The following is a 60948-nucleotide window of genomic DNA, read 5'->3' as shown; positions in this document are numbered from 1 at the left end:
AATCAATCACAACTGATAGAGGATCTTCCTTCATATCCAGAGAAATGCTGGACATGGCAGAGGCATTCAAATTGACTGCTCCAATCCACTCCTTATTATGCCCAAGCCAATGGACAGGCAGAATCAAGCAACAAAGTGATCATCAACATTATCAGGAAAATGCTTGAGAAGAATACGAAACAATGGCATGAGAAGCTGTCAGAAACTCTGTGGGCATATAGAACTTCAAAAAGAGAAGCGACCGCATGACTCCCTATGCGTTAACCTACGGTCATGATGCAATTCTGCCTATGGAGATAGCTATTCGTCCCTCGAATTGCTCACCAACATGACTTAGTAGGAGAAAACTACTCCCGTGCCTTGCTGCCGAACGGAGGGATTAGATGCAGGCTGACACTCTCAACAAACTCCTGGCAGGAAAACAGGCTGTATCAAGGGCCTACAACAAGAGAGTCAGGGACAAGAGTTTTGAAGAAGGGGAGATAGTCCGAAGGCATTCTCTCGGAACCCATGTGGCTGGTTATGGAAAATGGTCGCCTACATGGGAAGGCCCTTTCATAATCAACAGATCCTCGGAATGGGGGCATACAGGTTGCAGGATAGGGATGGAGAAGTTCATACGGCCCCAATCAATGGCAAATGGTTAAAAAAGTTTTATCCAACCATGTGGGATGCGCAGGCTGTACAAACAGACCCTGGGATAGACACAAGATTACACTAGAAATCTTTTGGTTCCTTTCAAAATTACCCTTGTTTTAGATTTGTCTTTAAGTTTGTCCTTTGTTTCTACTTCTGTCTTTAAATTTCTCCTTTGTTTCTACTTCTGTCTTTGAGTTTGTCCTTTTGTTTCTACTGTCTTTGAGTTTGTCCCTTTGTTGTACTTGTATACTTAACGGGAGAATTTACCGCGCCAATTTAATGGCCATGTCATTTAAGTCTGAAACCGTTCCAAAAACGATTCAAACTTAAGGGGGCATTGTTTGGGCCAAAATTGACACATCCACCCAAGGCTCATCAGAACAAAACAAGGCTGATTTGGGCCTCACAGGCCCAACATAATAGGAAGAGAGTCCAGACTGAAGAGGGAACAATCCCACATGGCACCTCTGGGATAAAAAGTCGACAATGGCGAAGTCAGCGAGGATGAAAAGTCAGCAAAAGGCACTGCAGGATGAAAAAGTCAGCAATGGCAATCGCCATAGAAGAAGTTGAAGGGTTCGTGACATCAAGAAGAACTGAAGATTAAGTCCCCCTTATATATGTATATACAGAGATTTTCCTGTCTTTACAGAGAAGGTAAATCTCCCAAAATAGATAAGCAAGTTACAATCTCAGAGAGAGGATAAGCGAAAGCAGGGAGCTGTCCGGAAAAAGAATCAAACTAACCATCACGGGTAAAATATCACAAGGGGCAGCTGAAAAACAGAAGTGATCACCTATCTGAGAGCCTATCTGCCAAAATCTGAAGAAGAAGAGGAAAATGGGGAAAATATCTTTGCCGCCCAATAAAAAAACACACAATCACCCTACTCCAGAGAAGAAACAGTTTTTCTATAAATACAAGAAGGAGTGAACAGGGTAGAGGACACTCAAAAAACCAAAAAATCAATCAAAAACAAAAACTCAAAATGACTTCAAAACACTGAAGCAACCAAAGCTCATTGAGCCAAGACACAAACAAACAACTCAACCAGAAGCTCACTTGAATTCCAAGTGAAAACCAGCTTTAGATTAGAATTCCCAAGGTTCAGACTTAGAAAATAAGTCATTCAAATTTCACAGTGCAGTCTCTAGCCCATCTGAAGTCCTCGAGAACGACCATACGCCCTTACAGATGAAGATACGCGATTACGCCCACTCGAAGCTTCACAAAAGCTTAAAGTACATTGAAGCTCTGCCAGAATCAACCTTTGGTATCGATTTAAAGTTGAAACTTAGCAATCAGAGTTGTCAACATTCCAGTCCCCGGACATTTCCAAATCCGGCCGGACAGTTCGATCGGCCGGACATTTCCAGTCCAACCCTGAGAGCCTCCCATCCAGGCAGAAATGGAGTTCCAATTGTATCTTCATCTCTCTAGCATGAGTATTTATTGTTATAGTTTTGTAAAAGGCAGTTCTGCCTAAAAACAGTTTAAATTCCATCGTTCTGAAAGCAGTTTAAATTCCATCAACCATTCTGGCCAGAACAGCCTGTTTATACTGAGATAAATTGTTAAAGTCCTCACCCGTCTGAGGCAAGAAAAGAACTTACTTGGGAGATATTCCTCACCCAAATTCACAATCGTTTGTTTGCAGAAATCAGTAACTTGGGGCGCAAGTTATCTACTCCAAACTAAGTCTGCTAGAATTTTTATTGCTAGCAGTGGCACGCTTCGCACACCAAAGAAAGCTGACTTGTCGACCAGTTTATGGTTCTCAAGGCAGTGGGGAACTTTGCCCTTCCATCACAGGAGTGAACGCAAAACGGGCAAACAATCATTAAATGCATTCTTTTTTTATTTGATTTAATATGGGTATAATTGGAAAATTATACAAACTTTGTTTTCCATTCTTACTTAAAACAAACATGGGAAAGGAAACAAAGTGAAATCTCCCGGTTACTTTCCCGATATTACCAAACGTGGGAAAGGAATCTTTTATTCCCATTCCTTAGGAAATGACATGGGAAATGATTTCTCCTCAAATCCATTTCGTGAACCAAACGGGGCCTTATAGTAGTGCAGGTCTGGCACCTGATGGATCGCATGAAAACAAGAGCAAGGTGAAGCAGAGCCTAACCTTGGCCTATAAGCACAACCGTTTATATAATTTGAAAGCTCAACTTCAAGGGGAGCAACTTCAAGAAACCAACTCCAGCCATTTTCAAGATGGATCAGAAGACAAGAACTTTGCGAAATGGCCCACTACTTGGTGGCAGCAATTCTCTGTGTTGCTTAGGAAAGGACTGAAAGAGAGGAGGCACGAGTCCTTCTCTAGTAGCCAGATTTACCAGGTTGTGGCTGTGGCTCTTCTTGCTTTGGGCTACTATGGTGGCAGTCAAATATTTCCCACTTGTAGGATCGGGTAACATACACTTTCTTCCTCTCCCTTTTTCTAGCTTTTGCAATATGCATTTTCTTTTCTTTTTTGGTTACATGGGGAATTTCAATATGCATTTTCATGGGACAGATTCAATCGAAAGTCTAATATAATTAGTGCTAATATCATTAGACTAGTATTAAAAGGGACATATTATCAATTATTATGACTAATTACTGATTGATACTTTCACTTGTCACATATATCATTAGACTAGTGTTCAGAGGGTATGATTTGTTTCCCTTTTCTGGGTTTGGCACAATAGTTGAAGATATAGGCTATTGGGTTTATGCTAAGTATGACATAAAGTATCACTTGATGGAATGCCTAAGTTCAGTATGCAGAAGAAATTTTTTTCAGGATAACAATTTGCGAAGCCATCCTAACCATAAGCGTAACTCCATTTAACAACTTTGAGAATATTTTTTGGTTATGTATGCAGACTGGGCTTCTCTTCTTTATGTTTGAATTTTGGGGGTTTTTCCCTCTACTCCAAGCAATTTTCACCTTCCCCCAAGAGCGCAAGATGCTTGAAAAGGAAAGATCTTCAGGCACATACATGCTCTTCTCGTAATTCATATCAAGGATTGTTGTTGATCTCCCCATGGAGCTTGCCCTTCCAACCCTATTTGTCACCATAACATATTGGATGGCAGGGCTCAAACCCACAGCAGGACACTTTTTCCACACCTTGCTTGTTCTGCTACTCAGTGTGTTAGTGGCTCCGGGCATGGGGCTTGCTCTTGGGGCTCTGGTAATGGACCAAAAAAAAGATTGTTGCTGATCTCCCCATGGAGTTTGCCCTTCCAACCCTATTTGTCACCATAACATATTGGATGGCAGGGCTCAAACCCACAGCAGGACACTTTTTCCACACCTTGCTTGTTCTGCTACTCAGTGTGTTAGTGGCTCAAGGCATGGGGCTTGCTCTTGGGGCTCTGGTAATGGACCAAAAAAAGGCCGCAGTACTTGCATCAGTCCTCATGGTATCATTTCAGCTAGCTGGAGGTTTCTTTGTTCAACATGTTCCTGCTTTCATTGCTTGGATCAAATACATTTCCATCATTAACTACTCATACAAGCTCTTGATGGGGTCTCAATACAATGAAAATGACACTTACCTATGTGATAGTGGGGTTTGCTTGGTTAGAGATTTCCTAAGTATAAAACATGTTGGGCTTAGTGGACAAATTGGTGCAGCGGTTGCTTTGGCCATAATGCTTGTGGGGTTGTAGGCTAATTGCTTAATTAGCTCTCATGAGGACTGGGTTGTAGGCTAATTGGTTTTTCCTTCCTAGAGAGTTAAACTGAGTGATTAAAGGAAACTTTGGTAAGTTAAAGTTTGATAAGTGGACACATGGAATCCATTGATCGATCTTTTACAATTAGAGCTGATGTTGGATTTTGCAGTAGCCGTGAAGATTTCATGTCTGCTATTGTTTAATGTAAACATAAAATCAGGAAAGGAAAAGAGAGGTGGTTAGTTCATGAGGGAACAGAGAATAACAGGGAAGGAGCGGCAAAAGCAACTCTGAGTATTTTACTTTATATGCAGGCAGTGACATGAAGCTAAAAGAATTGCAAAGGCATAATTGGATGCAAGAGAAGCCCTGTATTTTGGCTCTTCGTTTCTTCTTGATTTCCAGATTTTGGCTCTGCTTTGGTGGAAATTTTTTGGCACCACCACATAATATAATTTTGGGAGATTCACTATTATACCCAATATAAGAGCGGTTCCACAGCTGCATGACCAAGGCTAGGGGGAAAAAATGGCGTTCAGTGGGCGACCTAGGCCCCGGGTGTGGGACCCACCTCCTCGGTGGCCCAAGGCAAGTCTTACCGAGGTCCAAAGCGAGGGGTTATCTACGCTCTGATGCCATTCTGATATCGCTTCTGATACCTCGTGATTTGATTTTTTCCTGTTGCCACCAGCGTCGTCTGGGCTCTCCGTCTGATTTTCCTCCAATCCACGGCAGCCAATTTTTGCAATAAAATACTGGAAAAATTGAAATTTTTAAAAAATACCCAAAAATTAATGAATTTTTTTCTATAAATACCAGCCTTTTTTTTATATAATTTATCTGAAATTTGAAATTGAAAATTTTATCCGATTATGAGATATGAATAGTATTGACACGTAGAAACCCGAAAATCTTATCCGAAAATATTATCAAAATTAATTATTGAGGTAAAAAAAGTTGTGAATAAAACAAAAAAATGAATAGTAACTGCCCTTAGCAAGGGCAATGGGTGGAAACACAAAATTCGGATTTTGCAAGGGCAACCACTATTCACGTGAATAGTGGCTGCCCTAGCTCTCCCCCTTGCCATGGCTAAGGGCAAATGGGTGGAGTTGCTCTAAGAGCCCAAATTATATATATAAAAAAACCTATATGAAATGGACTTTAAAAATATACCCAAAACCCATTTATAATATAACAAAAAGGCTTTTAACTTCTTTTAAATTACAAAACTACCATTGATTTCTTAAAACAAACTCAACTCCAAAACCTCATAAAAAAAGTCCAAAACACTCAATAGGGCATCAAAGTAATTTAATAATCAAAATGAAATTCAATAGGGCCCAACTGTCATTTTTTAGGTTTTTTTTGGGTTTGTTTATATAAATTAAATGGTGTATGGTTTATCTATATTATTAGTGTTAAGAATGAATATATGACTAAATATCTCTATAATTTTTTCTCTCTGGAGAGTTTACTTTCTGGGTTTTGTAGAGAAAGTGATGCCAACCTTCGAACCCAAGACGGCTAGGAGGTAGTGCAAGCGCACTTAACCACAAGTGCTGGTAGAAGGCCAGTCTGGAGAGTTTACTTTGGTTTGCTATGATGATGATTAGAGAATTTGGTTGAGGAACTTATATTTACAGTGTACATCATTGATTGTTTGTTTCTTGTCAATGGCGGAACCAGAAATTTTTCAATGGGTGGGCTAGCTAAAGTTATTAGCTTAAAATCTAATGATAATTTTTTTTGTACTTACATTTTCTGTAGTAAAATGCTTCTTTTTTGGAGACAAATTAATAGAAATTTTTTTAAATTGATGTTGGGACAAACTTTGACACCAAATACAAATGTGGAAGACCTCTTACTATGCTTATTGGTGTTGAAATTGTATATATATTTATTTATTTTTAGTTAAAATATTATGCTATAAATATATTTAATTTATTTTTTTCCCAAACCTTCCCTAGGCTACAGCCAAGGGCAGCCATTGCCTTGGTTCCGCCCATATTTCTTGTATTGATTCGTTCTTAATAATTAATTAGAGTTTTCTTTCTTTCATGGTTTCATTAGTGAATTAAAGTTATAAAAAAATGTATTATTAATCATTAAAAAGTAGAGAGCTTAAAAGGTGAAACATTAATAATAATAATAATAATAATAAAATACTGTTTTATAGATAGTGTGGTTGGCCTCCAATATGCCTTTTTTTGTACACATGTAAATATCAACGCAAATAGACAATCAGGATACATGAATTGTAATAATCCAAACAAACAATTTAATTTTATAATGTCATCTGAATTTTTAGAGTTAAAAATTGCTTCATCCAAATAAACCTTTTATAATGTTTTTCAAAACTATTGTTCACGTATAATACGGATAGTAACTACCTACCAAAGTATGGAGTTTGGTACACATCCATACTTTTCTTGGGTCAAAAAAGAAATCATTCACCCTCTGACAATGTTTCCAATTTGGACACCACGACGCAGTATTCCATCTCTCTCCCTCTCTCCCTCTCTCCCATTATTTGCTTTTTTCATAGCCCTGTCTCTCTCTCTTTTTCATATGAAACTGACTTGGGGAAGCTCTTTCTTGGGGATTTCCTCGCTTCTTCTTTAGGTTTTTGTCCTGTAGTCTCTTCTTTGTGCAAATTGTTTTGCCGCCACATGGAAAATTTGAATTTTTGACTTGTGCTATGATGTTATTTACAGCATGAACAGTGGAAGTGTAAATTCGGGAGTGTAAAGTCATTTTTACATCCCCTTTACACCTTCGGGGGTGTAAATATGTTTTTGCTCCAATGGGGGTGTAAATTCGGGGTGTAGCCGTGGGTGATAACCTTTTATGTTAACTTTTATTCTTTTTATTCTTTTTTTTCTGGTGGGTCCCGCCTGAAAGGGATGTAAAATATATGTAAATATACATTTTATTTTACATCCTCATGGTGTTATCTATATTTACATCTATTTACATCTCCTATTGAAGCGATTAAGTGACTCGGTGTATATTTAATATACACCCATATACACCCCCAACTGTGTGTATGCTCTTAAAAACGAAAATTGGTGGCTTTGTCTTCGGATTGAATAAACATTGATAAAATAACAACTTTTTTAAACCATATAAAACTAACCGCATATAAATATCTTCTTATCCCCAGTTTCATGTCTGCAGTTGATAATTGATATGTGCCCCAGTTTCATGTCTGATATGCATTATATTGAGCACCTGATCAAGTAGTATTCTTCCGCACCTGATCAATTTATTTTGAACCAAATAGCATCATCATTGAACAATCTTTTTTTTTTTCTCCTGCCCTTCTCTCTCTCTCTCCTCTTTCCTTTTTTCTTCTTTCCACTAGCATTCTTCTGCCCTGTGGGAGAAAAAAACAGAGGGGAGGGTGGGGGAAACGCAAGGTAAAAAAAAGACTTAACTCTGTTAAAGTGGTTAAGTGAGATGGCAGGTGTCAAAAAAATAAGCCAGGGACACACGAAAACATGGACAGAGGATCTGAACCCTACAATATAGCTACCTCAACCAATGAGTTGATTTGCACTGATAGTTTCTCAAGTCTCCCATGCCATAGTTTTAACTTGTGCTCTGCTTCCAGGGGATCATTTTTACCTTGTGCATATACCTCTTCTTTAGTTGTTTTCCTAAATTATTTGTCCTTTTACTCTGTTGGGGATATTTTCTGAGTGGATGGTAATTACTTAAGACTTGGATTAACTTGTTAGTTTCAATGTGTTGGGATAATTACTTCCTATAGGCAGTGAGTAAAAGAACATTTTCCAGAGCAACCTTTCTATGCTGTGCTTTCATACTGTTGTAGTGAAATAATGCGTGAAAAATGTTAGTATGGCTATGAGTCTTCTGACCAAAAAAAGGAAAAATGTACTGAATTTGAGAACATGTCGATCCCATTTAAGTGCTGTACAAGGAAGGAAGGGACAATTATACTGCTCCCTATATATCTGTGCACATGTCTTAGTTAAACTATTATTTTTGTTACATAATTCTAATCTTCATCCTCAATTTTTAAATTTTCTTTTGTAAAGATTGTTCATTGATGATGCTATTTGGTTCAAAATAAATTGCATTGGGTTCAAAATAAATGTATAGAATGTGGCAGGATGGAAAATGGAAAATTCATTTTCATGTTTGGTAATGCTAACTCACAAACTAATCCCTATTAAGAAGTTCATTGTAATCATGTGTTCAATTCCCTCTGCATCATTAAATACTAGACTGAAAGTTGATGACATAAATTTCTTAGGCTTCAGGAAAGAAGAAAAGAAAAGCCAAGGACACGATCACTTCTGGTGAGAAGAAAGAGAACTCATCCCAGCAAGGAAGTTTCACTGAGGTGTCGGTGGAAAACATTAGTCCTTTCACTTATTTTTTGACTTTGGTGTTGATTCGAAATCGTGGATTTTTTAAAACTTTTCTTTCCGGATTGTTTTCTTTTGCTCCATACTTTGGTCACATCCATACTTCTTTTGGGTCAAAAAAGAAATAATTCACCCTCTGACGATGTCTTCAGTGGTCAAAAAAGAAATAATTCACACTCTCTCTCTCTCCCCCCCATTATTTGGTTTCTACTGCCCCATGTCTTTCATCTGAACTTTCCTGAATTAACTTGAGTAAGCAAACATGGACAAGACCCTCCTAACTCGGATTACTTTGATTTTGCAATGTGAATGCAACTCTATAAGAAAGGAGAGATAAGCAGCATTCTTAATTAGCATTGACGCTCGGCTTTGATTATTTTTTTAAAGAAAGATTAATCGGATGAAAAGTTCATTCCATTACTGTCATATCAATGCTTGTCATATCAAACCTGGAAAAAGCAAAACAAAAAACTGGATTTTGTAAGTACCTTGGCACCCGATAACTTTGTTGAGAAAAGAATTTCCTTGAAATTTCCTCTCACTTGTTTGGTGGAAAACATTTGTCATTTCACTTTTGTAGTACATTTCCTTGATACGTCAAAATGAAATAATTAGCTTTTTTTTTCCTCTTGAGAGCCTACAATTTGATGTCAGAATGAAGTGTTAGATCAAAGGTCTGACGTGTATAAGGCTACCGAGTTTTAGAATTTGAATGATAGTTCTTTATCCTCAAGTTCTTTTGAATGAGGAGCTTTGTATTGTACATAACTCTATCACTTAATAGCTGATATCCTGATTTGTAGGAACAGCTTTCTGCTTTTCAAACTTGTACTTTTGGTTAAGCAAACTCTATCACTTAATACAATCATTATAAATACAAACCTGCAGCCATATTGGTTAAGCGAACTTTTCATGTTATTTCAAAGTCTTACGAGAAGACCAACCGATTCTACCATCGGAGACTCTACAATTGACATAAGAAAAGACTCACCACACCGACACTTAAAAATAACTAAAAAAGAAACAAAATAGAAACCCTGTTGTTTTCTCTCTCTCTCTTCCATTATTTCCTTTCCTACGCATCCCATCCCTCCTCTTTTCATCTATTCCTTCAACTCTCGGGTGCATATTGTAATTTTCTTTTTTTCTTTTTCTGGTGACAGTTAACTTCGCATCTTGTTTTTGGTTGGATTGGTTTGTTTTGCTGCCAATTCTCTGGCTCGTGATTGTGGTGCTGTTCCGCTGAGCTGTTGTCCGAGTTGCTGCGTTTCCATTTCATTAATCTGTAGTTTGTTTTGCTGGGTATTTGCTCTCTTCCCTTCTTCTCTTTTGCTTATAATACGTTTTCAATTACCCAAAAGAAAAATTAACGCTACCATTTTCATTTTATGTATTTTCTGAGTGTTTGCCGAACCAGATTTCCAGGAACTGTCTTTTTCCCATGGCCTTGAGCACCCAAAGAGCCTCTACATCTCGCACTTCAGCTGAATGGGCTCCTCCCCATTGGAAGCATGATGTCTTTTTGAGTTTCAGGGGTGAAGACACTCGCAGCGGTTTTCTATCCCATTTATACCATGAACTGCACTACTGGCAAGCAATTAAAACTTTCAAGGACGACCGAGACCTTGAAAAAGGAGCAAGTATTTCTCCGGAGTTGTTGACCGCAATCGAACAATCACATCTTGCCATCATTGTTCTCTCCCCAAATTACGCTTCTTCCACCTGGTGCTTGAATGAACTTTCCAAGATTCTTGAATGCATGCAAGACACCATGAGAATTCTTCCAATCTTTTATCACGTGGATCCTTCTGATGTACGAAACCAATGGGGTAGTTTTGCGGAAGCCTTCACTAAACATGAAGAAAAGTTCAGTGAAGATGTAGACAAGGTGAAGCGGTGGAGAGATGCTTTAAAAGAAGTTGCCAATCTCTCTGGGTTGGATTCAAAGAATTATCAGTAAGCATGCATGGATCAACAACTTCTTTGTTTCTTACTAGAACTCTACTGGGATGTTACGTTTCAGTTCTTGCCATAATCAATAACCTTGGATGTTACGTTTCAGTTCTTGCGATAATCAATAACCTTGGATGTTATATTTATGAATTAATGGTTATTTTAATTTTATTCCTTGTAGGTCGGAAGCAGAGCTTATTAAACACATTGTCAAATGTGTGTTTAGGAAAGTGCATCCAACGTTCATGTTGTCAGGTTCTCTTGACAAGTTAGTCGGAATTGATTCTGCACTTGAGCAACTACATTTGCAATTAGCTCCCAAAGATAATGAAGTTCGCTTTATAGGGATATGGGGGATGGGCGGGGTAGGCAAAACAACCCTTGCTAAGCTAGTTTTCGAGAGAATTTCCCATCATTTTGAACTTAGCTGGTTTCTATCTAATGTGAGAGAGGTTTCTGGAAAACAAGGTGGTCTAGTTAATCTACAGAGACAGATTCTTTTCCCAATCTTGAAAGAAAATGTTGCCTATGTTTGGGATGAAGGAGCCGGAACCTTTTTCATTCAGAACCGTTTATGGAATAAAAAGGTTCTTCTCGTGCTTGATGATGTGGGTCAACTAAACCAACTAGAAAAACTGGTTGGAAATAAAAAATGGTTCGGTGTGGGGAGTAGAATTATCATCACAACTAGGGATGAGCGTCTACTAGTTGAGCATGGTATAGAGAAACTGTATAAGGTCGTTGTATTAAAGGATGATAAAGCTCTTGAGCTCTTTTGTCGACATGCCTTTAAGAAAGATAAGCCTGAGGAAGGTTTTCAGGAACTGTCTCGGCATTTCCTAGATTATGCTAAAGGCCTTCCATTAGCTCTTAAAACTTTGGGGCGTGCTTTGTATGGGAGAGATCAAAATGCGTGGAAGAGTGTGTTGCATAATCTAAACAAAATTCCTGATCCAAATATTTTTAATTCACTCAAAGTAAGTTATTATGGATTAAAAGAGATGGAGAAGAAAATTTTTCTGCATGTTGCGTGTCTCCATAGAGGGAGGGATAAAGAGCAAGTAATTGAAATACTAGACTGTATCCTTGACATTTCCAGTCATATTGAGATAGATATTCTTATTGAGAAATCTCTCTTAACTATTGAGAAAAGCCACTTTCGTAGCAACATTGTTGAGATGCATGATTTGATACAAGAAATGGCATGGAAAATTGTTCGTGAAGAGTCTCCCGAGCCTGGTGAACGCAGTCTTTTGTGGTATCACAACGACATTTCTCATGTATTCACGAACAATACGGTAAGAAGTTATTTAGAGATGCTATATATACATGGGCCGAAATATATGCCGTTTTTCAAATGAGAAGTTATTTAGAGATATTAGACTTTAATGAGATGAGATGAATTAACTTTTTCCTTTTTCTTAATTATATATATTAGGGAACGGGAGCAATTGAAGGTATAGTCTTACGTCTGCCCCAATCAGAACTGGTTGACTGGAATTGTATTGAAGCCTTCAATGAGATGCATAGGTTAAGGCTCCTTGACTTTTATAATGTGATGTTTTCTTCAGGCCCTAAATTTCTTCCAAATTCCTTAAGAATTATCCATTGGAGTTCGTATCCTTCCAAATCGCTCCCATCATGTTTCAAACCACATTTGCTTTCTAAACTAGAAATGTGGAATAGCAAACTTGTCCGGCTTTGGGATGGAGCAAAGGTAAGATTCTTGAAATACGGCATTTTGTAATTTTTTAAATTATATTGAGTATGATTGTATTGTACCTTGTTTTAACTTGCAAGGTTTTTTGAAACTTATAATTCTACAACTTGTATGTACTGGCAGGATTTTCCGAATTTGAAATATATGGATCTTAGTTACTCTGATAAATTGACCAATATCCCAGATTTCACACGCATTCCAAATCTTGAGGAATTGAATCTGGAAGGTTGTAAGAAATTAAGCGAGGTTCACTCATCGATTGCAGTTCACAAAAAGCTGAAGGTTTTAATACTTGATGAATGTAAGAGTATTAAGAGTCTCCCAAGTGCGTTGGAAATGGATTCTCTTGAACATTTTTCTCTTTGGGGCTGCTCAAAAGTGAAAAAGATTCCCGAATTTGGGGAACATATGCAGAACTTGAAAATGATTAATCCCTGTGAGACTGCTATCGAGCAAATACCTTCATCAATTGAACATCTAGTTGGCCTTGATTATCTAAATATAAGTGATTGCAAAAGTCTCTTGGGTCTACCGAGTGCGATATGCAATTTGAAGTCTCTTAAAACCCTCTGTGTGAAAAGATGCTCAAAACTTGATAAACTGCCAGGGGATATGGAGTTTTTAGAGGAGCTTAATTTAAGTGGAAGTGCTATGAGAGAGCCGCTTGTTGCTATGAAAAATCTCAAAAGTCTAACCCTTAGTGGATTAGTTACTTCAAGGGATGGCATTTGGTGTGGCCTTGACTGGTTATTTGGAATTAGAAAGAGTGTTGACCCTGACCCTTGGGGTTTGGTGTTGTCTTCTCTAAATCGTTTAGGGTCTTTGACGAAATTAGATCTGAGTGATTGTAATATTGGTGATGGAGCCATTCCAGATGATATCGGCTGCTTGTCTTCTTTAAAAGAGTTGGATCTTAGTGGAAACAATTTCGTTAGCCTTCCCTCAAGCATTAGATTCCTTTCTGAGCTTCTGTCTCTTCAATTGGAGAGGTGCAAAAGGCTTGAGCAATTGCCTGATCTTCCGCCAAAGAGATCCTCATTATTTGTACGTGTAGACGACTGTACTTCCTTAAAAAGGCTGTCAGATCCATCAAAGTTGAGCGAAGGAGCCAATGTGTATGATTTTATGTTTAGTTGTCTTAATTGCTTCAGATTGGTTGAAGAAGAAGGCTGGATTAATAGAATATTTGCAATGATATTGAAAAACGCCACAGTGGTACTCTCTCTCTCTCTCTCTCGTTGAATGAATATATATATATATATATATATATCATGGTTTTCTTTTTCTATAATAGTAAATATAATGGTAATTCTTTTGGTACAGGTAAGGTATCCTGATGACGGTATTGTATGGCCTGGAAGTGAAATTCCAGATTGGTTCGATAATCGAAGTGTGGGACATTCAATAATTGTGGAGCCGCCTCTACCTCCACAAACATGTAGTGACTGGGTTGGGATTGCTTTATGTGTTGTTTTTGAAGATTCTAATAAATATTTGGAAAATCCAGCCTATGCTCTTTTACATGTAGTTTCGCAGGGATGGCATAAGAAGATTGAAGTCGGGTGTGTTGAGTCCCAACACCTTTGGGTTTTCTATTTGCCTCGCAATGATCGCTGGCTCAAGGATGCCTCAAGTCATCGGTTTTCAATCACAGGGAGTTATTCAATCAGACCTGTGAACGAAAGATTCAAAATAAGCTCGATTGTAAAGAAATATGGGGCCCGTTTGGTGTACCAGAGAGATTTGGAAGAATTCAGCCGAATTCTGAGAATCCCGAAGCCAGCAGCACTACATGCATCCGGTGACGAGGAGGCAGGCCCAATTGGTAGTAGTGGAAGTGGTAGCTCTGATGACCGCGATGAACCAGGAATTTGTTGCTCTAATGACGACAATGAACAAGGAATTGGTAGCTATGAAAATGAACCAGGAAGTTATAGCTCTGATGACGACGATGAACCAATCAGCAAAAGATTCAACAAAGTCTAAATTATTTTGTGCTTGGTTCAGTCATTCAATGAGGTAGGAGGAGAGCTGTTCTCTTTTTAATTTCAACGTGTTAGAAATATTTACCTACTCTTTTTCAACAATGCAACTCCTCTCATAATTTTATATCAACATTGGTAAAATAACAACGTTTTTTAAACCTTATAAAACTAACGCATATAAATACCTTCTTATCCCCACCCTCTTACTCTTTTCGCACTTTCGCCCAACTCCCCCGAACCGAACTTAGCGCGCTCTCTCTCTCTCTCTCTCTCTCTATCTCTCTCGTTCATTTTCTCCATAGAAATGGAACTGAGCTCTCTCTCCGCTGGGTTTCTCTCTCTCTCTCTCTCTCTCTCTCTCTCATATCAGTTAACGGTAAGCATCCTCTTCCTTTGAATTTAGGGTTTATTCTTCTAAATACAATTTAGGGTTTTTTTCTGTTAAATTAGGCTTATCGAATTGGGGGTTAAGGTTGATGATTCTTTCTGTTAAATTAGGCTCTGTTTTGATTTGGGAATTGAATTGAATTGATTAGGCTCTGTTTAATTTCTGTTATTTCTGTTAAACTAGGCTTGTGTCTAATTGATCAAATACCTTCATCAATTGAACATCTACTTGGCCTTGGTGAATTTCATATAAATTGTTGCAAAAGTCTCTTGGGTCTACCGAGTGTGATATGCAATTTGAAGTCTCTTAAAATCCTCTGGGGGCTAAGTTGCTCAAAACTTGACAAACTGCCAGGGGACATGGAGTCTTTAGAGGAACTTTATTTAGACGGAAGTGGTATGAGAGAGCTGCCGCTTGTTATGAAAAACCTCAAACGTCTAAGCTTTGCTAGATCATCAACTTCAAGGGATGGCATTGGCATTGGGTGGGGCCTTGACCGTTTATCTGGAATTAGAAAGAGTCATCCTGACCCCTGGGGTTTGGTGTTGTCTTCTCTAAATCATTTATGCTCTTTGACAAGTTTAAACCTAAGAGATTGTAATATTGGTGAAGGTGTCATCGCCACTTCTCTTCTTTAGAATATTTAACATTTCATGGAAACAATTTCATTAGCCTTCCCGTGAGCATTACATTCCTTTCTAAGCTTAAGTCCCTGGACTTGAGGCGGTGCCAAAGGCTTGAGCAATTGCCAGATCTTCCGTCAACGACATTATTTGTATATGCAGACGATTGTACTACCTTAAAAAGGTTGTCCGATCCATCTAAGCTGAGCGAAGGAGCCAAAGTGTACCATTTTGAGTTCACTTGTCTTAATTGCTTCAGATTGGTTGAAGAAGGCTGGATTAATAGAATATTTGCAATGATAATGGTACACACACTCTCTCGTTTTTGTTTGAATTAATAGAATATTTGCAATGATAAATAAAATGATAATTCTTTTGCTATTCAATACAGATTCCTCTCCGTACCTTTTTGTATGGCCTGGAAGTGAAATTCCAGATTGGTTTGATAATCGAAATGTGGGAGATTCAATAACTGTGGAGTTGCTTCTGCAACTACCTCCACAATCATCATGTAGCAGCGACTGGGCTGGGATTGCTTTATTTGTTGTTTTTGAAGATGCTGAATATTTGCAAAATCCAGCCGCCCTTGTTGGATGTGTTTTCAAAATTCAATGATTGCGGGGTCCGTCTGAGACTTTTGAATTTGGGGATCTTAGGTCACAACACCTTTGGGTTTTTGTTTGCCTCGCGATCATCCCAGCTTCATGGATGCCTCAAGCAGTCATTGGTTTTCATTCGATTCACATTATTGTGCATACAGATCTTCAAACACACTCAAAACAAGCTCAAATATAAAGGAATGTGGGGCCCGTTTGGTGTATGAGAGAGATTTGAAAAAATTCTGCCGTTTGGTGTACGTTGACAAGGCTGTCCCAATTGGTAGTAGTGGAAGTGGTAGCTCTGATGACGAAATTGAACCAGGAAGTGATAGCTCTGATGACAACCATGAACCTGGAATTGGTAGCTCTGATGACGACAATGAACCTGGAAGTTATAGCTCTGATGACGACGATGAACCAATCAGCAAAATATTCAAGAAAGTCTAAATTATTTTGTGCTTGGTTCAATCATTCAATGAGGTAGGAGGGGAGCTGTTCTCTTATTACATTTTGGTTATATACTTGTTGAAAAAAACCTTTTCCATTTCCAAATACATAAATCAAGCATAGTATGAGATTGAAGAAGTAAGATAGCAGAAAATAGACTTGATTTGTTCTTTATTTTAGATATTGTAAGATTTGTTTTGAAAAAAAAAAAATTGAGACGTAAAACAAATTTTTGGGTCGTGTTGGAGGTTTTATTGCTTAATACACAGAATAACAATAATGTAACTTGAGATGCAATGTTTTGGCTCTTGAATTGTTTAATATATATTTCAATTGAAACTCGTCCCTTCATCTTACAATGCCCACTTTTTATGCAGATGAATCGGGAAAAACTTATGAAGATGGCCGGTGTGGTTCGCACTGGTGGAAAGGGTAGCATGAGGAGGTGGGTGAAATTTCAGAATGAAACTCCTTTTCTCTACCAAGTTGATTCACAGAAGCTGACGTATCAAGTTTTAGCCTTAATGGTTTTGAGTTAAATATGTGTGCAATTGATAATTTTATGTGCGCCAGTTTCATGTCTGTTATGCATTATATTGAGCACCTGATCAAGTAGTTTACTTCATCAAATTATTGATTTGCAATTTGAGTTCTTTATGTGAAGCAGTTATCCTGATGGCATGTTGAGTGGATTGTTGTCTTTTGTTGTTTTACCGTGTTTATTTTATGTTATTCTTGTAATTTTTTTAAAGATGAGAAATACCTGAACTTTTAGAGTTAACTGCTCTTCCCAGGGGGAACAGAAAGTTTTATCTTTTATTAATTTGTATAACATGCAATCTTTATGTGGCGAACTGCGAACTTAAGTACAATAATCATTTATTGTATGCAGCATTTGGTGCATTAGCTAGTCTAAAGTTCCTCGTTAAACCAGATGATTCCCTAGCTTAAAGAGCCCATAACAGAAAGGTTGTCTCCAGTAGACTTAGTGTAATTGTTTTTCCAGTAGAGAGCTTACTCTGGTGGAGAGTGTGATGGGTTCTTCTGCTCTTCTGTATTCAATATTATCTAATGGTGTGTTCTTCTTCTCTTTAGATAGGATTTTTAAGCAATTGAGTAGGCAAAAAATAAGAAAGTAATTCAAGTAGTTAAAACTGAGAATTGTTGGAGTTGACCTCAAATATGCCATCTAGTGCTCTCTACTTTGGAGAAAATGCTATTTCTGATGTACACAGCTTTATCGGGGAATGGTCATTTGGACTTAGACTGCCCTTGAAGTCATTTTTTGACAAGTTTTCAATCATAAGTCTTGCACATTCCTGCAATTGTTTGTAATTAGCACATGTTTGTTGTGTGATCATCCTGTTTGTACGTGATTTTGTTTATTAATTTCTGTTCCCAGATTCAGAAAGGAGAAGGCTGTTCACAAGACAGCTACCACAGACGACAAAAGGCTTCAGAGCACCATTAAGAGAATAGGGCATGAACACTATTCCTTCAATCAAGTTAACATATTTATGGATGATGTTGTCATCCAGTCCATAAACCCCAGAGGTGAAGCCAACATGCCAGAACTCTGATCCTGTAAATTATTATTTTGATTCACCTTTTCTAATAGTTGATGATTTTCCTTGTACATTTTTGGTGACCATACTAGCGGCATGCAGGCCTAATTTAACACCGTTTCACAGGTGACCCTCAATGACATAGCCGTCTTATCTGAACTTGGCTTTCTGTTTTGTCGAGAGAGTGACTTGCTTGTGATTGCAGGAGCATCGACGTAGAGCTAAGAGTTAAGCGCTTAAATCAATTTAAAGCCGTTTGGTTGCTAAATGCAAAAAAAAAATTTATCAAAAAGATTTTTTCATTACTACTGCATAAAGCACTACATTACATAAACAACCACATATGCCTTTAATAGAGCTTTTTCAGTTCAAACAAAGAGTATGCCACAATTTGTTCTCTATCTTTTAAATTTGAAGTGATGGTTTAACTTCTTAACCATTTTGGTGTCTTCCATATTTTAAATATTGGTAGTAATTTAGAAAAATGGATAGAATATTGGTGTTGTGTTCTTCTTTAGTGTATTTACGTAATGATTTTATTCCGAGGTTTGGATGTCAATATGTGCCTTGAATTGGAAATTTGTTTTCAATGTTGTATTATCTGGTAAAAGAACGCACATATATACATGTTTAGTTGTGTTTGTGCCTGGATTTTCTGCTGCGCATTGAGCCTTTTATTTGGCCTTCTTTAGATTTTTGTCATATTGGTTTAGAACTTGACATAGGATCTTCTCTGTTGTACAGTTGAAAGATATTCTTTCCAGTATATTATCAGCCATTTGGGTAAGTGTGCATGTGATCCTTATATTTTGTTCTTGCTTTTGTCCTCAAAAGAGGACTTGGAGAATTCTTCATGGCACCTTTAATTATTTTCAGGGCCAGATAACTTAGACAATTTGATGAAACTGGCAGAGTAGTTCCAGAAGCAAGCGCCTGGTGCTGGTGCTGGTGCTGGTGCTGCTGGTGGAACCACTCCACAAGAGGATGATGATGACGAGGTCCCTGAGCTTGTTTCTGGTGAGGCCTTTGAAGCTGCTGAGGAGGAGAAACAAGCTTCGTAGAGAGTTTCAAGGGGATTTTGTGTTTCATTTTATACTTGGTTAATTTTATCTTTTTGGTTAAAATCTAGTTTTACCGATTATTGTGTTTAAAGATTACTTTCCTGTTTTTAGATGATTGTTATAAACGCTTCAAGTAACGAAACCCTTTTAAGCCTTCTGATTCTGGAGTTGTGGCAACGAAACCCTTCCACAAACGTACTTTTATTTCACTCTACTTTCCTCATCAAGTTGAGCAATTCCTTTCCATTATTATATGTAGTGTGAAATTAAGACTCGTTCCTTAATTTACAGATAATCTTTTTTACTTGAACAATGTGATAAAAGAACTTTCCTAGCTAGCTAGCTAGCTTGCTAGTTGACCGGGGAAAACTTCAAAAGTAAAACCGCTTAAACTTGCCCACTTATCATTTCTAGAACATCCATATTTTTGTGCCTCGAGGGTAAAAAAAAAAATTAATTATCCATCGAAGCAGCAATCGTTTGGAGTGGTTAAGAGCAATTAATTAAGGAAAATATTAGTCCACAAAACATTATTATATTAATCAGATTAAAAAAAGGTAGTAATTATTGAAAGAAAAAGTTGGATTTAGGTTGGTGGCCTCAACATGCTGGATCAATAGAATTCCAGGTTGCACATTAGCTTTTCTTAACCTAATACACGGATATAAACATACGTGCAATGCAAGTTATATATTTATACGTACAGAAAGGATATGTTTCTTACTCATGATAGGTGAGAAGGAATCTACTTTTTTTATTAATGTGATATTGACAGGAAATAATAAAAGTAATAGGATCATAAGAATTAAACTGATAACATCAAGGGCGGCAAGAAGCTTGATCCCACAAGCTATATATAATCTTCATGAGGCCCTGTCAGATAAAATCAAGATCCTCAATCAATACAACCCAAAATAGAGAAAGCAAACTTAGCTAACCTACGAGCGAGGCTTCCGAACATATAAAGGAAAGGAACTTTGAGTTCATGAGTAACAACACACTAAGTAAATTTGAGTTCATGAGTAACAACTATTAATCTAAAATAAATAACTTGAGTTAGGAGCTCTTTTTGCAATATAAAAGTGCTCTTTAAGTAGATAGTCATATCACATCAGGATGATGTCGTGGTATGATCGTCCTATAAAAGTCTCTTTGTAATAATTTTTTCTTCCTTTTTAATCAAAAGAAATTTAAGTGAGAAACCCCATTATTAAAAAATAAAAATAAAAAACCTTAGGATACATAACATATATTAACAATTGAGCTAGAAGCCTTTTTACAATATATGGAAATAATTCTATTTCTCTTAATTGCAATAATTTCTGAGTGGGATGAGTTTTTGGGTTGAATATGATTTAGAATAATTATTTAAATATTTTTACAATTAGATTTGATTTTGGACCTTTGGATCTGTATTTTTAGCATTGAAAACAGTCAGAAAAAATGTTGGCTGTTGGGTGAAGGATCGACGGTATAAGCTGATTGGGTTTAATTAAGGCATTAATTAATGAAACCTTCATACATGATATTTGGAGGAAAAATCCCAAAAATTACCAAATGACCAATTTCTTTAATTTAATAAGGGAGCTGATTTTCCTACTCCCTATTTTCTCCACTTACACTCTCTTTTGCTTTTTCATACTTACACTCTCTGTACGCTAAGTTTTTTTTTTAAAACCAAGTATGTGAGTACTATTTATTTTATTGTAGTTAATAGATGATAAATGTTTTGGGTTAACATATTTATAGGTAGAAGAACCAAAGAATGCTACTAACCAAACTGTCATTAGGAGCTTAGATATGCAGAGTGTAAGACATGCATAATAGTCTCAGATTTTTATTCTTTTATAATATTAGTAAGTGATTGTACATGTCTTCTATTAATGATACATTAAAATGAACCTGGTGGGTGATCACAAATTGTTAGACCAATAAGAAACAAAAAGAAGAAGAAAGTCCGCCCTATGCTGTCTGTTGGTGCTGGTGGCGTCTAGAATTTGTGTTAGTTTCCTTGCAAAAATGAACAAACGCTTGAGTATTTTATTATTTGATGATGTAAGCTATTATGAAGGCCAGTCTCTAGGTGTTAGTATGATTTAAGGTTGCAGAATGACTACAGAAGTAGTGAAATGGCTTGTATGTGCTTGCGCTGCTGCTTGCGTGCGTCAGTCTGGCCGTGGCCGACATCGGCAAAGAATGAGCTGTCAAAATAAGTGTAATAGTCTTTGCTTTTATCAACGGAATTGTTATCATTCAATTATCATTATTTGTGTATGGAGTTAGAACCCCCTACAGAATTGCTTTCAGTGGATCCTTATTTTCTTGTTTAGCAGGAGTCCAACAATGGTTAACTTTATTTCAAAGTGTTGACAGGATATTATTTAGTAACACCGCATATCCCTTTTTTTCTAATTGCAAAACCAAAGAGGACAACGTGAGAATATTGATAAACTATATTATGATTGAACAACTATTAAATTGGATATAACTGTAACTCCAAAAGCGAGAGTGGTTTTCATTGTGAGGGAGAGGGAGAGTTTTAGCTGAGAGAGAGAGAGAGAGAGAGAGAGAGAGATCAGCTATTAAATTTGAAATTCTCTTTCAATGATGCGACTCCAAAACAGAGAGTGGTTTTTTTATTGTAAGGGAGAGTAGTGGCATATCCAGAATTTGAAAGCTGGTTGGGCGGAACTTACCTAATAAACTCAACTATACAAGCAAATTTGACATAAAAAATACACGTGAGAACCAAAGATAGATGAGAGAATCGAAACCAAAGATTGTTGTTGGATTAGTAAATCGAAACCAAAGATGAAAAAATCCAGTTGAAAGTTGTAATCATGCATGCACAAAGAGTAACTATATAAATAAAGGAAAACTTATTAATAGCACAAACAGAAGCATCCTCTTCTATATAATGATGACAAAAAAAAAAGCATTAAGCTAGAATATATGAGAAGAAAACGTTGGAAAGAAAAAATAAAAATAAAAACTGATGAGGGAAAAAAACAAAAAAGCAAAAAAAGAGGAAAAAATAATATCGGATGAGGGGTAAAAAGAGCAACTATAAGAGTGAGTAGCTATAGTATTTTAATGATTGTTGGCTTTAAACATTCCTAGCAGAGAAAAAGAAATTTTTATACAATTTTATTGTCTTACATTGGAACATATGCGTCTGGCTGGCTCTTTAGATGTCACACAGCCTAAGATGTGGCTGGCTGGCTGGGTGGCGTAGAGGGTTTTGTTTCGTTTTTCTTGGCTGCCACTAGGAGAGGGAGGGTTTTAGCTTAATGGAGAGAGGGAAAGAGGAACCTCAGCATCACGCAAGCATGGAGAAAGAAATGTTGGATATAGAGATTCAAACTGCTACTGAAGCTCCAGCTATCTTCAAGGAAGCCATTCGACCCGTCGCATTGAAGGTATATATATGTAGAAAAATGGTGTCTTATCTCCCTTTTTAAAAAAAAAAAAATTATATATATATACTAAATCACATTTATGCAGTTTGAAGATGTGGTTTACAAGATCAAACAGAATAATAGTACCAAGAACGAAGAGAAAGTGATCTTAAACGGTATCTCAGGCCTCGTTCAACCGGGGGAAATCCTCGCCATGCTCGGCCCCTCCGGAAGTGGCAAAACGACTCTCCTAACTGCACTAGCAGGCCGGCTAGGCGGTCGACTTAGTGGCGCCATAACCTACAACAACAAACCATTCTCAAACGCAATGAAAAGAAACACTGGCTTTGTAACCCAAGACGACTTTCTCTACCCCCACTTGACGGTCATCGAAACCCTATTCTACACAGCCCTTGTTCGCTTGCCCAACACGCTATCGAAAGCCAAGAAGGCTATGCAAGCTGAGGCCGTGATTATGCAACTGGAGTTAAGCAAGTGCAAGAACAGCGTTGTTGGGGGTGAGTTCTTGAGGGGTGTTTCGGGTGGGGAGAGAAGAAGGGTTAGCATAGGCCAAGAATTACTCGTAAACCCTAGCTTGCTCTTCTTGGATGAGCCCACGTCTGGACTCGATTCGACGACGGCACAGCAGATTGTGTCGGCATTGTGGGATTTGGCAAGTGGAGGAAGAACAATTGTGATGACCATACATCAACCTTCAAGTAGGATTTTCTACATGTTTCATAAGGTGGTGTTGTTATCGGAAGGGAATTGTTTGTATTTCGGAAAAGTATCGGAGGTCATGGACTATTTTTCGGGCATTGGCTATGTCCCATTGGTAGCTATGAATCCTGCGGATTTTCTGTTGGACCATGCCAATGGTATGTTTCTTTTTTAATAATCAGCAGCTTCATTTTTTATTTCAGCTGTCAAAATCCTGAGATTTATGCAAGCATGGGTTATGGGTCGTGGGTTCCGTAATTGCATGTAACTTAGGCCCATCTCTTTGTTCAATGACTTCCTTGACTTTGGGCCATAGTTAATTACTGTTTGAACTCTCAAAATGGGTTTGAATACATTTTTAGGAAATCCAATTTCCGACCACTGAGAGTTTACTTTTATTTATTTATTTTTATTTATAGTACATGTGATAGTATAAACTAAAAGGAATGGAGTTTCATGCACACACACAACCAAGATATTATGGCTATTCAAACCTGAGGCATATGCTCTGCAAGTCAATGACCATTTTCCGCTAGACTAGAACCTGACAATTTATTCATATGTTTGGGGATTAGAAACTGCAAAATTGTCTTGGAAATGTTTGTAGCATTGTCAGATATGCTTGGGGAATTTATTCCTATTCAAAATTCGTGAAAAATGCATTAATTATCATCCATATTGTAATTTTGTGTGATTTTTTTGGCTATAGTTCATTATTGTGCCATGTCAGCTATATATAGGATTTTAGTGTGAAGTGTATATTAGATGTTAGTTTTACTTTTTCATTACCCTACAAATGTGTCATGATGCATGCAAGTATGTCTACAAGTGTATATTAGATGTTTGTGAAATTGTTTGTGTGAGTAATTTTTGTTGCATTTTATATGTAGTGTAGGTCTGGCACCTGATGGATCGCATGAAAACAAGAGCAAGGTGAAGCAGAGCCTAGCCTTGGCCTATAAGCACAACCGTTTATATAATTTGAAAGCTCAACTTCAACGGGAGCAACTTCAAGAAACCAACTCCAGCCATTTTCAAGATGGATCAGAAGACAAGAACTTTGCGAAATGGCCCACTACTTGGTGGCAGCAATTCTCTGTGTTGCTTAGGAGAGGACTGAAAGAGAGGAGGCACGAGTCCTTCTCTGGTAGCCAGATTAACCAGGTTGTGGCGGTGGCTCTTCTTGCTGGGCTACTATGGTGGCAGTCAAATATTTCCAACTTGCAGGATCGGGTAACATAACTTTCTTCCTCTCCCTTTTTCTAGCATTTGCATTATGCATTTTCTTTTCTTTTTGGTTACATGGGGAATTTCAATATGCATTTTCATGGGACAGATTCAATCAAAAGTCTAATATAATTGTGCTAATATCATTAGACTAGTATTAAAAGGGACATATTATCAATTATTATGACTAATGACTGATTGATACTTCACTTGTCGCATATATGATCTGATTTATTAATCTGGTAAAAAACAATGTGTTTCACTATGATTCATACCATTCAGAGGGTATGATTTGTTTCCTTTTCCTGGGTTTGGCACAATAGTTGAAGGTATAGGCTATTGGGTTTATGCCAAGCGTGACATAAAGTGTCACTTAACGGAATGCCTAGGTTTCAGCGTGCAGAAGAAATTTTTTTCTGTATAACAATTTGCAAAGACATCCTAGCTCCTCAAACATAACCCATTTTAACAACTTTGAGAATCTTTTTTGGTTATGTATGCAGACTGGGCTTCTCTTCTTTATGTCTGAATTTTGGGGGTTTTTCCCTCTGCTCCAAGCAATTTTCACCTTCCCCCAAGAGCGCAAGATGCTTGAAAAGGAAAGATCTTCAGGCACATACATGCTCTCCTCTTATTTCATATCAAGGATTGTTGCTGATCTCCCCATGGAGCTTGCCCTTCCAACCCTATTTGTCACCATAACATATTGGATGGCAGGGCTCAAACCCACAGCAGGACACTTTTTCACACCTTGCTTGTTCTGCTACTCAGTGTGTTAGTGGCTCAAGGCATGGGGCTTGCTCTTGGGGCTCTGGTAATGGACCAAAAAAAGGCTGCAGTACTTGCATCAGTCCTCATGGTGTCATTTCAGCTAGCTGGAGGTTTCTTTGTTCAACATGTTCCTGCTTTCATTGCTTGGATCAAATACATTTCCATCATTAACTACTCATACAAGCTCTTGCTGGGGTCTCAATACAATGAAAATGACACTTACCTATGTGATAGTGGGCTTTGCTTGGTTAGAGATTTCCCAAGTATAAAACATGTTAGGCTTAGTGGACAAATAGGTGCAGCGGTTGCTTTGGCCATAATGCTTGTGGGTTATAGGCTAATTGCTTATATAGCTCTCATGAGGACTGGGTTGTAGGCTAATTGGTTTTTCCTTCCTAGAGAGTTAAACTGAGTGGTTAAAGGCAATTGCAGTGGTTAAAGGCAATTGCTTTGGTGTGCCATTTTGTTTATGTAAAGCATAAGTTATGCTAGCCCTATAGTTATGTGCTACATATAGACTCATTTCTTTTCTTCTGTCATATGTGTGAAAGAGAACAGCTAGGCTAATGACGAACTCAATAAGAAAATTTGTATGTAGTTTAGGCGTAAGCATAGAATTTAGATTAGGAAACTTTGGTAAGTTAAAGTTTGATAAGTGGAGACATGGAATCCATTGATCGATCTTTTACAATTAGAGCTGATGTTGGATTTTGCAGTAGCCATGAAGATTTCATATCTGCTATTGTTTAATGTAAACATAAAATCAGGAATGGAAAGGAGAGGTGGTTAGTTCATGAGGGAAGAGAGAATAACAGAGGAGAGGCAAAAGAAAATCAGTATTTTACTTTATATGCAGACAGTGACAACATGAAGCTAAAAGAATTGCAAAGGCATAATTGGATGCAAGAGAAGCTGATGTTGATACTTGAATCGTCTGATGAAGAGAACATGAAACAGTCCCCTTCTGTCAACAATGTCTTGAATCTCCATCTGTCAACAATGTGAATTGAAGAGCCTTGTCCATTAGAAGCAGAGCAACTAACATGCATGAACTCCTTGAATTGCTTGGAGAGATCAATAAGAGTAGTGATTGTAATGCTTCTTGACTTGGTAGTGCAATGAGAGTATTCGTAACTGTAACGGTAAATTTGAAAACAACGTAAAATATTGAAAATTAACCAAGATATATTTTGTTGACAACATGAGTTATGTGTTACAAGTTGCTCTTTAACTTTTCAAATGGACAAGATTGAATTTAAATTGTGCTGAAACCAGATAATGGCAAAATGCTTTTAGACAAAGCTAACCATATGATATCTAAAACAAAGAAGGAAGCTTTCTGTAAGAATTCCTCAGGATTCCCACCCAAATAGTTAACGTAAGAAAAGATAAAATGGGAGACATTGTAGCATGTTTGAACGACACTAACAAGAAAAACTGTGTGCTTACGACGAGTTTTCCAACTCCCTTTTCCTTGTAGCTAGCTAGCATGTTCTTCTGTTGTTTAATAACTTTTCGCTAACCAAATTACCAACGAAAAAAGTAAAATAAACCTAGCCGTCGGAGTTTAAAGATTTGGCGAATTGCTTGTTCTCATCAAGTGTTTGCACTTTGCAGCAGCAGATTTCCCGGAGGAAGCACTTTCCAATGGCCTTGAGCAGCACCCAAAGAGCCTCTGAACAATCAACTCCTCTTTGGAAACACGATGTGTTTTTGAGTTTCAGGGGTGAAGATACCCGCAAGGGTTTTATATCCCATTTATACCACGAACTGGACTACTGGCAGGCAATTAAAACCTTCAAGGACAACCGAGATCTTGAAAGAGGGACAAGTATTTCTCCAGAGCTCTTGCATGCTATTGAAGAATCGCAGCTTGCCATCATTGTTCTCTCACCAAACTATGCTTCTTCCACCTGGTGCCTGGATGAGCTTACAAAAGTTGTGGACTGCATGGAAGCCAGGGACACAATTTTGCCAATTTTTTATGGTGTGGATCCCTCTCAAGTATGAAATCAAACCGGGAGTTTTGCAGAAGCCTTCACTGAGCATAAAGAAAAGTTAATTACTAAAAATAAGGTGGAGCAGTGGAAAGCTGATTTAACAAAAGTGGCCAATCTTTGTGGGTGGGATTCAAAGAATTTTAAGTAAGTATCCATGAACAACTTTCCCCTGCCTTAACGAGCTATATACTTTACCTAACCTTGTTATATATATGCCTGGTGGTTATTTTACTCTCCATCCTTGTAGGTGTGAAAGAGAGCTTATTGAGGACATCGTCAAATGTGTGTGGAGGAAAGTGCATCCTTCACTCACCTTGTCAAATTATCCACATAAGTTAGTTGGAATGAATTCTGGCCTTGAGCGACTGGGTGTACTACTAGCAACTGATGCAAACGATGTTCGCTTTATAGGGATAACAGGGATGGGTGGAATTGGGAAGACAACCATTGCTAAACTAGTTTTTGAGAGAATTTCCCACCATTTTGAAGTCAGCAGTTTTCTTGCTAATGTTAGAGAGGTTTACGCAAAACATCATACTCTAGTTGACCTACAAAAACAACTTCTTTTCCCAATCTTGAAGGAAGAGATTAAACAAGTTTGGGATGAACTGTGGGGAACCTTTTTCACTAAGAAATGCTTACACAACAAAAAGGTTCTGCTCATTCTTGATGATGTGGATCAATTAGACCAACTAGAAATATTGGTTGGAAAGAAAGACTGGTTTGGTATGGGGAGTAGAATCATCATTACAACCAGAAATGAACGTTTGCTAGTTGAGCATGGTATAGACATATCATATAAAGTTGAGGGATTGAATGGATGATGAAGCTCTTGAGCTCTTCAGTCTGAATGCCTTTAGGAAAGATCAACCTGAGGAAGGTTTTCTGGAACTGTCTAAGCGTTTCCTAAATTATGCCAAAGGCCTTCCATTAGCCCTTAAAGTTTTAGGATGTTCATTGTATAACGAAGGTCAAGATGTATGGATTAGTGCACTGGATCAAATAGAGAAATGCCTAGATTCAAAAATATTTGTTCCTCTCAAAATAAGTTATGATGGACTAAACAAGATGGAGAAAATGATTTTTCTTGATGTTGCATGCTTTCATAAGGGGAAGGGCAAGGAGCAAGTAATTCAAATACTGGACCATACCCGCAACCTTTCCAGTCGTAAGGGCATACATGTTCTTGTTGAGAAATCTATGTTAACTATTGAGAAATTCGTGATCCTCTTTCAATCGACATTGTGGAGATGCATGACTTGATGCAAGAAATGGCATGGGAAATTGTTGGTCAAGAGTCTAAAGAGCTTGGTGAACGCAGTCGGTTGTGGCTTCACAATGACATTTCTCATGTATTCATGAACAATATGGTAAGAAATTATGTAGAAACATCAGGTCAGGAATAAAATATTATTTCTTTTAATACGATATTGGACTTGAATCTGAAATTCACTAAATTTTCTTAATTTCTTAATTATTAGGGAACGGGAGCAATTGAAGCCATAGTCTTGCGTTTGCTCAAATCAGAAGAGGTGCACTGGAATTGTGAAGCCTTCTCTAATATGCATGGACTAAGGTTTATCGAATTTGATAATTTGATATTTTCATCATGCCCAAACTTTCTCCCTCATTCCTTAAGAAGTATCCATTGGAGTTGGTATCCTTCCAAGTTTCTCCCACCAAGTTTTCAACTGAATTCACTTACTGAACTTAGTCTACATCATGGAAAACTTGTTCGGCTTTGGGATGGAACAAAGGTAAGATTATTTAATATATCCCTTTATAAAATATTTTTGATTTTTTTTTATTATAATAAAGTTGAAGTTTCTCCAAGATTATAATTATTCTCCTACCATTTTCTATGTATACTATACAGGACTTCCCCAACCTGAAATATATGGATGTTAGTTACTCTGATAAATTAACCAGTACCCCAGATTTCACAGGTCTACCAAAGCTTGAGAAGTTGAACCTTGAGGGCTGTAGGAATTTAGTTGAGATCCACCCATCCATTGCAGTCCTCAAAAGGCTTAGAACTTTGGATTTCAGTAATTGTAAAAGTATTAAGAATCTCCCAAGTGAGGTAAAAATGGATTCTCTTGAATATTTTAGTCTTCGTGGCTGCTCAAAAGTGAAAAAGATTCCACAGTTTGCAAGACAAATGACAAAATTGTCAATGCTTTTTTTCGATGGAACTGCTATTGAGGAAATACCTTCGTCAATTGAATGTCTGGTTGGCCTCATTGTACTGGATCTATGTGACTGCAAAAGTCTCTTGGCTCTTCCGAGTGCGATTTGTAATCTGAAGTCTCTTGATACGCTCTGCATATCCGGATGCTCAAAACTTGACAAACTCCCAAGGGGAGATGGAGGCTTTAGAGTATCTTGACTTGGCGGGAACTGTTTTAAAAGAGCCGCTTGTTATGATGAAAAACCTCAAGTTACTATCTTTACGTGGGTCAATTGCTAAACCAAGACGCTGGTTGGGCCTTGCTGGCTTATTTGGAATTAGAAAGAGTCCTGAGCCTAGCCCTCAGCCTTGGGGTTTGGTGTTGTCTTCTCTTAATCGTTTATGCTCTTTATTGGAATTGGATCTAAGTGATTGTGATCTAAGTGAAGGGGATATCCCCGATGATATTGGTTGCTTGTCCTCTTTACGAGAGTTATATCTTAGAGGAAACAATTTTGTGAGCCTTCCTGCAAGCATTAGATGCCTTTCTCAGCTTTGGTGTTTTAACTTGGAGAGGTGCAAAAGGCTTCAACTATTGCCAGATCTTCCATCAAATAACGAATTACACGTAAATGTAAATGATTGTACTAGCTTAAAGAGGTTGTCATATCCATCAAAGTTGAGCAGCAGATTCCCCAATTTGTATGATTTTACTTTCAGTGCTGTTAATTGCTTTAGCTTGGTTGAAGATGAAGGCTGGAGTGCTAGAATAATTTCAATAATAATGAAATTGGCCACTAAGGTACACACACACACACTCTCTCTCTCTCTGTGCATAAATGATATTGGGGGAGGTGGGGAATTGAACCTAGAATCTCGGGTGCAAGAGAAATATTCTTAACCACTTGACCTACAAACCCCTTCCATAATATATAATGGTTCTTTTGATGCAGGGAATGTATCCAGATTTGTACGATAAGTATATTGTATTCCCTGGTAGTGAAATTCCAGAGTGGTTCAATGTTCAAAGTGAGGGACATTCACTAAATGTGGAGCTACCTCCAGAATCATGCACCAGCTGGCTGGGGATTGCTTTTTGTGTTGCTTTCGCAGATCATCAGGAAAACTTGGGAAATTCAACATTCCTTGATGACTTTGATTGTTTCAGAATTCAATGTTCATCCGGTCCGTGTTGGACTTTTGAGAAGATAGGCCATATTCTGTCACCACACATTCTGGTATTTTATTTGCCTCGTGATTACTGTTGGGAACAGTTTTCATTCGAAATGTATTACGGCACATCTAGAAATTTGAACATATTTCTGACATGCTTGAATAATGTGAACAAGTGCGGGGCCCGCTTGGTGTACGAGCAAGATTTGGAAGAAGAACAACTGAACTGGACACTGAAAATGCTGAAGCGAACAGTGCAAGAATATGGTTGTGACGAGGCAGGTCCGAGTGGTGGAAGTGGTAGCTTTGACGACAGTATTGAACCATGCTGCAAAAGAATCAAGCAAGACTAAATTGTACTTTCTTTTGCTTTTGGCGAGAAGAGAACAGGTAAATAAAGAGAGCATCCCATGAAGGAAGTTTCCTTGAAGTTTGTAAGTGTCAGTATGTTTTGTGGCTTTGATAAATAAAAGTGAATCCTTCCTTGATGCCTTGAGCCGTATCTTTACCGATTCTTTTGTTTTAATCTACGCATCCATGCAAAACAAGGGTTGCAATGCAAACCGGTGAGTTTTGGTGGGAAAAGGAAATAAGGATTACTCATCCACGTGAGGGACTTGTAAATACATAAATAATTGATGTAAAAAGACACAAAACAAGATGATATATTCCCACGTCGGAGAATACAGGCCAAGGTTTAAGTCCCATCAGCGCACCAAATTTCTGCATTATTAGGCAATTACATGGTGGTGGTCCAGTTCGGATTGGAAAAATTTACCAATTTGGCCAGTTATCTGGCCAATTTCAATGGTAACAATTAGAAAACCGGACCTACCCATCAGAACTGATCCGGTTCAGTCGGTTTGGCCAGGTTTTCGGTATAAATGCCCAGCCCTAACATAATTGAAGCAACAAGGCATCATGGAGCCATATATATTTTGCAGGTATAATCTCGTGTAATCCAATTTTCATAATCTGCATTGAGTAGAAAAATATAGAATATTTAGGGGTGGAGAGGAAGCATTGGGAGGAGGAGTGGAGGCCACATGTATATTAATTTTAATAAAGAAGAGAGAAAAGGAACAACAGTGATTGCAAAGAAAAATTATTGATTGTATTCATTATGGTGTGTACAGTGGTCTAGAGCTATATATATACACTAAATTTGAGTAGAAGCAATCTAGAATAAGTTTGTTGCAAGGAATATGGAGATGCTGCCAAGTGTAGGTGAATGATGCAATTGGCCCTTTTCTCTAGTTCTTCTACAACAGTGATGAGGTGTTCTCCAGCTGTGCTTCATTCTTTGCTTGCTTCTCTGTGTGTTCCTGGTTCGCTGTGATGGAGGATTGAGAGTTTGCTGCTTGCTTTATTGCTCTGTTTATTAGCATGCACTGCATGCTGCCCCTGCATGTGTTTTTGAGTTTCAAGGGTGACATTCTCTTTCTTCATAGGTATATGAGGGATGGGTGGAGTAGGAAAGACTAATGGAAACATGCCATTTCTTGTATCAAGTCATGGATCTATATCTGATAATGCTTCTCAATAGATTTAAGGCTTCTCAACGGCTGAGAGTGAAAACACTCTGAACTATTTAGAATCCTTATCAGATATGTGGATGCATGACTTGATGCAAAAATGACATTCACAATTGTTCGTTAGGAGTCTAAAGAGCCTGGTCGATGCAGTCGATTGTGGCTTCGTGACGACATTGCTCATGAACAATATGGTAAGAATTTATATAGATATAAGACCAAACTGGGAACAAACTATGACTTCTTTTAGCAAGATATTAGACAAAATCAGCTTACTTTCATTGCTTACTTCTTATGTGGTATCTTTTGTAATGGTTTTCCTTTCTTAATCTCATTTCAGTTCTCTGGAAAAAGAGTTGGCATTATCGGCTTAGGAAGCACTGGCAAAATTAAAGCTTGGCCTCAGACTCTTGCATTTTGATCGTTGTGTGAATCTCTGATCACTTCTGAAGAGACCAATGACATTGTCAGATGTTGACGTCATCGATGCTTTGGGTCAGGGTGTTCTCATTAACACTGGAAGAGGTTCTCATGGTGAAGAACCTCGGTGTCTGCACTGCTGGATATTTATGAGAATGAACCAACCACAAGTTCCTGCTCAGCAATGTAATACTGTGGCAGATTTAATTTGTTTCAATCAGTTTTATAAGTAACGGAAGCACGTTATAGTCCAGAAATAGCAATATTTTCTCTGCAAAACAAAACAAATTCCGTAAATCATTGTGCATTATGTTATACAGAATTTGAGAACATGTCAACCCTCTTTAGCTACTTTAGGATTGATTGGCGGTGTTTTAGAAATCAGAGAAGGAAGCTGTCATGGAAAACAGAGAGTATCTCATTTCTATTTGACATCAAAACATTCTAATGATTCTTCTAATAAATTGGCCAATCTAAGAACTATATTAGGACAAATTATGACTACAAAATCTACAAACTACTGCAACTAAAGGATTCTCAGGTCCCCAGTCAACAAGACGCTCCTAGCTAGTCTGTTACAAACTGCGCTGAAATTTCTTCTCTCAAATCTGAGGTTACTCGATCTATTATGAGCTACTAATCTTTGCCAAAGTGGCTCTTGGGGGTCAAATATTGTACATCATCGAGTTCAAGACTGGGCCGAAGACCACATAAATTTGGGATTTCTTCAGAATCATCAGGAAAAACAGGCCGAAGGTTCACTCTTGGTTTGCTTGCTGGCAACACAGGAAGTGGCACTTCGCCTTTAAGAATCCTCGCTGCTTCCTTCATTGTTGGCCTCTTCACATGGTTTGGGTGCACACAAGCAAGTCCAGTCATCAGTGTTCTTTCCATCTCTACCATATCAAACTTCCCCATCAACCTCCGATCAGCAGCTTCAATCAGTTTCCCATTTTCCCACATGCCCCAAACCCAATCAACAACCACTGTTCCATCATCCTCCACCGGCTTTCTCCCTGTTGCCACTTCTAACACCACCACACCAAAGCTATAAACATCAGTTTTAACAGTTGGAACACCTGAATAAACATATTCAGGAGCAAGATATCCCATTGTCCCAGCTGGTATAGTTGCGTCTCTTGCAATGGAACTATGTTCGTACACTTCTGCTAGACCAAAATCCCCAAGTTTGGCATTAAAATCTGCATCAAGCATTATGTTGCAGGTCTTAACATCTCTATGTATTATTTGCCTCTCACACTCCTCGTGAAGGTATGCAAGAGCAGAAGCAACTCCAAGAACTATATTAAGTCTTTGCTTCCAGGATAGAACAACTGAGGAATTGAAGCTTTTGTGGAGAATTTTGTTAAGGCTTCCATTTGGCATGAGCTCATATACCAGGACTAACTCATTACCCTCACAGCACCATCCATGAAGCTGAACCAGATTCTTGTGTCGCAAACAACCCACCATAGTTGCAAACTCAGTAGTAAAAGGACTCCGCAGACAACCAATCTTATCAGCCCTCTCAAACCTCTTGACTGCCACTTCTCCACCGGATGGCAGAGACCCTTTATAAACCTTAGCTGATACCCCTTCCCCAACAACTCTGTTTCGGTTAAATCCCATTGTAGCTGATCTTATCTCTGCAAGTGACAAACTTGTTGGAACTCTTTTTGCCTCAACTCTACAAATTTGGCCTTCTCGGCTCCTTCTGGCAATGACCTTTCTCTTCTTCACACATATAAAACAAATAACAAAAAGAAATGCAAATATAGAGAAGAGAAATGCAGCTAAACCTCCCAACCCAAGAGCCATCTCCACCATCTTTGTTTTTCTTTCATGAGAGTGATCAACAGGGCTGCTGTTGATACTTGAATCTTCTGGTGAAGAGCACATGAAACAGTCCCCTTCTTCAACAGCATCCATAGGAATCCCAGGTGGAAGAGACCCAAAAGTCTTGAATTTCCATCTGTCAACAATGTGAATTGAAGAGCCCTGCCCATTAGAAGCAGAAAACCCAACACGCATGAACTCCTTGAATTGCTTGGAGAGATCAATCTGAGCAACAAGGAGAGGAGTTGGAGGCCTAGTTGACGAATACCCGACCCAAACCCGGATCATCTTGATTGCATCTCTGTACTCAATCCAAGCAGTAATCTCTCTCCCACTTGTCAAATCAATTCCTCTTGAAACAACATCAACAGAAGCTACAGAAACAACTGTGTTTATATCAATGCCAATATGATTCCCATTGATGTCACCAACCATAGGGTCAAATCTGGTATCAAATTCCACAGCAAAGAATGATTCTTTTGAAGTTGACATTGTCTCTGGAAGGCCCATGTACCCTCTAGAGGAACTGAGAGAATCCACATCAGGGGTGATGACAAAGGCAATGCCATCTCCACAAGAACACAATTGGGAACTTGGTGTGATTGAGAAAGAGAAGCGGCACAAGAAAGAAGCAGTGACATTGGTTTTAGAATCAAGAAACCGGAATGGGTAGGCATAGAAGGCTCTTCCAATCCCAGAAGTAGTGGTAGAAGAAGAAGAAGAGGGGCAGGTGGTGAGTTCTTGAGTGAGGCTAATGGCATTGTTGTTGATGTAAGCGTCACCTGAGAGCGTGACATTGTTTGTAGCAGGCGAGAATGGGACAGAAATTGAAGGGCATGTGAGGTTAACGAAGAGAAAGAAAAGGACCCAGATGAGAAATGGATGAGATGAATGCATTACTGTAAACCAAACGGGAACATAGCAACTTTCTCGGGAAAAAATGCAGAAACTTTCTCGGAAAAGAAAAGGGAAATAGTGATAAAGTACCAAGATTTTCCTCCCTTCTTTGTGTCTGAATTTCTGTGAATGCTTGACCCAATCTTGATACTTGAAGTTTAACGAGTTGCAGACAGGAGAGAGAGGGAGAGGGAAAAGAACCCCATTTGATTGATCAAGAAATACCCAAATTGAGTCCAAGGCCAGACTCTGTTAAAAAGCGTTGGTCCAGGGGTACTATGGGTGTGTGAAGAAATTTGTTGGGTGGCATTAGCATGTCCTGGGTTTAACACTTAAAGAATAACCAAATTAGCAGCACTAATGATCTGCAGATTAAAGTCGGTAAAGTAAATTGCTGCATATTATTGACAATTGAAAAACAAAAAAGAAAAGAGCCCCAAATATGAAACCATTCATAAATCGTAATTTCGCTCCAAATCATAAGTCCTACAATGATTACAAGAAAAAGAACGGTCATTTGCTTGTTTTTTCTCAGCTAAGATCTTCTTGTTTTTATCAATCAAAAAATATAAAGTGTCAATATGTCCTTTTAGAATTCAAGGGGAATATGACAATTAGACCACCAATTCACTAACTTTCATTTTTCCACAACTATCCAAATTTGTTTCACCCAATTATAACTTCATATTAGTTTTCAACACATTTTTCAATTCGAACTCACTAAATCGTATCTCCCTACCGTATTGTTTTTCGAAATCAAAATCAAAATGGAAGTCGAATGAAGATAAAGATGAACATTCCATAAGCATAACATGACCTCCTTAGGAGATTTTCCATGAAATGTTCAACCTTGTCAGTGCATGTGACTTAGATAAGACGTGTGGTATGCCTTATTTTGACATGTTTTCACCCAATACTTGGTTCTAGATTTTCCCTTTCCCACAAAATAATATTTCTATTTTCCACTCTTGATTCGACAAAACCCCAGATTTTTTGACAAATTTGGATTTCTTGAGTGATTGTTTTCCTCTTATGACCAAAAAGAAAGATGACCTCTGCAAAATCCTAATGTTCTTGGCTCCTCCTTGTCTCTCACTCTCACATTCTCTCAGTTCAGTTTATTTCACAGAAAATTTTAGGGTTTCAACTTCCATGTTGGAGTTTTAAGCTACTTGCAAACTATGGTATGTTTCTTCGCCCACTACCCATTTGAATTTTGGCTACATTTTCCAATTAAATTTCATAGTTTGCTTTTGAAAAGTTTTGATTTACTTGAATGGTCCTTTGTCATGTTAGTAGTAACTGTCTTGATGATTTTTTTAAAGTAAGTTTCACTAAAACACCCAAAATGGAGGTTAAAATTATAAAAAAACCCAACACCCAAAACACTTTATAAACACACCCAAAATCCATCATTATACACACTCAAAACCCATTTATAAACACACCCAAAAAGTTGACTTTGGGGTTGATTTTGGGTGTGTTTCTATGTTTAAATAGTGCTTGGATTTTTTTATAAATACATGTCTAGGATTGGGTTTATTTATAAATTTGTATTTTTTAAAGCCTGTTGAGTGTTTGAGGGAGTGTGATTATGGACTTTTTCGTCAGAAAGATTGCTTTTTGAAGTAGAGTTTGAGTGTGAAGTGGTGGGTGTTCTGGGGACCCTTTTACCTGTTGCATTTTGTTGCATTGGTCTCCTCCTTTTAGTTTTGTGGTCAGAAGAATTTTGCTTTTATTGTGAAAGCGATAGATTTGGTTGTGTAACTTGAGACTGGTTCCTAATAAGTCAATGTCATATGTGCTGTGTGTTTGCTCTGTACCTTATTTAATAGGATCTTTTCTTCTGTTTACTGATTCATCCAATCTTTTTCTTTTTCATGTTCTCACATTATTGTAAACCTTTTTTTTTTTTTTTTTAAAGAACTTTCAGATTGAGAATGGCGATAGCATACTAAACTCACACACACTACAGATCTTTGGGACTCAAACCCAGGGCATTTCTTGGGAACAATTGCTCCAAACCACCACACACTAGTGGGTCTTTTACTGGTAAACTTTTAAGTCTCTATTTTTGTGGTTGCTTCTATGCATCCAATTATTGAGTTGAGTAAATATTGGGTTTGTGGTGTGTGATTGTTTGTTTTGTTATTTTGCGCTACTAATCTACAAATAGGGGAGAAACATGCTAACGTTAGCTATGAGTTGCTGCAGATGACTGTTTGTCAAACGTGTGGTGATGGTGACAGAGGCTATGAAGATGGTTTGATCTACTGTGAAAAGTGCCTGAATTATGCTATTGATCTGTATTGTTTCCATTTTTCTTTTGTTTGTGTGTTCTTTTTTTCTTTTTAATTCAATGAAAAAGAAGTCATTACTGTGATTTATATACCACATTATCCTGAAATAATTGCTCCATTTCCTGGTTATTGAAGTCTGAATTTTGTCCTTAAGAGTTAGTTGTTCGAATGCAAGATGCATGCATAAAGGGGTTTTATCCCAAGTGATCTCTGAACTTTTCCTAAGTTTTTATATGAGTCTTTATAAAGGGGTTTTATCCAAGTGATCTCTGAACTTTTCCTAAGTTTTTATATGTGAGTCTTTACGTCAGTAACGTTTTGGAGAGTGTTTTAAGAATATTTTGAGAGAATGAAACAAGAAAGCAAATTTGCGTTTCGGAAATAAAAATACGTCAGTAGATTAATTAAAGCATCTTCATAAAACAAAAACAATGAAAATGTGTGCAGTAATCAATTTGAAAATAATAATATGTGACTTATTTTCAATTGTATTTTTGCTAATTTCAGTTTTTTTTAATAAAAAAAATCTGCTATTTTTCGAAGACAAAAATTTATAAACAATAAAAAAAATGTATAATTTAACAAATAAAAAATTCTAATGTTTTTTTTAAGACAAACTATCTTATCTCATTTCTTTTTTCTCTTTCTCTTTCTTTCTTCCTTTCCTTCCTTCCCAGGCCCGTGCCCTTCTTTTTTCTCTTTTTCTTTCTCTTTTCCTTTTTTCTTCTTCTATTCCTTCCCAGACTTTCTTTTTCTTTCTTCCTTTTTCTCTGTTTTCTCTTCTCTTCTTCTTCCTCTATATGATTCTTTCTCTTCTTCTTCCTCTCTTATTTTTTATTTTCTTCTTCCTCTCTCTGATTCTTCCTGTTCTTCTTCTCTCTTCATACCCATCCTCTCTCTGTTTTCATTTGTTAATGGTTGGTGGTGGTTCGATTGGGTGGTGATAGTGGTTCAACTGGGTTTGTGGCAGTTATGGTTCGATTGCTTTGGTGGTGATCGTGCTTTGGAGGTGCCGGTGCGGCAAACTAGACGATGGGTCTGGATCGGGGGAGATGGGTTTCCACAGTGGTGCTCCTCAGTTGATTTTTTTTTTTTTTTGGGTCTGGTGCTTGATAAGTAAATCACGATCTCAGAGATTTTAGAAGAAGAAGAATAGCTATGGAGAATTTCAAAGACAAGAATCGATGTTGATTGGAGAAAGAGAGATGGAAAAAATGAATTATAGTATGGACTGAAAATGAAAACGTTGAAAACGAAAACAACATAATTTCGTTTTCAACTTTTGTTCATGAATTGGATTTGTTTTTGGAAAATATTTTTAGGGAAAACAGAAGCGTTCCACCGAACAGGTTTTTGCCAGAAAACAGGAAATGAAAACAGGGCCCGTGAAAACGATACCGAACGCGGCCTAAACTTCTAAATCAATCAAATGGTCTTTTGTTCCACTCGTTAATTTGATCCATGTAGTTACATTCCGTCAAAATATTCATTAAAATTGGTTGCATATTCACTAAAATTGGTCACCTAATAGCACATGATACACTTTAAAGTGTTATTTTCGTCAAAATATAACATGTCCACCAATGAAGAAAAAGGTAAATGTTACTTATTTTGCCCAACAAGGCTATTTGCTCTCCAAATTATGTGGAACTCAAACGTAAAATCCTAAATAGAGAGAAGATGGTCTTGTAGATAAAAAAAATGTGAGTTTTAGAACTAAGATAACTTATATTTTGATGAAATACCTTTTAAGTTGGTAAGTTTTGTCGGAATTTGACTAGAGGGACCAAATTGTTGTGTAGACCAAAAGATGAAGAATCATATGAATTGAGGACTTTAAAAAAGTTCAGGGATCACGTATGATAAAAACCGCGACTGTAATGATGGTGAAAGTTGAAGTTGGATTAGTTCTTGAAATCAAACTTTAAAATATAAGAGCACACAAAATGAACTTTTTCAAATTCTATGAAATCTTAGCTGCATGAATTCTCAATTTTTCACTTTTTAAATGATTTTGCATGGATTGGTGATTAACTGATGGCTCTTTTTCTTTTTTCCTTTTTTAAATTTATATATTTCTATCCAGCTATTGCCTTGATCTGCCAGCAGAAAATATTTTGATGAAGATATGACTTGGCTTTGTGTGGATTGTGAACCAAACAATGTAAAGCTTCTGCAAATGATAAATCGGTGAGATCAACAGAAAATCATCGTAACAAGATGTTGAAGAAGTCGAGGTTTAAAAGGAAGAGTAATATATATGTTGCTGAAAAGGAGCAGATACGTGAAGGTGCTAAGAAGAAGATGAAGACATGTGAAAGTGAAAGGGCTAAAACGAAGGTGCATGGATCACATTCACATGTGAAGAAGGGGGTAAAATGAAGGAGAGCAGATATGTGAAGGTAGCTCTTCTGAACATGAGGTTGAGAGTAGTAATAATTGTGACCATGGTCAGAATGTTGGTAATCCGTGCACAGAGGTTCTGAAAGATCAGTTCAATTCTTTCCACGACGTTGCCAAATCTGTAAAAACGCCTCAAATTACTACTAGTGATGCTTTAGAAATCACATAACACAATTCTTATGTTGCTGCAAAGCCTACTATTGATCCAATCTTGAGGTAAAAATTTATTTCCTTTCCGCCTCCTTCGAATTTATGGTGGGCAGGGTATAAATCGTGAGCTACACTTATAATTATGTATCCTAAGGCATCCAAATTGGGTATCCTAAGAGCATCCACAATGGACTCCCTAAACCACCTCCTTAAACAAATTTTAGGGAGGAATAGTAAAAATGCAACTCCAATCACGCTCCCTATCCATCTCCTAAAATAGGGAGTCCTCTAGAGCTCCTAAATCTGAGGAGAGAGAAAGGACTCCTAGTAGCTCCCTATAATTTAATGCTGCTTTATTTAATGAGTATTTCAAATCTTTATTTAATGCTAACTATATATATTTTTTTTTAATAGAGATGGACCAATCAAAAAAAATTATAGTATTTATGACTCTCCAAATTTGGGAGTATGGTTGGAGTTGAAATTTTTTAGAGAGCTCCTAAAATAGCTTTTTTATATTTTTAGCCAAATTTTAGCTAAGAAATAGAGAGCATCATTGTGGATGCTCTAAGGCATTCACTAATGTAGCATAATGCGAACGGCTATCAGTCCACGTTCAGCTGCATATCATTTATGCTTATAATTATGTATGGTATACTATGCTTTTGGAACAATTGTATCTATGTAAACAGTGTATATTGCAGGTGTAAAATAGAACCTGGTTTTGAGCTTGGTATCCTAGAATCTGAGGTCTATGTTGACCGAGTGAATAATATGTCGGCAGCAAGTATGGTTCTTGGAAAAATCAATGACATGTTGACTGGCCCATTAAAGGAAAGATTTTGGAGACCTGCTTTGGTCATTTGTCTGCACTTAATGAGATACAATTGTTTAGTTCATAATTTCATACATATATGTGTCAAATTTACATAGTTTTTTTTGCTTAGTTTCTTAGCATTCTAAGTCATTTACTTCTGTTTGTGTGTTTTGAAACGACTGATCCAATTTCCACTTTGGAAATCGGGTCGAAACTGTTAAAACTGACACTGGTATTGTGGGTCAAAAATGACCAAAATGATCTGGCGAGGACTCGATTCGTGGCTGCACAGTAGAGGCGCCTCGCTACGAGGATCAAGCCACGCGTAGTTCTTTCCTCATTAGGACACATGCTGGTTTGTTTCTTGTAAACCTCACTCTAGGGCTGACATTTCTGGAGTATCCGGGACTCCATTTTACGATCTGTCAAATACCATACGATCCTGGGAAAGTCTAGATTAACATACTTGGAATTAACTACAATCCAACGGTTCAAACGTATTGAACCCGGAAATCGCATACTAGGCGAGATCCGTTCGGTCTAAGCGATATCCAAATTAAGTTCGCGAAATCCTACGCTCGTGAGGGCTAGGAGGTCATTCTAAAACTGACTGTGATCCCCACCTGGTTGCCCACACGCTGGCGCGTGGTGCCTAAAGCGATAACGCCTCGCCGGAAAAACTCAACATCTCGGCTCAAGACTCCTATCCTAGGTAAAACACCCTATTTGGAACCACTTTTGTTCTTGGACCTACCCCAAAAAGTGGCCGGAAGTGGCTGAAACCGTGATCTCAAAACCGGCCGAATCCTAGGTTCGAAATTAACCCTCTCACGCTAGAAATTCCTCAAATCCTACTCAACCATCAGCTAGATCATGAAAAATAGCTAGAAATTCATACCTCACACGACTGGATTGGTGGCCGGAGGAGGGAGAAACCGCTAGCCAAAGTTCTGTCAAAACGGTCGGAAAACCTGGTTTCGACGTCTTCGACGGCGAACAAGACTGGCGTGATGGCGAGCTAGTAGGTCATTTTGTGACCGGTCTCGTGACTGTGGTGGCGGAGGCGGCGGTGGCTTGGAGAAGCCACCGGCTTGAGAGAAATATCGGGGGCTCAGGGTGCCAGAGAGAGAGAGAAACGAGGGTTTTAAAAAATTTAGTTTTCCAAAATTACCTTTTTGCCCTTGAGTGTATTTTGACCGTATTTTCTTCGTTATAATTCCGATTCGAGTCCACTACGTGTCTACGGACTCGTTTCGTCGCGCTCTACGCAACGGTATAATTGAAATCCCCAATTTCCTTCTTGGTCAAAAAGTCAACCTTTGACCTAATAAAAATTCTAAGGGCATTTTAGTCTTTTCTTCTAATAAATTAATAATTAAATATTAATTTTTGGTTTGGGTTATTACATGTTTTGTAGGTCAATAGAGCAAGAGAGCATAATTCATGCAATTCAAGCATGTTAAGGCCTGATTTAGATGAATGGAAGAAGTGCTTACAGACAAACCCAATTTGGGCTACACTTCCTTGTTAGTTCAATTTCGTAGGTTACATTGCAAGCCTTATTTCAGTAACTTATACAGCTCGGATGAGGAGATATCCTTCATGGAAGTTGTTCCAATGGGTGTCTACCATAACATATCCAAAATTTCGTCCCATTGGATAAATATGGAGTCTGTCACCCATCAAACATGGAACCATGCTTAGGAGGACGTTTATCTGCAGTTGCCAAAACTGAAGATTGAGTTAGCAATTCGTTTCGAACTTGCCTTCTTCATCCGACCTTGAATTGGTCTAAATGACATGTGGTTGGAAATATGACATTATGAACTTCAAAACGGAGGGCTCAAAGTCGTCATTTGATTAAGGGAATCTCAATTCGTGAGCCCATGAAGTTGATGGTCATTTTGACCTAAGCATGATGTGATTTCTTATGGTAGGGAAGTTAGGTGAGCTAATTCAAGTGAAGTTAGGTGAGCTAAGCATGATGTGAGTTCTATCACATTATACACAAAGAGAGGGAGAATTGAGAGTCAAAAAAGGAGAGAAGAAAAAAGGCAGCAGCTGGGAGGCTTTGGGCAAATAAATGTGCTCAATTAATTGGCCTAGGAGATATTATCCTTTTTCATGTGGCACCTTGTGATTGGAAGCCAATTATTTGCTCCCATAAGGTTGTTGGAGAGAGTTTCTGATGTGACTCACCTATTTTAGAATTCCAAAGGTATTAAAGAGACTGTTATGCTCTGTTTGAATGAAGGAATTGCAAATTACACAGAATTCTAAAATGACAGAATTTAGATTTTCGTCATTTCAATTTCTGGAAATTGAAGATTTCAGTGTTTGGATTTATGTATGTCAAATTTTGTAAATGACAGAAATTGAAAATTTCAATGTTTGAATAGCTCATGTAAATTATAAATGACAAAAATTAAATATTTTGATATCTTGGTCTTTCTTCCGCCGACACTGTTATTGGAATGTGAGTTCCATCAAGTGCCCCAGGATAATTCTAAACATGCAATATAAAACTATATAAGTATGCACCAACGCACCGTTTTCTTCTAAAATTCTATATAACTTTTTGAATGCACTTTTGCTAATTCATAATTGATCAATACAATTAACTTATTTTCTGTTTGTACAATATCTGGCCAAGCACTGCCAAGCCAATCCAAGCAAAGGGAAGGAAGTCCCACATCGACAAAACACAAGAAGAGGGGACTCTCCCTCAATTATAAAAGGAGACCTCTCTCCTTCAAGAAAGGGAGAGTCAGACGGGCTATTAGGGCCTCATGGGCTTACCCCTGAGCCTATTTACAAGCTCACGGATCATTGGCCTTCAGCCACTCTTGACTTCGGCCTTGACCTTTAGCCTTCAGCCTTCGACCTTTTAGCCTTGACCTTGGCCCTCGGTCCTCGGCCTTGCCTTCAGCCTATGTGCAATGTATACGGTCTTTATCATAATGAGAACATACTTCTCCGTGGACGTAGCCTATTATTCGGGTGAACCACGTACATTTGTCTTCTGTATGCATGTCTATGTACTTACCGAATGCTCTCACATACAGAGGATCCTTACCTTCATCATCCTCCTCCTCATCTTTAAGTTGGCCTAATTACTACCCGTTTAGTTTTTACCTCCAACAGATTGACGGCATCTGTGGGAAAACGACACGAAGGGCTATGTCGTTCTCCTTCTCGAGTGCCCTCGGCACCTACAACAAAGTGCCTCTCGGCACTCCTACAATCGCCCTCACCTTCGCCTTCGGCACCCTTGCATCATTCGACGCGTGCAATGTCTTCACATCCCTCAATGATTCAGCATATGTCTTGGCACCCTTTGTATCATTCGCGTGCGATGTCTTCACATCCCCAATGATTCGGCATATGCCTTCGGCACCCTTGCATCATTCGGCGCTTGCGATATCTTCACATCCCCAATGATTCGGCATATGTCTTGGCACTCTTTGCATCATTGGCGCGTGCGATGTCTTCACATCCCCAAATGATTCGCATCCGCCTTGGCACCCTTGCATCATTCGGCGCGTCGATGTCTTCACATCCCCAATGATTCGGCACCTTGCATCATTCGGCGTGTGCAATGTCTTCACATCCCCCAATGATTCGACATCGCCTTTGGCACCCTTGCATCCTTCTGCGCACGATGTCTTTACATCCCCCAATGATTCAGATATGCCTTCAGACCCTTTGCATCATTCGGTGCGTGCAATGTCTTCACATCCCCAATGATTCAGCATCGCCTTCGGCACCCTTGCATCATTCAGCACGTATGATGTCTTCACATCCCCTAATGATTGGCATATGCCTTCGGTATTCTCAGATGATTCGGCGCGCTCGATGTCTTTGACATCCCCCAATCATCATTAGGCACTCCAAAATTATGTGAGTATCCATTACTTAATAATTATGCCTTTTCTAAATACTACAGCTACTCATTTGCTAGGCCCAAAGCTTACGACAGTAAGCCTCCTAAGCTTCCCAAGCTTAGGGCAACAACTCCTAAGCCAAAAACATCCTCCTAAGCCAACGGCATGCACCTAAGTCTACAATAGTGCTTCCAAGCTTACGACAGCATCAGCTTCCATACAGCAGTTCCAAACTTATGGCATTAGCTCCCAAGCTTTCGGCATCGCTTTTGAAGCTTACGGCGGCAACTCCTAAGTCACGGCATCAGCTCCCAAGCTTTTGGCATCGCTTCTAAAGCTTATGGCAGCACCAACTTCTAAAGCTTACATTGTAACTCCAGCATCAACTTTATGGCATCAGCTCGCAAACACTTGCTTGCCGAACGGCACCCTATAGGTAACATCTTTATGGCGCATCTTCTCAAGACCACATGCTGAACAGCACCTCATGGAGACATTTCTCTTTTACAGCACCAAAGCTACCTGCCGAACAGCACCTCATGATGAATCTTCTCCCTTGCGGCGCCAAGGCCACATGTCGAACGGCACCTCTGGAGACGCTCTTCACTTACGGCGCCAAAGCCACCTGCTGAACGGCATCTTCTGTGTCAAGGAATACTGAACGGCACCTCCCAAGAGATATCTTTTCATTCCATGCCTATGCCACATGCCGAACGGCACCAATGAAGAATCTTTTAAGCTTCCGGCACCTATGCCAACTGCTGAACGATACCCATTATTGTAGTAACACTTTCAACACCTACGATAGTGCATGCCTCCAGTAGTTGTCATGCGACTCAAGCTCCATGCCCTTCAATAACTGCTACTCAACACTCGGTACCTTTACCTTCGGTGATCGGAAAGTACTAATTGAACAACTCTGCACCGATAATGCATACACGAGAAAGCGAAGAAGGAGCTGAAGCATTGCTTGGCCAGTGCATTTATAACTACAAGTCCCCAATCAAGAAATACCTCCTTAATCGGGAGCTTGGGGAACTCCTGTTTGTACAATATCTGGCCAAGCACTCCCAAGTCAATCCAAGCAAAGGGAAGGGAGTCCCACATCGACAAAACACAAGAAGATGGGACTCTCCCTCAATTATAAAAGGAGACCTCTCTCCTTCAAGAAAAGAAGAGTCAGACGGGCTACTAGGGCCTCATGAGCTTACCCCTAAGCCCATTTACAAGCTCACGGATCATTGGCCTTCACCAACTCTTGATCTTGACCTTGACCTTGACCTTCGACCCTCCCTCGGCCTTCAGCCTTCAGCCTATGTGCAATGTATACGGTCTTTATCATAATAAGAGCATACTTCTCCGTGGACATAGCCCATTATTCGGGTGAACCACGTACATTTGTCTTCTGTATGCATCCATATGTACTTACCGAATGCTCTCACATACAGAGGGTCCTCACCTTCATCATCCTCCTCCTCATCTTTAAGTTGGTCTAATTACTACCCGTTTAGTTTTTACCTCCAACATTTTCCATTGTACATACGGTTCAAATAAGATCGCATTTCTTCATCCCAATCATGTGAAGGCTCTTTAACACAAAAATTATCATAATACCATTGTACTAGCGTAACCATAAAAGAGATCATTGTACAAACAATAATTGTGAAATGAATTTTGGCGCTGTTTTTTTATGCAAGTTTTGGCACAATAGAAAATATGAATTCCCGCATTATGGAAATTGTGAAATGACGCCTATTTTGGTAGAAATTAAACTTGAGAATTTAATGCCTCAATTTTCACGATTTCTTTTGCACGTCATTTAATTAATTCCTCGCTTAAGTTGCCAAATAAGGGAATTGTCAATTTCCTCTCTTAAATTCCTGACTTTTAGCTAAATTCCGAATTATTTTTCCTCATCCAAACGAAAGATTAGAGATGCTCTAAACCGGAATCAACAAACGAAAAGCTTTTGAAAACCAAAACCCCAAAAAACCCGAAGACTGAACTTCTGACTACGTACTCAACGACTCTGCATTTTTGCGCTTGCTTTGTAATGTCATATAGGTAAAGACAAGGCATGACATGTCATGTCTTATCTTTGACAGGGGTCACTGCAGTAGGAGTACTTTTATCGTCCACATCGAAACGACTTCACGTTTGCACTCGACTCAAGGTGAATGAACGACGTACCGTATAATCGTTTGTTTCCCACCCAAAGCGCCACACTTCCTTCACCACGACTACCACTATTTTCAGTTGCTTCACCTTCACATTTCTTGGTTTTAAGATTTTCCCTCTTATTTGTTTTCCCACAAAATATTTATATTTTCAATTTTCTCTCTCGATTTCATCTTCTCACTGACAAAATCCCAGATCTCTGACAAATTTGCAGTGCTTCACTGATTGGGCAGCACTGAAAGACGAACTCTTCGAAACCCTAATGCCCTTGGCTCCTCCGTGCCGTGCCTCTCACATTCTCGCTCCCAATTGACCCCCAGAGTTCTCGTATTGCAGTTTATTTCACAGAAAATTTAAGGGTTGCAACTTTCATGTTGGAACCTTGAGAACATGCAAACTATGGTATGTTTCTTTGCACACTACCCATTTGAATTTTGGCTACATTTTCCAATTTTAATTTCATATTTGGCTTCTGAAAAGTTTCGATTTACTCAATATGTTTGAATGGTTCTTCGCTAAGTTAGTAGAAACTGTGTTGCTGATTTTTTCTTGAAAGCCTGTGAAGTGTTTGAGGGAGTGTGATTGTGGACTTTTAGGTCAGAGATATTGCTTTTATAAGTGAAGTTTTGCTGATTTTTTAGCTGTTGCATTTTGTTGGTTGGTCTCCTCCTTTTAGTTTTGTGGTTATAAGAATTTCTTTTGTATTTATTGTGAAAGCGGTAGATTTGACTCTGTAATTTGAGACTGGTTCCTTCCTTAGTCAATGTCATATGTGGGTTGTGTTTGCTCTGTACCTTACTTTAGTCTTCAAATTACTTAGTTCTTTCCAGCGACTTTTAAGATGGTAAAGTAATTACTGGGAGTATAAAATTTCTCCAGGAAAGTGATTGTACTTGAGTGGCAGAGCCAGAATATGTTATGATGCTTTAGGATTGTCTCTGCTCGGGCATTTCAGTTATACAACGCTATACTAAGCAGCTTTAGATTATATACCTCAGTGATAAATTGCAGCTTTAGATTATATACCTCAGTGATAAATTGCATTTCTATTTTCTGTTGCCATTTTTATTCATGAGTCTCTAATGCTAGAGGGCTAATGCTTTGAAATCTTTTTTTTTTTATATAGATCTAATTAATATATTATTGTTATTTTTGCTGTCTAACCCATCAAATTTCAAAATCTGCAAACCGAAGTTGTTTCTTTTTTTATCTGAGCAAACCTAGTTTTTTTTGCTTAATTATAAACTGCACCTCAACTTGCCTTGTCTTCTTTGGGGTAATTATATATCCATATTCGCAGTAAGCAGCCCTGTTAATTAAGATTAGAGATTATAAATAAAGGCAGCTTTTCCTTTTTGTCTTTCATTGGTTTCATCCTTCCTAACATGATTAAAGATGTAATATCATTGGATCTTCTCCTTTTGTTTATTGATTCATCCAATCTTTTTCCTTTTTCTTGTTCTTACATTACTAAAACTTGTATAGCTTCAATATGTACAAGAATTTCTTGACTTTTAGGCTCATGTATCATTTAATGTCTCCATAAGCATTAGATTTTAATGAAAACCGGATGTGCGTGAAGAATGAAGATGTCAGAGCATAATTGTTAATGTAACCTGTACTTAAATAGTCCTAAATTATCAAATTTGGCTACTCTTGGGAGTTGTATTTTACCCAGTTAGACTGCGTAACATACAAGATATTTATTGGTGTTTGAGGTTCACTTCTTTTTTTTTTTTCAATTATTTATATGGCCATGTTTGATTTGATGGATCCTCTTTTACCAGTCAATACAGGGGAAAATAAAGATAAAGCAAAACCTACTATCTTGTTCCAACGACATTGATTCTTATTAATGCTCATTTATGTTGATGCTATTTCATTCAAATAACTCTGAGATTCCAGCATGCATTATAAATGATTTCATATGTCCACCTTTTTTTTTTGGGTCATTAATTAGGCAGCTCTCATTAGTTTCGGAAAAATATCTGAATTTGTTTTGATTGGTACCTCAAGAAAATGGATTTTATGATTCCACTTTTTTATACCAACTCATTTGGTTGACTGGTTTATCATTGATACTGCTAAATACTGGGGGTGTTTGATCCCCCTCACTCCCCAACCCTAGAGAAAGAAAAAAAATTACGTATGTGTGCATATACGTGCTTATTCGGGCAAGCATGTCGCTGTGGATTCATTGTCTTCAACTGTATTCCAATTCTTCTTCAATTCTCTCAGAACTTGATAGAAATTAGCAATTGACTATCTAGTGTCTGGCCAGTTGAAAAAATGGGTTTATTGGTTTATTTAAATGATCTATCAGTTGTTAGTTATTCGAGGTATAAATCTTCTCTTTTTTTAAAGATTTTAGTCGTTGACTAAACTTGATCATACGCCTGTGGTAGTGTCAGTGACCAGCTTACTGGTTAAAAGTTAAGGGGATTTCGCATAAATCCTTTTTGGCTGACACAAAAGATTGAGGAGGGAGTGGAGCTGATACAAACATGTGCTTTTGGGTAATTGTGGATAACGGTTGAACAAATAAGTTTTCATGATTACTTCCACATCACTTTAAACTTGTAGTCTCTTCTTTTTGGTTGTTTATATGGATCCAGTTATTGAGTTAGTATTGGTTTGTGTTCTGGGATTGTTTGTTTTGTTATTTTATGCTAATTAATAATCTATAAGTAGCGCAGAAAGATGCTAACGTTAACTGTGGGTTGTTGCAGGTGATTGTTTGTCAACAGTGTGGTGACAGAGGCTTTGAAGATGCCTTAATCTACTGTGAACAGTGCCAGAATTATGCTATTCATCTGTATAACTTGTTTCCTTTTTCTTTTGTTTGTCTTTTTTTTTTCCCATGAGAAAGAAGTGACACATTACCGTTATTTATATACCACATTATCCTGAAATAAATGCTTCATTTCCTGGTTATTGAACTTTGGAAAGCACAGATGCATGCATGACTGTAATGATGCTGCAAGTTGACATTGAATTAGTTCTTGAAATCATATTTAAAAGTACAAATTCTATGATATCTTAGCTGCCTGAATCCTCAATTTTAACTTTTTAAAATGATTTTGCATGGATTGGTGATCAACTGATGCCTCTTCTCTTTTATTTCTTTGCAGTTATTGCCTTGATGTGCCTGCAGAAAATATTTTTGATGAAGATATTACTTGGCTTTGTGTGGATTGTGAACCAAAGATTATAAAGCCTTCTACAATTGATAAATCAGTAAGATCAACAAAAAATTGTCATAACAAGAAGTTGAAGAAAAGGAGGAGGAAAAAGAATAGATTGACTTTTCCTAAATCTGTGGCGAAAAAGGCGCAGATATGTGAAGGGGATAAAATGGTTTTACAGATACGTGAAGGTAGCCCTTGTGAACATGAGGCTGAGGGCAGTAATAATTGTGACAGTGGTCAGAATGTTGGTAATCCGTGCAGAGAAGTTCTTGAATATCAGTTCAATTCCTTCCATGACGTTCTCGAGTTTGTAAAAACCTCTCAAATTATTACTAGTGACGCTTTACAAATCATAGAACACAATTCTTATGTTGCCGCACAGCCTATCATTGATCCAATCTGGAGGTAAAAGAAATTTCCTTTCCGCCTCTTTCAAATTTATGGTGGGCAGGGTATAATTCGTGAGCTAGTTTGTCTTATTGACAGGGGAAGTCTAAGCATATTCAACAAAGACTTCAACATTGTTAGTGGACTTGTAGCCCATCTCTCTAGCTTAGCCTGTCCTAAAGTGCGCGAGGAGGCAGAACTGTTGCCGTTGCTGATTTTTCCAGAATTGGTTCGTAGGACTGATGTGTGGCCAAAAGCTTTTGAGAAGTTGGGACCTAGTGACCGGAGCATCGCTCTTTACTTTTTTCCGGACAACGAAAGGTGGTACATTTAACTGTCTTACTTTTGTCCATCTAGTTCTGCTGTTTGGATTTCTTAACATTCGCTGTTTTTCTTAGTTATTATTTTTTTCTTTGGGTGCAGAGATGAGAAAGATTTTGACAGTCTCGTGGCTAGCATGATCCAGGATGATCTCGCTATGAAAGCCATTCTGGACAATGCTGAGCTTTTAGTTTTCACTTCGACTATACTGCCCGAGCAATATCAGAGTGAGTCTTGAAATCGCTATTTGTTTAAAGCTTTTCCAGTTTTTTTTCTCCTTTCAGGTTAATAGCAGTGTTGACTATATTGATTTGCAGGGTTTCAGACAAAGGTTTATTTATGGGGAGTATTTAGGGCAAAGAAATTTCCAGAATTAACAAATGGTAATGCTCCCGGTGGGGAGAAAGACGTTGCATTGCCCTTAACCTTAACCTGTTATGGACAGAGTCCAGTTAGTACGTTGAGCAACAATGTAGATATTAGTTGTGATCCTGAACCACTGAATTCCTATTGTTCTTAATCCATGTGAATTGAATTTTATTTTATTTTATTTTCAATCAAACCCTGTACAGTATGATGTTTAGTGTAGTTTTGTTTTGATAATTGTAGGTTTTTTTACCATTTGATGCTGGGATTTGTCTTTGCGTGGGCAGTTTCAGTTCCGATAAATGAGAATTAATTTCTTTTACCAAAAAAAGAAAAGAAAAAAGAATGTAGTATTTCCAAGATGAATTGGAGGAATTTGGCATGGCACATAGGAGGGGCTTTAGAAATAGTAAAGCCATCAAATCATTTTTTTCTACGACTTTGTGGTTGAGGAACTAATGATACTAATGCAAATGGAAAGATAAGTCAATCCCATGTTTTGGTCCTTTTTCAGCATGTGTATGACTAAATATCTCATTATTATTTCAAATTAGTATGAGAAACGTGCCAAAATTTACTGGTTTCATTTTCATACGCAACTTGGCAACTTGGCGAAGACCTTAACGATCAAGAGTGCTGTGTGATATGTCATAGCACACTGAGCCAAAATAAAAATTTGATGAAAGTTTGCCGACTTTTCAACATTTGTTACTTATCCTAACGTTGCTTCTTGATCATATTCCAGTTAAATTTCTTCCTTTAAGCCTAGGTAAAAACAAAGAGAAATTAATATAAAGAAAGTTTTATGGAATGGTGATACCACGTTATCACGTTGATGTGATATGGTTATCTATAATCTTAAAGAACTCCGTAAAAAGGACTTCTAGTTCAAATTCTTAATATATATGTTACGTATCCTAAGGTTGTTTTTTGATTAAAAAGGAAGAAAGAATATTATAAAGAGATTTTTATGGGACGATCATACCATGATATCATGCTGCTGATATGATATGAGTATCTACTTAAAGAATGAATTTTATCACAAAAAGAGCTTCTAGCTCAAGTGATTAATAGCAGTTACTAATAAACTCGAGATAGTACTTATGCGTTCAAAAACCTCGTTCCTAGGTTAGCTAAGTATGCTCTCTCTTTTTTGGGTTGTATTGATTAAGGTGAGCTTGCCGGATCAAGATTCATGCCGTCCTCTCTTTGTACCACTGAGGTTCTCTAAATTATTATAATTAAGGGCATTTTAATGTACTAGATTCTATTAGTTTCATTATTTCCTGTAAATAAGTACATATCACATTAACAATTAGTAGATTGCTTCTAACCTATCGTGAGACAAATAATTATCCTTTCTTTAATTATAATTATATAACTTACAATTTACACGTATCTTTATTATATCCGTGTATTAGGTTAAGAAAAGCTAATGTGCAACCTAGAATTGTATTGATCCAGCCTGTGGAGGCTGCCAACCTAAATCCAACTTTATCTTTCCAATTACTACTTTTTTAGTCTGTTTGATAGTTTTGTGGACTAATCCTTCCTTAATTAATTGCTGTTAACCACTCCGATTATAGCAAAGCATATGATTTAATGATTATTATATTGAATTTTTTTTGACTTTGAGACACCAAATATGGATATGTCACCTCAAGCACCAGATTTTAACAGCAATAATTAACCCTTGTCTTCTAGAAGGATATATAAGCGGGCAAGTTCCATAGTCAACTAGCAAGCTCCCGATAGGAAAGTTCTTTTATCGCATCGTTCAAGTTAAAAATAAATTATCTGTAAATTAAGGAAAGTCTTACTTTCACACTGATACAATATTGGAGTTGGAGAGAGAGAGTCGTGGACCCGTGGAGTTTACAAATTTGTGCAGGAGTTTGGAAGACTTGGTGTGAGAGTGAATGTTCAACTTATAAGCTCGACTGCCAATTTAACTATTTATGCTTGATCGTGGTAGATTTATGAAAACATATATGAAGATCCCGAACCTCTATATTTAGATATTATATATTTATATATTATGAATGGCCATATGCATAAAATTCTGCATATATTTTAATTTTAAGCACCTTTTTACCACTTATATATTCATTTATTCATTTGGATAACTTGGGCATAGGCGGCTGCATGTATTTTCCATGCATGCAACTTTTGTCTGAAAATCTATATAATGTTTTTTCTGTCTCACCTTAAAATAATAAAAAATGTTAGTTTCGTAATGAATAACTTTAGTTTCTGCAAGCCCGGGAGTAGTATATATATATTATATTATATTAAAGAAGAAAGGAATTGAACAAAAAAGGAAAAACAGCCCAAGGTTTGCTAAGCTTGGTGAGGAAAGTAAAAGTTATCAAGCTGTTGTTTTGTGTTTCAACAATTACTTATTTTCTTTCGTCTGCTGCTAGGACTTTTAACGTTCACATTCATGTATTCTGATGTTTATGTCAATCAATGGTAGTCCACCCCTCCACAAAATCCTGGTTCAATCCTATATTTGTTGAGAGTATATCTGACATTGAATATGGAAGTATAGTGTAATAAGCTTAAAATTTTTACGCTTCTATACTCATTGTCAATTGATTTTCGTATAAGTAGAATTAACTTAGTGTATACGCATAAATGAATTTACGAAAAGAGCTATTGACAGTACACATAGTTCTTTTAATTTCGTAGTTACTTCTTTTTCCAAGATATTCAAATAACTCATATATGTTATGCTATATTTTCCATATAAGTAAAAATCCCATGTCATGCTGTGAACTCATTTATCAAATACTAAGAGAAAAGAGAGTTTTTCATAACTTCATACTATTTCTAGGATGATATGTTTCAACAACTATGCATGTGTGCATTCATATATATATATAGGAAGCTTCAAAATTAGGATGTTTACATTTGAGAGAAAGATAGTATTATATTGAAGAGAGAATGAGTAATTAGTACAAAAATCAGGCTATGTTGTCGGGATTAGAAGAATGTCTCTATATAAATGGACTCGATCGTCAATCCATCTGGGTAGCATTACCTGCTCAACCACAAACGGGAGCGGAAACCTAATTGGTTACATTTATGAAAAATGTGAACATCCTAACTATTCCCCCCAAATTAGATTATTATTGTTGTCATTTTATTTTTATCTAAGAAATTGTGTTTCTCTAGTTTAGATGATAAAATAAATTTCAATTTCATTGATTTTTATATATATGAAAATAATCATTGAATAAGAACCTTAATGTGGATGGTTATGTTCATCTTAGCAGAGAATAGTTTGAAATGCAAGGGATTCGAACAGTAGTATAAATTAGTGCAAAGCACGTATAAAACAAACTGAAAAGAGCAATGAGAAAGGTCAACTACATGTGCTGGAAATTACATGCCAAAGGTACATGACAAAAGATGGCATCGAAAACAAAAGCATGGGTATCATATATATGATATTTGAGAGCCAGCCACTCTCCATCCTACGGCCCACAATATTAAACTAACAATTAATCTAAGAACTTTCCCACCTGCCTCCCCACCAAAACAAATTCAAAATTCCACTTTAGTCCCTTTTGTATTATCTTCTTCACCAATGACTAAAACTCTATTTCTCAGAAGAAAAAAAAAAACCAGGAACCAAAAGCAATCTACATCTTAAGTAATTCCCCTGAAATTCCCATTCTTTCTATGAAGGAAAAGAATCTGAAAATAGAAAAACTGAAGAAGAAAAGAAAAACTATAAATCGGGGAAATTGTTGAATAAGTCTATGGGTGGAGTGCTAGGGGAAAAGAAGTTTGAAGGACTAGGCATGAAGCTACCTTCTATGAAGTTCCTGTTTCCATGGAGCACCGGGCTCAAATCATGGAAGAAGCTATCCGACGGTGGAGAGAAGAAGTTCGAAGGAATCGGATTGAGCGAAGCAGGCCCCGGTGACAAGATCCCCGGAAACAAACCCTTCTGCCTCACACCACCATCATCACCGTCCATCTCCATCCCTTGCGACACATCTTGAGCAGAACTTGTCTTCATCACTTGATCATCAAGAGAATTAGTGTTATTGTTATTGTCATAATTGGGAGGATTATTAGGATTATTTTGCGTAGGTGGGGAAGAAGATGAAGAAGAGTTTAAGCCCGTGAGGCGTTGGACAAGGTCCATGAAGTCACTAGGGTTTGTGTGGATGACCTTCGGGGACACGGTGTAGATTATGACCGGCTGACGTGGCTGCTGGTAGAGATGAGGCTGGTGGGAGGGTGGTTGTGAGGAGGGTTGGGGAACAATTGGAGGCTTCTTGATCTTGTGAGAGTCTTTATGAACCCTGAGAGGTGTAGGACGTGGGCCTTGAAGCTGAAGCTCTCTTCTCGGAGATTTGCCCGCCGAATAATCCATGCCGGTGAAGGCGAAGGCGAAGACGAAGATGGATCGAAAAAGAAGAACAAGGGTTGATCTGTTTTGGGGTTTTGGTGATGAAGTTGTGGGGAGATTAATTTATGTATCATGTTATATTAATATTGGAAACTCAAAGGGCAGGAGGACACAAGAGCTAGATGTGGTGACATGAAATATTTAAAGGAGAGAGAGAGAGAAGAAGAGAGAGAAGGAGAGCAAGTCAATGAAATGAAGGGGGATGAATTAAATAAAATAATCCAACAATAATGAAATTAGTAAAAATTGGCTACTGGCTATGAGGTTAGCTTGTGGAAGTGATATTTTAGTATGACGGGAGGGATACAGAGGCCGGTTTCGTGGTGGGATGGTGTTTGAATTGAAATTGTCGTAATGTGGGACTTGGAAGGGGTCGTTTGTGTGCCTCGTCACTCTGAGAGGTAATGACGTACTATGTACCCTTGTAAAATAAGCTTTATTATACATTTCTTTTTGTTTTTGTTTTTGTTTTTGTTTTGAGAGAGAGAGCGCTTAGGTATTTAATGGTATTAGATCAGTAACACTACGTATACTGTGTTTGTGGTTAAGAACATTAAACTTTCACCTGAAGTTGTTGGTTCGGTCTCCTTTCTTTCATATCAAAAGGAACAAAATTTATTATCATGAGACACATGTGACTTTACATGAAACAATTACTGTGATATATGTGAATCGTGATAAGTTGTGTGAAAGAAAATACATAATTTAGTTTTATATATATATATATATATATAACAAAGCATAAATATTATATCGTGCATTCGTTAAATGATTCAAATCAATAACTTATCAATCGTAATTAATATGTAATTAAAAAGAATAAACATGCTAGTCATATTATATTCATATACCTTTTTGTGTACCACCTTTTTAATAGAGGTGGATCTCTTTGTATTGGTAGGCTCCACCTCCATTTAAAAAGAAAAAAAATACACAAATGTAATATGCGTAACATTACGCTAAAAAGAATCATTTTGCGGTGTGTCTCATAAGACTGCCGCCCCAAATTTTAAGGATGTTGTGAGAAATTGTGGATTGCGGGGAGCGAGTGTGACTCAAGTAGTTGCAAGTGCTCATGTATAAAGCACACACTTCTAGTATGTGTGGCCCCAAACATATTGATCCTATATTTGTCTTGCATTAGGAGAAGACACTTTGTGTATCACATTGTAATTCATCTTAGAGCATTTTCACCCAGCAACCTAGTCGAGGTAAAAGGCTCTCTAGGCCTCAAAAATCATTTTCAATGCAGCAATCCAGCCCAAGCAGATGGTGGGCTCCACCAAGCCTGGGCAGGCCCAAAGGCAAGAATAGCCTGAACTGTTGCTCTAGGGCAATGACATCATCAATGTAAATTTTATTTTAAAAAATCCAAAAAATTTAGATTTATTTTTATACATATGTATCAATTTTTATTATTATTAATCTCATACATATAAATAAAATTAATCCATATGAATAGTAATTGTCTTTAGGTTGCCATTAGCAATGGGTGGAAAAACAAAATAAAAAAAGGCAGGGGCAATCACTATTCATGTGAATAGTATTTTCCCTTACTTGCCCTTACCCTTTGTCATGGCATCATGGGTGGAAGTGCACTTATGTTTGTTCATTTTTTTCATGTTATGTTTTAGTGCGATGTTTAATTACTTAAAAACGGATTTTGAAATTAATCTGATTTCAGACTTTCCAGCATTTACGGCTAACACATTAAGGATTAAAACAAAAGGTGAGTTTTATCTTAAAATCTATAATTCGTAGTTGAAAAATAAGAAATTAGATTGATTTGAGAGGAGTATCCATACCAATTCATTCTCTCCTCTGTTTTTAACTTTTCGGATTTATAATTTTTTTTTTCCATTTGAAGTAAATATGTCATTATTGTTGATTTAAGTGTGTTTTGGAGTTTCTAATACTCATCCTAATAACTTCTTTGGGGCCCCCTCCATACACCGGTTCAAGGTCAACACAAATGGAGCTGCATGTAGAAAGTTTTCTAGGTCTGGTCGGATTTGGAGGCTTCTTCCAAAATAGCTAAATTGTAAAGGGTATAATTGTATTAGATGGACTTGTGTGTGTTCTTGGTTCTTGGGTCACTCAGTTGCGTTAAACTTGATTCCAACCTTGCCCTCATTCATATCCATTTCTTCATGTTGTATTTGCTCCACCATAATTATATTTGCTTTGCACAAACAAACCTTCGAAGAAGCATCTAGAGAAAGGGGAAAAACAGTAACAGTTGAGTTCATCTTCTCGAGCATCAATCAATTGACTTAGTAAACAAAACAAGTCCAGCATCACTAATAAATTTGAGTCATGCGGCGTGAGGAGACTCCAGACGACGATTTAATTTTAACCCAATGAGAAAGGTAGTCGGCTTAATTAAGTCTCACCAAAACTCGGTAAGAAAAATTCAATGGTGACCTTTGTTTGTTGGTACTTGCTTGGTCAACCCAGTGGGGTGAGAGTGACCGGACCGCGACTGAGGCAAACTGCCATCAAGATTGGTGGAAGTGAAGTTGGTGAACTATGCAAATGTTTTTAATTTGTTTTGACCTGTGAAAAACAATAGATTTACTATTTTGTTTTGTCAATGTGAAAAACATTTGATTGATGGAGAGAAAAATTACATAGGAAAGCCCAATAACGTAAGTATGAAGAAAAGATCGGACTGGGCCTCCAAAATTAATAACCTAATTGGGTCCACAGACAAAATATTACAAAACCCAACCCAAACATGAAATGGAACAAAAACCGAAACGTCACCCAGACCAGCTCCGGTCCAATCTCAATCCGCCTGGTCCGATACAAAACCAAGGAGTCGAACCGCCTCCCGATCTCGAGAAAAAACTCTGTTTTTGTCACTCAACATTGTCTTGCCACATGGTTGGAACATCCTACATGAATTTTTATCCTAGTTGTTATAGCAGAGACATTTCAAGTCATAGTGAATGTACTTGAATTGAAACTTAAAATTCATGGGACTGATCGTAATACAGAAACATAACTTTTCATTCAACAACCGTTTTTTATGAGATTTTAACTTATGAACTCGTCCAACAAAATAGAGGCTAAAACAATTAAACCAAACAGTGATCGGCAAAAGTACCGTCTGTTAAAGAAGCTGTAAGAATTATATTGGTTTAACATGTTGGAGAGATTACGTTGTCCATGAAATTGAAAAGAGGAAAATGAGTAATGGGCCTCATTTCAATTCAAATTGTCCTTGGTTAGTGGGATGACCACTTCTTGTTGTTGACCCTATGATGAGTGACCTTTCATTGCTGAAGCATGCGCTCTTAAAGGTTAATGAAAATGGAAGGTCTTCAAATTCACTGATGAGTTGTTTCTGTTGTCTAAGCACAACCCGTTGGGAACTCAAACAAAAGAAAAGTGTACCTAACCTACCTTTTAATTTTGATGAACCGCCCAAAGAATTTTCAGTGACAGGATTGTGTTTGCTTTTCCTACCACAATCAACCGTTGTTTGTATTCAACATATTTCAATGTCTATTTCTTCAAAACCCCCAAAAAAAATTAGCCCTGGTGCTGTGCAGTACCCTCAAGTTGAGGGAGTTGATTGCCATATTATACTGTTCATGTAATCTCTAGATATTTCGCGAAGCTTTAGAATAAGATTTGGATCAAAGTTTTGCTATCATGAGAGAAATTATTGTATGTGACGGTAACATAAAGAAGTTGTAATTGGTCCCCGAGACTTGATTGTCCACGTTCTTCAAGCAACTACTGTCGGCCCCGAGACAGCAAATTTAAAAGGTACGCACGTACTGAAAGGAACAAAACACTAGAACTCAGCAAAATCTGATCATATACAGCAACAAGACCACCGCATTTATATAGAATCGGTTTCCGTTTTCTTCACTCACACCAACTAGTGCATGGCTCTGTCGTCGTCCTTTGGCAGTCAATGTGCCCTGTCCTTTGGGGCACCGCCCAATCCTTTGCAACCATCAAATTCTAAAGCTACGATTGGCCACAGACACTCACAGAAGTCACAGTGGTGTGCAACTTCCATTATATGAGGTTGTTGACATTCGTTTGTAGATATATAAACAGGACAAAATCTAATGTAACTGCTGCTTGAATTATTGGCAGCTGAATTAAAATGACAGATGTATGGCTCCAAGTCAAGACAGAGGAGGAGTCGAAATTAATTCCAAAAGGTCTCATGCCATGCCTAAAACGTGTAGTTAAGAATTGAGTGACTAGCTGGCTTGAACTTTTGATTATAGATAGTTATATATCATCGGAATGAGAAGATATACAAATACCTGTATTTATAAAAAGAGATGTAAAACAAAGACAGGTAAACATAAATCAAGAGAGAGAATGAGGGAAAGAACAAGGGGATCTAATTAAGAAAGGAAATCAATGGAGGAAAGGTACGTCATCAATATCGGATTCTCTAGAGGCCGAGAGAGAGACAAACACATAGGTGTAGCCCTACCCTACACCTGCAAACAAACAAAGAAGTGGATGTACGGAATAAGAGTCGAACTTAAAACCACTTGCAAAGAATGCTCTGATACCATATTAGACAATCATTAGTCTCAAAAATTTACGATGTGTCAAAGAATGTGCTAACAATGTATATCAAGTGTACATTCCTAACACTTTTCAAGTAGAATATAATAATAAACAAAAAATTCTATTACATATTACATATTACATAGGATACCATGCGAGCTTATACCTCTAGGATCTCTGAGTATTTACCTTACATTTAAGGATGTAGTTCGAATCTCCACTCCTATATTGGCCATTCATCCAAAAAAAAAAAAGTATGGAATAGACGATCACACTATGTTGCTTCACATCATCACATGCAATATACGGACGCATTAATTAGAAACCCTGTAGACTGATTTGGCACTGTCACTCACACTGGACAGGATTGGCCTTTATAAATCTTCAAAACCATTCTTTCCAAATGCATCCCTTTCCACTTATCTTCTTTGCTGCCTACTTCATTCGCATATTTTCTAGCTCACAAGTAATTGATCTTCTTCTTTCTCACTCTCCACTTCACTCAATTTACTTTAGTTTGACACATTTTATCATATATATAGAATTGGAATTTAATCAGAGGGAGGCAGTTACAAATATAATTGATGATTAGATTTTATTATCAGAAGCTAGAATAACGTATCTTTTTTCTTTTTAAGATTGTCTTTTTTTGGTTTTCTAATGCACTTGACTCATGGCACAGAGTTGAATTTTTCAAGCAGTTGAAAGAACGTATGGAGGCGGGTCGAGATTGTGAGTTAGACTGTGGTTCTGGTTTTGATCAGAGCACGTTTGAAG

At 37.7% G+C, this 60948-nt stretch overlaps 8 protein-coding genes, 1 long non-coding RNA gene and 2 pseudogenes across 44 annotated transcripts in view; 9 read left to right on the top strand and 2 right to left on the bottom strand.

Moving 5' to 3' along the window:
- The first annotated feature begins 2658 nt into the window (after window positions 1-2658).
- Window positions 2659-4315, top strand: LOC103336408 (ABC transporter G family member 21-like). The gene is made up of 5 exons (XM_089055022.1): window positions 2659-3065; window positions 3293-3416; window positions 3523-3650; window positions 3737-3834; window positions 3924-4315. The coding sequence occupies exons 1-5, from the start codon at window positions 2659-2661 to the stop codon at window positions 4313-4315; spliced, it is 1149 nt and encodes a 382-aa protein (XP_088911148.1).
- A 5233-nt stretch (window positions 4316-9548) lies between these two features.
- On the top strand, window positions 9549-19216 carry LOC103336369 (TMV resistance protein N-like). Of its 34 annotated transcripts, none has more exons than XM_089054955.1 (12): window positions 10027-10674; window positions 10853-11969; window positions 12110-12388; window positions 12515-13606; window positions 13715-14410; window positions 14948-15692; window positions 15779-16466; window positions 16811-16878; window positions 17836-17987; window positions 18101-18124; window positions 18743-18781; window positions 18916-19216. In XM_089054955.1, the coding sequence occupies exons 1-5, from the start codon at window positions 10160-10162 to the stop codon at window positions 14375-14377; spliced, it is 3666 nt and encodes a 1221-aa protein (XP_088911081.1). In that variant the 5' UTR covers window positions 10027-10159; the 3' UTR covers window positions 14378-14410; window positions 14948-15692; window positions 15779-16466; window positions 16811-16878; window positions 17836-17987; window positions 18101-18124; window positions 18743-18781; window positions 18916-19216. The 34 variants fall into 34 exon arrangements, with proteins under 34 accessions (XP_088911050.1, XP_088911081.1, XP_088911079.1 ...); XM_089054953.1 differs by having other exon boundaries at window positions 18911-19216; XM_089054949.1 differs by having other exon boundaries at window positions 18875-19216.
- Window positions 14966-16433, top strand: LOC148915917 (disease resistance-like protein DSC1; annotated as a pseudogene).
- On the top strand, window positions 17616-19059 carry LOC148915916 (basic transcription factor 3-like). Its single transcript, XM_089055021.1, has 4 exons — window positions 17616-17725; window positions 17836-17938; window positions 18743-18781; window positions 18916-19059. Exons 1-4 carry the CDS (start codon window positions 17616-17618, stop codon window positions 19057-19059), a joined length of 396 nt encoding a protein of 131 aa, XP_088911147.1.
- A 2810-nt stretch (window positions 19217-22026) lies between the features above and the next one.
- On the top strand, window positions 22027-25709 carry LOC103336410 (ABC transporter G family member 9-like). The gene is given in 5 exon segments (XM_008239447.2): window positions 22027-22478; window positions 22564-23335; window positions 24073-24410; window positions 24908-25148; window positions 25151-25709. Coding segments are annotated over 5 exon segments (1881 nt in total). The 5' UTR covers window positions 22027-22349; the 3' UTR covers window positions 25552-25709.
- A 932-nt stretch (window positions 25710-26641) lies between these two features.
- On the top strand, window positions 26642-30902 carry LOC103336411 (TMV resistance protein N-like; annotated as a pseudogene).
- A 389-nt stretch (window positions 30903-31291) lies between these two features.
- LOC148915915 (uncharacterized) lies at window positions 31292-32758 on the top strand. The gene is made up of 2 exons (XR_016128089.1): window positions 31292-32244; window positions 32391-32758. It is a non-coding gene; the product is annotated as an uncharacterized LOC148915915 (long non-coding RNA).
- A 109-nt stretch (window positions 32759-32867) lies between these two features.
- On the bottom strand, window positions 32868-35463 carry LOC103336412 (Concanavalin A-like lectin protein kinase family protein). The gene has a single exon (XM_008239449.2). The coding sequence runs from the start codon at window positions 35201-35203 to the stop codon at window positions 33107-33109; it is 2097 nt and encodes a 698-aa protein (XP_008237671.2). The 5' UTR covers window positions 35204-35463; the 3' UTR covers window positions 32868-33106.
- Window positions 35464-46981: 11518 nt separating this feature from the next.
- LOC148915914 (PHD finger-containing protein 1-like) lies at window positions 46982-51393 on the top strand. Its single transcript, XM_089055506.1, has 6 exons — window positions 46982-47337; window positions 49665-49750; window positions 50067-50528; window positions 50610-50831; window positions 50934-51058; window positions 51149-51393. Exons 1-6 carry the CDS (start codon window positions 47326-47328, stop codon window positions 51349-51351), a joined length of 1110 nt encoding a protein of 369 aa, XP_088911632.1. The 5' UTR covers window positions 46982-47325; the 3' UTR covers window positions 51352-51393.
- A 3089-nt stretch (window positions 51394-54482) lies between these two features.
- On the bottom strand, window positions 54483-55790 carry LOC103336372 (protein MKS1). Its single transcript, XM_008239406.3, has one exon. The coding sequence runs from the start codon at window positions 55585-55587 to the stop codon at window positions 54934-54936; it is 654 nt and encodes a 217-aa protein (XP_008237628.2). The 5' UTR covers window positions 55588-55790; the 3' UTR covers window positions 54483-54933.
- Window positions 55791-60525: 4735 nt separating this feature from the next.
- The window catches only part of LOC103336373 (ABC transporter G family member 22-like), a 4182-nt gene continuing 3759 nt past the window's right edge, over window positions 60526-60948 (top strand). For 2 of the 3 annotated variants that reach the window (XM_089055460.1, XM_089055462.1), the window contains exons 1-2: window positions 60526-60637; window positions 60854-60948. The exon at window positions 60854-60948 is cut by the window's right edge and continues 369 nt beyond it. In XM_089055460.1, coding sequence (XP_088911586.1) covers window positions 60885-60948 — 64 coding nt within the window. In that variant the 5' untranslated portion in view covers window positions 60526-60637; window positions 60854-60884. The remainder of the gene's footprint in view (window positions 60638-60853) is intronic. The other variant, XM_089055461.1, reaches the window with a different exon arrangement.

Source organism: Prunus mume, linkage group LG6, assembly GCF_029339155.1.
Source record: "Prunus mume cultivar Tortuosa linkage group LG6, ASM2933915v1, whole genome shotgun sequence".
Taxonomy (NCBI): Eukaryota; Viridiplantae; Streptophyta; class Magnoliopsida; order Rosales; family Rosaceae; genus Prunus; species Prunus mume.
This window is presented reverse-complemented; position numbering and strand designations above follow the sequence as displayed.

Excerpts from the sequence above, each read along its gene's own strand:
- LOC103336408 (XM_089055022.1), top strand. The coding sequence starts at position 2,659 with ATGACATGGGAAATGATTTCTCCTCAAATCCATTTCGTGAACCAAACG. Across the intron at positions 3,066-3,292 it reads TTTCCCACTTGTAGGATCGG|ACTAGTGTTCAGAGGGTATG; the intron begins GTAACATACACT and ends ATATATCATTAG. Across the intron at positions 3,417-3,522 it reads TGATGGAATGCCTAAGTTCA|ACTGGGCTTCTCTTCTTTAT; the intron begins GTATGCAGAAGA and ends TTATGTATGCAG.
- LOC103336372 (XM_008239406.3), bottom strand. The coding sequence starts at position 55,587 with ATGGATTATTCGGCGGGCAAATCTCCGAGAAGAGAGCTTCAGCTTCAA.
- LOC148915916 (XM_089055021.1), top strand. The coding sequence starts at position 17,616 with ATGCCATCTAGTGCTCTCTACTTTGGAGAAAATGCTATTTCTGATGTA. Across the intron at positions 17,939-18,742 it reads AACACTATTCCTTCAATCAA|TTGAAAGATATTCTTTCCAG; the intron begins GTTAACATATTT and ends TCTGTTGTACAG. Across the intron at positions 18,782-18,915 it reads GTATATTATCAGCCATTTGG|TTCCAGAAGCAAGCGCCTGG; the intron begins GTAAGTGTGCAT and ends CTGGCAGAGTAG.
- LOC148915914 (XM_089055506.1), top strand. Across the intron at positions 49,751-50,066 it reads CAGAATTATGCTATTCATCT|TTATTGCCTTGATGTGCCTG; the intron begins GTATAACTTGTT and ends ATTTCTTTGCAG. Across the intron at positions 50,832-50,933 it reads TTTTTTCCGGACAACGAAAG|AGATGAGAAAGATTTTGACA; the intron begins GTGGTACATTTA and ends CTTTGGGTGCAG.
- LOC103336369 (XM_089054924.1), top strand. The coding sequence starts at position 10,160 with ATGGCCTTGAGCACCCAAAGAGCCTCTACATCTCGCACTTCAGCTGAA. Across the intron at positions 10,675-10,852 it reads TTGGATTCAAAGAATTATCA|GTCGGAAGCAGAGCTTATTA; the intron begins GTAAGCATGCAT and ends TATTCCTTGTAG. Across the intron at positions 13,607-13,714 it reads TATTGAAAAACGCCACAGTG|GTAAGGTATCCTGATGACGG; the intron begins GTACTCTCTCTC and ends CTTTTGGTACAG.
- LOC103336412 (XM_008239449.2), bottom strand. The coding sequence starts at position 35,203 with ATGCATTCATCTCATCCATTTCTCATCTGGGTCCTTTTCTTTCTCTTC.